The following is a 72089-nucleotide window of genomic DNA, read 5'->3' on the forward strand; positions in this document are numbered from 1 at the left end:
CAGTGACTTTGGCACGGGTACTCCCTCCTGCCCAGCCTGGTTCCAGCACGCCAGCTGTTTCCGGGTAGTGTCAACGTCACTTTGCCTCCAATGCGTTGTCCTGTCGTGTTGCGGTCGGGTTAGCCAACTCTATGGTGCCTGCAGTTTAGGTGACTCCTATGTGGGCTGCGGGATCTGGCAATGAAGGCTGGTTCCATAGTGCCAATAGGACAAGCACCCCCTGTAGGGCTGTTGGTTTTGGTAACTGCGGCCGGCTCGCGGCCTTGAACTTTTTTTTACATGGGTACCTTCTGCTACCCATCCGGGTTCCAGTACCGTCAGCTGGTTCTCGGCAGTGACTTTGGCACGGGTACTCCCTCCTGCCCAGCCTGGTTCCAGCACGCCAGCTGTTTCCGGGTAGTGTCAACGTCACTTTGCCTCCAATGCGTTGTCCTGTCGTGTTGCGGTCGGGTTAGCCGACTCTATGGTGCCTGCAGTTTAGGTGACTCCTATGTGGGCTGCGGGATCTGGCAATGAAGGCTGGTTCCATAGTGCCAATAGGACAAGCACCCCCTGTAGGGCTGTTGGTTTTGGTAACTGCGGCCGGCTCGCGGCCTTGAACTTTTTTTTACATGGGTACCTTCTGCTACCCATCCGGGTTCCAGTACCGTCAGCTGGTTCTCGGCAGTGCCTTTGGATTAGGTGCCTCCTTCTCGGTATCCAAGTTCCACCAACGTCTGCTGGTCCTTGGTAGTGCTTTCTGGCACAGGTACCTCCTGCTTAGTAACCGAGTTCCAGTACCGTCAGCTGGTCTTCGGCAGTTCCATTGGCTCTTGTTCCTTCTGCTACCCATCCGGGTTCCAGTACCGTCAGCTGGTCCTCGGTAGTTCCATTTGCTCTTGTACCTTCTACTACCCATCCGGGTTCCAGTACCGTCAGCTGGTTCTCGGCAGTGACTTTGGCACGGGTACTCCCTCCTGCCCAGCCTGGTTCCAGCACGCCAGCTGTTTCCGGGTAGTGTCAACGTCACTTTGTCTCCAATGCGTTGTCCTGTCGTGTTGCGGTCGGGTTAGCCGACTCTATGGTGCCTGCAGTTTAGGTGACTCCTATGTGGGCTGCGGGATCAGGCAATGAAGGCTGGTTCCATAGTGCCAATAGGACAAGCACCCCCTGTAGGACTGTGGGTTTTGGTAACTGCGGCCGGCTCGCGGCCTTGAACTTTTTTTTACATGGGTACCTTCTGCTACCCATCCGGGTTCCAGTACCGTCAGCTGGTTCTCGGCAGTGCCTTTGGATTAGGTGCCTCCTTCTCGGTATCCAAGTTCCACCAACGTCTGCTGGTCCTTGGTAGTGCTTTCTGGCACAGGTACCTCCTGCTTAGTAACCGAGTTCCAGTACCGTCAGCTGGTCTTCGGCAGTTCCATTGGCTCTTGTACCTTCTACTACCCATCCGGGTTCCAGTACCGTCAGCTGGTTCTCGGCAGTGTCTTTGGCACGGGTACTCCCTCCTGCCCAGCCTGGTTCCAGCACGCCAGCTGTTTCCGGGTAGTGTCAACGTCACTTTGCCTCCAATGCGTTGTCCTGTCGTGTTGCGGTCGGGATTGCCGACTCTATGGTGCCTGCAGTTTAGGTGACTCCTATGTGGGCTGCGGGATCTGGCAATGAAGGCTGGTTCCATAGTGCCTATAGGACAAGCACCCCCTGTAGGACTGTGGGTTTTGGTAACTGCGGCCGGCTCGCGGCCTTGAACTTTTTTTTACATGGGTACCTTCTGCTACTCATCCGGGTTCCAGTACCGTCAGCTGGTTCTCGGCAGTGCGTTTGGATTATGTGCCTCCTTCTCGGTATCCAAGTTCCACCAACGTCTGCTGGTCCTTGGTAGTGCTTTCTGGCACAGGTACCTCCTGCTTAGTAACCGAGTTCCAGTACCGTCAGCTGGTCTTCGGCGGTTCCATTGGCTCTTGTACCTTCTGCTACCCATCCGGGTTCCAGTACCGTCAGCTGGTCCTCGGTAGTTCCATTTGCTCTTGTACATTCTACTACCCATCCGGGTTCCAGTACCGTCAGCTGGTTCTCGGCAGTGACTTTGGCACGGGTACTCCCTCCTGCCCAGCCTGGTTCCAGCACGCCAGCTGTTTCCGGGTAGTGTCAACGTCACTTTGCCTCCAATGCGTTGTCCTGTCGTGTTGCGGTCGGGTTAGCCGACTCTATGGTGCCTGCAGTTTAGGTGACTCCTATGTGGGCTGCGGGATCAGGCAATGAAGGCTGGTTCCATAGTGCCAATAGGACAAGCACCCCCTGTAGGACTGTGGGTTTTGGTAACTGCGGCCGGCTCGCGGCCTTGAACTTTTTTTTACACGGTTACCTTCTGCTACCCATCCGGGTTCCAGTACCGTCAGCTGGTTCTCGGCAGTGCCTTTGGATTAGGTGCCTCCTTCTCGGTATCCAAGTTCCACCAACGTCTGCTGGTCCTTGGTAGTGCTTTCTGGCACAGGTACCTCCTGCTTAGTAACCGAGTACCAGTACCGTCAGCTGGTCTTCGGCAGTTCCATTGGCTCTTGTACCTTCTACTACCCATCCGGGTTCCAGTACCGTCAGCTGGTTCTCGGCAGTGACTTTGGCACGGGTACTCCCTCCTGCCCAGCCTGGTTCCAGCACGCCAGCTGTTTCCGGGTAGTGTCAACGTCACTTTGCCTCCAATGCGTTGTCCTGTCGTGTTGCGGTCGGGTTAGCCGACTCTATGGTGCCTGCAGTTTAGGTGACTCCTATGTGGGCTGCGGGATCAGGCAATGAAGGCTGGTTCCATAGTGCCAATAGGACAAGCACCCCCTGTAGGACTGTGGGTTTTGCTAACTGCGGCCGGCTCGCGGCCTTGAACTTTTTTTTACACGGGTACCTTCTGCTACCCATCCGGGTTCCAGTACCGTCAGCTGGTTCTCGGCAGTGCCTTTGGATTAGGTGCCTCCTTCTCGTTATCCAAGTTCCACCAACGTCTGCTGGTCCTTGGTAGTGCTTTCTGGCACAGGTACCTCCTGCTTAGTAACCGAGTTCCAGTACCGTCAGCTGGTCTTCGGCAGTTCCATTGGCTCTTGTACCTTCTGCTACCCATCCGGGTTCCAGTACCGTCAGCTGGTCCTCGGTAGTTCCATTTGCTCTTGTACCTTCTACTACCCATCCGGGTTCCAGTACCGTCAGCTGGTTCTCGGCAGTGACTTTGACACGGGTACTCCCTCCTGCCCAGCCTGGTTCCAGCACGCCAGCTGTTTCCGGGTAGTGTCAACGTCACTTTGCCTCCAATGCGTTGTCCTGTCGTGTTGCGGTCGGGTTAGCCGACTCTATGGTGCCTGCAGTTTGGTGACTCCTATGTGGGCTGCGGGATCAGGCAATGAAGGCTGGTTCCATAGTGCCAATAGGACAAGCACCCCCTGTAGGACTGTGGGTTTTGCTAACTGCGGCCGGCTCGCGGCCTTGAACTTTTTTTTACATGGGTACCTTCTGCTACCCATCCGGGTTCCAGTACCGTCAGCTGGTTCTCGGCAGTGCCTTTGGATTAGGTGCCTCCTTCTCGGTATCCAAGTTCCACCAACGTCTGCTGGTCCTTGGTAGTGCTTTCTGGCACAGGTACCTCCTGCTTAGTAACCGAGTTCCAGTACCGTCAGCTGGTCTTCGGCAGTTCCATTGGCTCTTGTACCTTCTGCTACCCATCCGGGTTCCAATACCGTCAGCTGGTTCTCGGTAGTTCCTCAGCTTTCTTGTACCTTCTGCTACATTTCCAAGTTCAAGCTTTTTGAAATGGTTCTTGTTAATCACTCTGGATCTCCCTGACGAGGACCCTGAAGACGAGGACCCTGAAGACCAACCCTAAGAAGACGAGGACCCCGAAGATAACGACCCTGAAGACGAGGACCCTGAAGACCACCCCGAAGAAGACGAGGACCCTGAAGACCACCCCGAAGAAGACGAGGACCCTGAAGACCACCCCGAAGAAGACGAGGACCCTGAAGACCACCCCGAAGAAGACGAGGACCCTGAAGACCACCCCGAAGAAGATGAGGACGCCGAAGACGAGGACCCAGAAGACCAACCAGAAGAAGACGAGGACCCCGAAGACGAGGACCCCCGAAGACGACGACCCTGAAGACCACCCCGAAGAAGACCAAGAAGATGACCCTGAAGAAGTTGACCAAGAGGACAAAGAAGAGAAGACAAGCACCAAGATACAGAAGAACAAGAGACAGAAAACAAAGAAGCAGAAATACAAGAAGCTGCAGAAAAAAAAGCGGAAGAACATTAAGCATAAGACTAAAAATCAGAGCAAAATATAATATCTAAATTATAAGCAGAAGATGACTAAGCAATGTATGGGGGTGAGTCCGTTCCTCCTCGTGATGCCCCTGGAAAAGACCTGCTGCTGCAGGCCAAACTGAACGCGGACAAATCCTGTTGCAAATCTTTTGTGACGGGCAGAACGAAAGGTGTAATGTCCAACCTTTTATAGATAACAACTACAGGAATGCCTGTCACAAATAAGAATATGATGAAGAAGAAGAATATGAAGAAGATGAAGAAGTAGAATATGAAGAATGTAAAAAAAAAGAATAATACGAAGAAGGTGAAGAAGAAGAAGATGAAGAAGGTGAAGAAGAAGAGGATGAAAAAGATGCTGAGGATGATGAAGGAGAAAGTGTGGGAGAAGTAAAAAAGAAGGTGAAGAGCATGGAAGTAGTGAAACATAAATATCTGACAAAATATAAAAATACTTAACATAGTCAATATTTCCGTAACTCAGAACGTCTTAAAAAAAATATTAATTCCTGCTATTCCATTTGATTGGGCTAAACCTCTATGCCTTTATTGTCTCCCCCACCTCCCCCAATACATTCTACATTATTCTTAGTTGTTTTCCTTCATGTAGAATTAACCTACAAGGAAAGATAGGGTTTATTTTCATTCCGATATTTCTGTCCCATTGACTTGCATTGGTTTCCGGTATCGGAATCGGCGATATCCGATACTTTTTCGGTATCGGTCCGATCCAATCCGATCCGATATTTCCCGATATCGGAAGGTATCGCTCAACACTAACTGCCGGTGCAGTGGAGGTGGAGGGGGACCCTTTCAGGGCGGTAATAATGAGGGCAATCTGGCCTGCTGCTCGGAGCCTGAGGCTCCAGGGGGCCCATGACCAGGTTGTCCTCATATACAATTTCTGTGAGTCTTTTCATACATTTTTTAGACCAGCTCGTGCACCAGCACAACAGAGTACGAGTCTGACACGTGGTGAACTACTGGAGAGGATGGTGCAGGAGTATCTAGAACTCAATATCAATACCATCATGTGGGGTTTGGACCCTTTTACATTTTAGTCTTCAAAAATGGAAGAGTGGCCTGAGCTCGCCTGTCACACCTTGAGGTTTTGTTATGCCTGGCAGCCAGCGTTCTCTCAGAACGTGTCTTCAGCGCTGCTGGTGGTGTCCTGACGGATAAGCGCAGCCGACTGTCCCCTGTAAGTGTAGACCACCTAACTTTCATCAAGATGAACAAGTCATGGATCTCCAAGGACTTTTGCACCCCAATCGCAGACTGTGCAGGCAAGACGATGGTGCTGCCTGATGTTTTTTATGTTAAACAGCAAGATTTTTTTTCCTTTAAAAATGCTTGTTTGTTATATTTTCATTTGAGACCAAGGTCCTCTGGGAATGAATCACAGCGCATTGGTTTTATTATGTCACTTTTGCGCAAAGAACCACAGGGGTGGGCCCTTTCTCTCCAGCCTAATTATCCATGCTTAAGGTCTATAGAAGAATTTTTTTCGGCTATGGGTCTATCATATGATGATCCTGATCGAATGTCATCTGCTGAGGCAGAACTCAGGCGTTTGAATCAGGGGTCAGGTAATGTTGAAAATTATTGCACACACTTTAGAAGATGGGCTTCAGAAGTCAAATGGAATGATCCTGCTCTGAAATGTCTATTTCTTGCTGGTCTGAGTGAAAGGGTTAAGGATTTGCTAATTGCATTCCCCCCACCTGAGACTCTGCAGGATGCCATGCAATTAGCTGTTCCTGTGGATAGGAGACTGAGATTTAGGCAGAATGAGGTAAAGACTCCTGTAATGCCAGGTCCTAGTCCCCAGAAAATCTGCTCTGACGGCGGAGAACCGATGGAGGTTGGGACGCTCTCCTCTGAGGAAAGAGACCGGAGGTTCGCCGAGGGATTGTGTCTTTTGTTGTGGTAAAGCTGACCATTTGATTAAGTATTGTGAGCTTCGTTTAAGTAAAGAAAAAAAAAAGGTCAGTTACGCCCGTATTGCTTGTTTACGCTCTGCAGGAGTATTTCTTTCTGGGAGTACTACTCTGCAGGAAAATTTGATTGAATTTCAGGTATTTGTGGATTGTGGTTCAACACTTAATGTGATTGATAAAGGGTTTTTGGAAAAACTTAAATTGAAATCCAAACCTTTGTCATCACCTATTTCTGTGATTGCAATTGATAACACTCCCTTGAAATGTATTACTCACAAGGTTGCTGCATTTCCCCTCACTGTCAATGCAGTTCACCAAGAAATTTTGGACTTGGTTGTATTAGATAATTTACCCTCTCCGGTCATTCTAGGATTGCCTTGGTTAAAACTGCACAATCCTTTACTGGACTGGTCTACTGGCTGTGGAAAAGGGGAAATTACCAGTACCTATTCAGGATTTTTGGAGGGTTTTTTCAGAGGAGGAGTTGCAAGTTTTACCTCCTCATAGGGATTATGATTGCGCCATTGAGTTTGTTCCGGGAGCTTCTCTTCCCAAGAGTCGCTTGTTTAATCTGACTATCCCTGAAAGAAAGGCCTTGGAGGAGTACATACAGACTAGCCTGGCTGCTGGTCACATTAGACCAGGGGTCTCAAACACGCGGCCCCTCCGGCTGCTTCTTCCGGCCCGCAGGCACATAGACCCCGTAACGATCGCGGCTCTCTCCAGCAGCCACCGACATCAGCGCTGTAGCACAGTGTATTGCCGCGCAGAGACCTCCTCTCTGCACAGCAATACCAGTGTCTTTCGCCGGCCTATCAGAGGCCAGCAGCTGACATCTGCGTCCCAGCACAGCGGCGTATGACGTCACTGCCATGCGCAGATGTCAGCTGCTGGCCTCTGATAGGCCGGCGGCTGACACTGGTATTGCTGTTCAGAGAGCCTGTCTCTGCGCGGCAATACACTGCACTACAGCGCTGATGTCGGCGGCTGCTGGAGAGAGCCACGATCGTTACGGGGTCTGTGCCTGCGGGCCACAGGTGCAGAAAGGACGGAACAGAGGACAGGTGAGAATCTTTTTTTTTTCTCTGTCATGTGAAATACAGCACAGGGGACCTGTGCTCAGTATGGGGGGGCACTGTGCGCTGTATGGGGGGACGGGGACCCTGAGCGCAGTATAGAGGGACGGGGACCCTGAGCGCAGTATGGGGGGATGGGGACCCTGAGCGCAGTATGGGGGGACGGGGCACTGTGCGCTTTATGGGGGGACGGGGACCCTGTGCGCAGTATTGAGGGGGACGGGGACCTTGTGCGCTGTATTGGGGGGGACGCAGACCCTGTGTGCAGTATTGGGGGGGACGGGGACCCTGTGCACAGTATTGGAGGGACAGGGACCCTGTGCGCAGTATGGGTTGGACGGGGACCCTGTGCGCAGTATGAGGGGGGACGGGGACCCTGTGCGCAGTATGAGGGGGGATGGGGACCCTGTGTGCAGTATGAGGGGGGACGGTGACCCTGTGCGCAGTATGGGGGGGACGGGGACCCTGTGCGCAGTATGGGGGGACAGGGACCCTGTGCGCAGTATGGGGGGGGACCCTGTGTGCAGTATGGGGGGGGGACCTGGATGGGGGACATGTCTGCAAGATAAGGACCAGGATGGGGGACCATGTCTGCAATATGGGGGACCATGTCTTCAATATGGGGGACCTAGATGGGAGACCATATCTGCAATATGGGGACCATGTCTGCAATATGGGGACCATGTATGCAATATGGGGGACCTGGATGGGAGACCATGTCTGAAATATGGGGGACCTGGATGGGAGACCAGGTCTGCAATATGGGGGACCTTGTCTGCAATATGGGGGACCATGTCAGCAATATGGGGAACCTGGATGGGGGACCATGTCTGCAATATGGGGGACCTGGATGGGAGACCATGTCTGCAATATGGGGGACCTGGATGGGAGACCATGTCTGCAATATGGGGGACCTGGATGGGAAGACCATGTCTGCAATATAGGGACCTGGAGGGGAGACCATGTCTGCAATATGGGGGATCTGGAGGGGAGACCATGTCTGCAATATGGGGGACCAGGAATGGACACCATATCTGCAATATGGGGGACCTGGAGGGGAGACCATGTCTGCAATATGGGGGACCTGGAGGGGAGACCATGTCTGCAAGATGGGGGACCTGGAGGGGAGACCCTGTCTGCAAGATGGGGGACCTGGAGGGGAGACCCTGTCTGCAAGATGGGGGACCTGGAGGGGAGACCATGTCTGCAAGATGGTGGACCTGGAGGGGAGACCATGTCTGCAAGATGACCAGTTCAAAAGGCATATAGAAAATAAAATGGTATCACTAAAAATGCCACTTTGTCATGCAAATAATGCGGCCCCCCAAATTATTTTTTTTCCGTGTGCGGCCCATATGCCCAGCTGAGTTTGAGACCCCTGCATTAGACCTTCTAAGTCACCTGTGGCAGTTGGATGAAACCCCCCAGACGGGGGTTTACGTCCATGTTTGGATTTTCGTGAAATTAATAAGATTACCGTACGAAATTCCTACCCATTGCCGTTAATTCCTGACTTGTTTAACCAGATGGTGGGGGCCAAGTGGTTCTCTAAAATTGATCTCCGGGGGGCATACAATTTGTTACGAGTGAATTAGGGTGATGAATGGAAAACTGCTTTTAACACTCCGGTAGGTCATTTTGAGAATCTGGTGATGCCTTTTGGTCTTACCAATGCACCCGCATTTTTTCAGAACCTTATTAATGACATCCTGAGACCTTTGATTGGTAAGAATATGGTTGTGTATTTGGATGACATTTTGATTTATTCACCAGATCTAGAGTACCATTGGATAATTCACTGTTTGCTAAGCTGGAGAAATGTGAGTTCACTGTGCAGAAAATTAGTTTTTTGGGCTACATTGTCTCCAGCGAGGGCTTTGAGATGGACCCTGTAAAGGTTCAGGCTGTGCAGGAATGGCCTAGGCCTATTGGTTTGAAATCTATACAGAGATTTTTGGGTTTTGCCAATTATTACAGGAAATTCATTAAGAATTTTTCTGTAATTGCTAAGTCTCTAACCGATCTCACCAGGAAAAGTGCGAATACGACCCAGTGGACTACTGAGGCCATTGAAGCGTTTGAGTATCTCAAAGAGAGGTTCAGTTCTGCCCCTATCCTTATACAGCCTGATGAAACCAAGCCTTTTTTGGTTGAGGTCGATGCTTCACCGGTGGGGGTCGTAGCAGTTTTGTCTCAGGAGAACAAGGGTGGAGTACATCCTTGTGCCTTCTTTTCGAAAAAAAATTCGGAAACCGAACTGAATTATGATGTTGGAAATCAGGAGTTGCTGGCTATTAAACTCACGTTTGAACATTGGCGTCATTTTTGGAAGGCGCTAGTGACGCGCCCCTGGGCCTGTGTCGCGCTGCGTTGCGCACGCGGGAGCTTACCCGGAGCCGGATCTCTTGAGGGTTGTAGTCTCGTGGCGGCGACCCGGTCCGTGCCCAGGGAGTCAAACTGAGCGGCGATGTACTAGCAGTAGATGGTTGGTGACTACGCCACCCGTTGAATGCAGCTATGGAGCTGCCGCTGCAGGGCAGACCGCTGAGGCCGGTGGAAGGATGGTGCAGCGTGGATGGTATAACCCCCAACGGGAGGGGTATGGCCTCAGGGCAGCCGACGTGGATGATGGGGGTAGCAGGAACCACTCAGAGACGGTGCGGTGTAGTTCAGGGTCTTTACTGGTGACAAAGATAGACCCTCCCGGAGTACTTGCTAGTGATAGGGGCCTGGTCAGTCCTTGAGCAGATGGGATCTCCCCTGGCCAGGCGGAGTTGTAGGCCTTCCCAACTAACTGTACTCTTCTGGCTACCTTGCTAGAGGCGGGAATAAGTAGCCCACGTCCCTGAGTGTACCGTGTGGTGCTCACCCGTATGGCCGGTGACTCGGGGCCTTCTAATGGCTTCCGCTCCACGATGGCGGTGCTGGTCCCACGCGTGTGACCGTGCCTTCGGGCTTCTGGGCCAGAGGACCTGAAATCCTCTGCCGGACGGTTTCTGCTGCTGGGTAGGAGTTAGTCCCCACAGCCTCGGACTCCGGGTCCGGTAAGAAATCTTCTCAGTCAGGGCGAGCTCTGCAGCTGCCAGCCCCTGACTCGTTGTAACACTGCTCCCCACAGAGCTCCTGATGTTTCTTGCTATGCTGCTTCTCTTCTCTACTCTTGTTCTGTCTTCTTTCTCACTAACTCTGCCTCAGCCCCGGGTTTATATAGGGGAAGTCCTTCCCCTCCCAAGACTGGGCAGGAGGTGTGGCATGCACAGGATCCCTGACCAAAGGACCTCCCACCTGCTCTCAGACGTAATATCTCTATCACTGTGGCAACCAGACCCCTGGGGTGTCACATTCCCCCCTAGTGAAATTTAGTACTCCGGGACTAAACTTATTTTTTTAGAAAAACATAACAAGGTATAACAATAACAATACAATAAGAAAAACACATAAGATGGTTACGGCGTGTCCGCAACCGGGTGCAGTTTTGAAAAGCAAGGTGTCCATTTCACCAAAACAGGGAGACGTAACCAGGTAGGGGCCTGTCCTGCCCCGAGTCCTTAACAGTCTTTAGTCCATCCTGGGTTACGCTCCAACTATGTACAAGGATTCCCGGTAAATCCACCAAGGACTCCTAAAAAGAACTAGAAACACAAAATTATACACAAGCAACTATAAACAAGTAAACATTATAAGATAGCTTAAACATTTAGATCCTCCAACGTGCGGGTAGCTGGCCTCTAGTGGCCCTAGTGGACCTACGGAGCTGACTGTCTGGCCCTGAACTACAGGGTGAAGGAGCTGCCAAGGGTAAACTGGGCAGCTGTCCATGGGCCCTCTGGCTCACTAGGGGTATGGCATGCTCACTATAAGCAGAGGGTTGATTTTCCGGGTCTGCTTGTGTAGAGTTTTCTGCCTCCTGGACCGGCTGTTCTTCCAGCTCTACCGGTTGCTCCGTAGGTTCTTGGGATGATGGTTGGAGGAAGGTGAGTACGGGTACCACAACTGCACCATTGACTTGAGTCCAAGACCGAGGGAAGTCCCCGAGCACGGTACTAACCATATCTTCCCTTTCCTCTACGGGTCGATGGTCTTCTTGTTCCTCTTCAGGGTTCCTCAGTTGTTCGGGACACTTCTTCAGGTGGTCCCGGGATACAATGGCTGTGGTTTCCCCTCCGTCTTTACTGATGGTACAGACCTTCGGGTTTTCGTGGCTGGAGGGCAGTACGGTGTACGGGTCCTTCTCCCACTGGTCGTCCAACTTGTGGAGCCGTCTCTTCCTCTTCAAGACCTGCTCTACGGGTACCAGGGGAACAGCGGGAGCATACTGGTTGTAAGTTTTCTCTTGTCTTTCCCTAGCCTGACAGAGACTTCGCTCCACGCTCTCCTGTACTCTCCGGTACTGCTGCTGCCTCTCTGTGTCCCAGTCTGTTTCTGGTGAAGTGTCCTCGGGTGTCAGGACTCCCATTTCCAGGTCAACAGGTAACTTACCAGGTCTTGCCCTCATTAGGTAAGCCGGGGTACAGTTGGTGGAACCTACCGGGATGTGGTTGTATAGGTCCACCAGATTGGGCAACTTTTCAGGCCACAGACTGCGTTCTTCCAGGGGCAACGTTTTTAGAAGATCCATTACCACCTGGTTCATTTTTTCACAAAGTCCATTAGTCTGCGGATGGTAGGGTGTCGTCCTTATCTTCCGGCAGCCATACAGATTGCAGAATTCCTGGAAGACCTCCGCTTCAAAGGCAGGTCCCTGGTCCGTCAGCACTTGGTCCGGGTACCCGTGTGGACGGCAAAAGTGCTGCTGGAAGGCTCTAGCTGCTGTTTGAGCCGTTAAGTCCTTGACGGGGACGACAACCAGAAACCGGGAGTAATGATCCACGATGGTTAACGCGTAGACGTAGCCACTTCTGCTTGGGGTCAGTTTTACATGATCCAAGGCTACCAGTTCCAACGGTTGCCGGGTGACGATGGACTGCAGGGGAGTCTTCTGGCTGGCGCGGTCCTTCCTTCTCAGGTTGCACGGGCCACAGTCTCTGCACCACTTCTCAATGGTTCCCCTCATGCCTACCCAGTGGAATCGCTCGCGCGGCAGGAACTCCAGCTTCTTCCACCCGAAGTGTCCAGCTCCGTCGTGGTATGCCTCCATCACCATGGCTGCGTCTCTTCGTGGCACCACTACTTGCCAGAGTAATTCATGCGTCCGGGAGTTAACCATTCTGCGGCACAACTTCCCTTTGTAAAGGAACAGTCGACTCTTCTCTGCCCATAGTTGTTTGGCTTCCTCCGGAGCGTCTGGTTCAAGGCGAGCCTCCGGCCGAGTCAGCATCTCCTTCACCAGTCGGACGGCAGGGTCGCTGTCTTGCGTTTCCGCCCAGTTGTAGTGAGGTAAGGGGTTCAACGTAGCAGCCTGCTTACTCCTTACCCGGTGGGAATACTGGATAGTCCCATGACGGTGGAACGCAGGGAGTTCAATCTCTTCCAGTCCCTCCGGATCTTCTCCTTCGTCCAGCAGGTTGGGCATCCTGGACAGGGCGTCCGCGTTAGTATTGGAGCGCCCTGCCCGGTATTTGATTATGAACTCGTAGTTGGACAGACGGGCCATCCACCTCTGCTCCAGGGCACCGAGTCTTGCCGTGTCCAGGTGTGTCAACGGGTTGTTATCCGTGTACACGGTGAACCGGGAAGAAGCAAGGTAATGCTTAAAGCGCTCAGTGACTGCCCATACCACGGCCAGGAACTCTAGCTTAAATGAGCTATAATTCTCGGGGTTCCTTTCGGTGGGTCGCAGTTTTCGGCTGGCGTAGGCGATTACTCGTTCTTTCCCCTGCTGGATCTGGGACAGTACGGCTCCTAGCCCGATGTTACTGGCGTCGGTGTAGAGGATGAAGGGCTGGCTATAATCCGGGTACGCCAAGATTTCATCCCCCGTGAGGGCCATCTTCAGCTGGCGGAAGGACTCTTCTTCTAGCTCTTCCCATTTGAAGGGCGGCTTCTGGTTCTTGGCCTTCCGGGACTGGCCTATCAGGAGGTCCTGCATAGGCGCTGCCTTTTTGGTGAAACCGGGAATAAACCTTCGGTAGTAGCCTACCAACCCGAGGAACTGCCGCACTTCTTTTACGCTGGAGGGGCTTGGCCATCCCTTAATTGCGGTGATCTTATCGGGGTCGGGAGCCACTCCGTCAGCGCTCACCACGTGTCCCAGGTACTGCACCTTTGGTTTCAGGAGGTGACACTTGTAGGGTTTCACCTTTAGGCCGTAACTCGCCAGAGCTTCGAACACCTCCGCCAGGTGTTTCAGGTGGTCCTCATAAGTTTTGGAGTATACGATGACATCGTCCAGGTACAACAGGACCGTCTCGAAGTTTCTGTGGCCCAGACAGCACTCCATTAATCGTTGGAAGGTTCCTGGGGCGTTGCAGAGTCCGAACGGCATGCAGGTGAACTCACTAAGTCCCATCGGGGTGGTGAATGCGGTCTTCTCCCGGTCCGCCTCTGCTACAGGAACCTGCCAGTACCCGCTAGTGAGATCCAAGGTAGAGAAGAAGTTAGCAGATCTTAAAGCAGCCAATGACTCCTCTATCCTTGGTAAGGGGTACGCATCCTTGTGTGTGATACGGTTGATTTTCCGGTAATCTACACACATCCTCATGGTATTGTCTTTCTTTTTGACTAAAACCAGCGGGGCTGCCCAGGGGCTACAGCTATCCCGGATTACCCCAGCCTCCTTCATGTCTCTAAGCATCCCCTTGGCGTGTTGGTAATGTGCAGGGGGTACGGGTCGATACCTCTCTTTTATGGGAGGATGATCTCCCGTGGGGATGCGGTGTTCTACCCCCTTGACTCGCCCGAAGTCTAACGGGTGTTTACTAAACACTCTCTCATACTCTTGAACCACCCGGTAGACTCCCTGTTTCTGGTGGGAGGGAGTGGAGTCAGTTCCCAAGTGTAGTTGCTGACACCAATCCTCCATTACTTTCTTAGAGCCGTTACCTTCCTTCGGGTGAGATGGAGGCAAGGGTTCCACAGACTGTATAGAGTTTTGGTTGATGGTATATAATTTTGCTAGCGTGGCATACCGGGGCAGGTACACTTCCCTCTCCCCGATATTGATTATGCGAACGGGCACCCTCCCATGGCGTACATTGACCACCCCCCGTGCTGTCAAAATGGTGGGCCTACTGTCTGAGTAAACTGGTTCTACCATTGCCTGGTAATCTCTACCTCTCAGACCAATAGCTGCCCGGCACCAAATCATCATTTCGCTTTTTGGGGGCATGGCAATAGGGAAAGGGTCACACATTCTTACGCTACCAATCTCACCGCCGGAGAGTTCCACCTGTTGCCGTCGCATCAGTGCCCGGATCTCTTTCTGGAGCACTCGCTGCTCGCCGGAGCTGGCGTTCTTGGCAACCTGCTGTAGAAGGAAAATCACCTCTGCAAGACAATTCTCAATTACATTAGTTCCTAGAGTTATTTTTGGGTGGCTCTCATGTTTGTCAATGTCTACAATGATCAGTCCCTGTGCTGCCAGTTCGACTCTACCGATTTTGATGGTCACCTCTTTAAATCCGATCTGTGGCACGGGCTGGCCATTGCTGGCGATGATACTCAAGTCGTCGTCAGGGTAGCGGGTAATATCCGAGTCATTCCAGTACTGCTTAAAGAGCACGTACGGGATGGTGGTGACCTGTGACCCGGTGTCCAGTAGGGCACTCATGGGAATGCCATCCAGTACCACAGGCAAGACTGGACGTCCTCCCACATATCTGTCGCGCCAGTTCGATGGGCCTGGTGATCTTTTTCCTGGGGGTTGGCCCTCTACCCCAGGTTGTGCCCGTTTAAAGAACAGTACCTTTCCATATGTCCGGGTTGATTGCAGCGGCGGCAGATGGGTCGTCCGTCCTCGCTGTATCGGTCACTGGGTCTTCCTCTGGCCGGTGGGGTCCTCCTTGGTCGACGCCACGGGATGTCCTCCGGTCCGGATGCCAGCTGGATCTTCCCTGGGGTGGAAACCTGTAAAGACTGCACAGTTCGGGTTAGCGCAGCAACGCTCTTAGCTAGCTCTTGGACCTGATGGCGTAGGTCTGGAGCCGGGTCATTGTCCAAAGCCTGCGCATCAGCTCCCACAGGCCCTGCGGACAAGGGCGCCGCCTCCTGGTGGTAAGTGATAGCTGGGCGCCTGTGGGTCACAACGCCACCCGGTGCCGGTTCTCGGAGCACCCGGATGGCTCTGTCCTTGAACTGTGCAAAGTCCAGATGGGGATCCTGTAAGGCCATTGCCCGCAACTGGGTTCGGTGGGCATTGCAATATAAACCCTCTATAAATTGTTCAGTCAACAGCCTGTCCTCGTTTCCCACCCCATCAGGGTCGGTCTGCTTTATGGCCCTCAGGGCCTCTTGTAGGTTTAGTGCATAGTCCCTTATACTCTCATGCGCTCGCTGCTTGCACCCGTAGAATCTAAGCTTAATCTCGGCTGAGGTGCGGGTATCAAAGGTGTCCTTCAGCCGGGTTAGTATCCCTGCGACAGTCTTCCTCCCAGGTGGCCAGGATTTTACTTCCCTTTTGGCTGCCCCAGTTAGTTGGGCCACCAGGATGCTCACTTTTTGCTCTTCTGTGAGGGGGTACACCTGGAAGAGGCTATCCAGCTTTTCTCTAAAGTCATGCAGGGTATGTGACTCCCCTGAGTACTGGGGTAGCCAAGCTGCTCCCGGGATATAGGGCATGGTGAAGGGCATATCTGCAGCAGCGGTGGCGCTGGCGGGGGTTGAGGCAGTGAAGCTCTCCTCCGTATCCGACATCTTCCTCCCCCCTAGTGGACCGTGGCCTACCTTGCGATGATCCTGTTCCGTAGGCCGCGGCTCCGCAGTGGATCGTCAGGGTTGAGGACCTTCCGTCGCGCTCCGGTGACGTCGGCGTCTGCTGGGCTCCTTCCAGGACCTTACGCAACGTCCGGACGTGAGGCGGGGCTTCAGTTCTCGCGCGCTTTCGGAGTCCACGCCCCTCTTCTTCCCGCGCGGCATCCTCAAGATGGCGTCCAATGGCGGGAAAACTCCACGGATGGCGGGAAGAAGGTCGAAGATGGCGCCGGATGGCGGGAAAACTTCGCGGATGGCGGGAAGAAGGTAGAAGATGGCGCCGGATGGCGGGAAACCTCCACGGATAGCGGGAATCTTCACCACTGGTAAGTTTGAACAGTCTTTGCTTTTCAGGCACGCAGTACCCGGTGGTTGCGAGCACGAAATCCTGCCGACTACGCCAAAGTTGACGCGCCCCTGGGCCTGTGTCGCGCTGCGTTGCGCACGCGGGAGCTTACCCGGAGCCGGATCTCTTGAGGGTTGTAGTCTCGTGGCGGCGACCCGGTCCGTGCCCAGGGAGTCAAACTGAGCGGCGATGTACTAGCAGTAGATGGTTGGTGACTACGCCACCCGTTGAATGCAGCTATGGAGCTGCCGCTGCAGGGCAGACCGCTGAGGCCGGTGGAAGGATGGTGCAGCGTGGATGGTATAACCCCCAACGGGAGGGGTATGGCCTCAGGGCAGCCGACGTGGATGATGGGGGTAGCAGGAACCACTCAGAGACGGTGCGGTGTAGTTCAGGGTCTTTACTGGTGACAAAGATAGACCCTCCCGGAGTACTTGCTAGTGATAGGGGCCTGGTCAGTCCTTGAGCAGATGGGATCTCCCCTGGCCAGGCGGAGTTGTAGGCCTTCCCAACTAACTGTACTCTTCTGGCTACCTTGCTAGAGGCGGGAATAAGTAGCCCACGTCCCTGAGTGTACCGTGTGGTGCTCACCCGTATGGCCGGTGACTCGGGGCCTTCTAATGGCTTCCGCTCCACGATGGCGGTGCTGGTCCCACGCGTGTGACCGTGCCTTCGGGCTTCTGGGCCAGAGGACCTGAAATCCTCTGCCGGACGGTTTCTGCTGCTGGGTAGGAGTTAGTCCCCACAGCCTCGGACTCCGGGTCCGGTAAGAAATCTTCTCAGTCAGGGCGAGCTCTGCAGCTGCCAGCCCCTGACTCGTTGTAACACTGCTCCCCACAGAGCTCCTGATGTTTCTTGCTATGCTGCTTCTCTTCTCTACTCTTGTTCTGTCTTCTTTCTCACTAACTCTGCCTCAGCCCCGGGTTTATATAGGGGAAGTCCTTCCCCTCCCAAGACTGGGCAGGAGGTGTGGCATGCACAGGATCCCTGACCAAAGGACCTCCCACCTGCTCTCAGATGTAATATCTCTATCACTGTGGCAACCAGACCCCTGGGGTGTCACACTAGATTTCCTATTCAGGTTTTCACAGATCATAAGAATTTGATCTATTTGGATGCTGCCAAGCGCTTGAATGCCCGTCAAATTAGGTGGGCACTTTTTTTTTCTCAGTTTCATTCTTCTGTTACCTATATCCCTGGTACTAAGAATCTTAAAGCAGATGCTTTATCTCGCAGCTTCTTTCCTACGGTCGGTGCTGAGGAGGAGAAAGCATTTTACAGAAAGGAGTTGTGGTGGCGGTGGCATTGGACTCCGTTTTGGAGAATGGGATCCTGAAAGCTCAAGATGATGCTCCATCTAACACTCCCCATATGAGGTTGTTCGTGCCTTGAACCTTTAGGAGAGATTTGTTTGTGGAGTGTCATGAGTCTCAGTTGGCAGGTCATCCAGGAATTTCAGAGACTAAGAGACTTATCAGTCGCTGTTTTTGGTGGCCTGGATGGCAGAAGGAAGTCATCAAGTGGGTGCATCAATGTACATTGTGTGCTAGGTCAAAGGCTTCACATACTCCTGCTGCGGGGTTGCTTTTCCCTCTAGAGGTTCCTAGTGCGCCTTGGACGCATCTCACAATGGATTTGATTACTGATCTTCCTGTGTCTGAGGGTTTTACTGTCATCTGGGTGGTCGTGGACCATTTCAGTAAGATGTGTCATTTGGTTCCATTCATTAAGTTGCCCTGCGCCAAGACACTTGCTAAGGCGTTTGTTAAGGAGATTGTCAAGCTTCATGGCGTTCTGCCACTCGCAGAATTTGCTGGGTGTTCTCCTTTTTTTTGTTGTACTGGGAGACACCCGTCTATTGGTTCGATCTCCAAATTGGGGTCGGCGGTGCGGGAGGAGGAGAACTTTTACGGTGATTTGAAGAGAGTTTGGACTAATGTACGTAGCAACCTTCAAGAGGCTAACAAGAAGTCCAAGAAGTATTTTGACAGGAAACGTAAGGAGGTTTGTTTAGAGTGGGTGACATGGTTTGGTTGTCCTCAAAGAACCTGCGGTTGATGATTCCCTCCAAAAAACTGGGTCCTAAGTTTGTGGGTCCATTTAAAGTGCTTCAGGTTGTTAACCCGTCTGCGGTTGTTATGCACACGCCCGGGCTGACTGGCGTGTGCGTGATTTAGTGATTCCACTGTGCCATGAACCGGAGAGTGCCTGGAGGGGCGTAACTAAGTATCAACCCGATCCGACCAAGGAACCGAGTAGAGGGACCAGGTGCTACTCCAGGCCAGACCCCGGACACGGCTGTTGACCCACACCGGGGAATACAGGAACAGGCAGGTTAGGCTGGCACACAGACAGGTGGGTATTGGCAGGCACGGCTGGAGTGCAGACAGGAGGATACTGGCAGGCACGGCTGGTATGCAGACAGGAGGGTACTGACAAGTACGGCTGGCGTGCAGACGGAGAGGTACTAGCAGGTTGGAGCACAGGCTGGATAGGGTCCAGTACAGACTGGGATTCAGGAACAGAACCGCAGATGCGGTAGACAAGCAGAGCAGAGAGGAACCGCCGGAGCGGTGGGCAAGGCGGAGCAGAGAGGTACCGCCGGAGCGGTGAGTAAGCAGAACAGGGAGAAACTGTTGGAGCGGTGAGCAAGGCAGAGCAGGCAGGAACCGCCGGAGCGGTGAGCAAGGCAGAGCAGGCAGGAACCGCCGGAGCGGTGAGCAAGGCAGAGCAGGCAGGAACCGCTGGCGCGGTGAGCAAGGCAGAGCAGGCAGGAACCGCCGGAGCGGTGAGCAAGACAGAGCAGGCAGGAACTGCCGGAGCGGTGAGCAAGGCAGAGCAGGCAGGAACCTCTGGAGCGGTGAGCAAGACAGAGCAGGCAGGAACCGCCGGAGCGGTGAGCAAGGCAGAGCAGGTAGGAACCGCTGGAGCTGTGAGCAAGGCAGAGCAGGCAGGAACCGCCGGAGCGGTGAGCAAGGCAGAGCAGGCAGTAACCGCCGGAGCGGTGAGCAAGGCAGAGCAGGCAGGAACCGCCGGAGCGGTGAGCAAGGCAGAGCAGGCAGGAACCGCCGGAGCAGTGAGCAAAGGCAGAGCAGAGGGGACAAGGCTCTGTTCACACAGAACAGATTGGAAAGGAAAGTCAGAACCAGATACACACAAGATACTTGCAATGAAGTAGCGAGTGGACTCTAAACTCACAAACGGAAGTACAACGACAACGAGTAGGAGTTAGGTGCAGGTTCAGACTCTGCAGAAAAAGGGAAGGTACGGACATAGAGAAAAACAGGTAACAGACTAGGAGAGTGTTCAGACAGGAACTGAGTGTTCAGACAGGAACTGACACTGCAGCGAGATACAGGAGCGAGTCTGAGTATGCGGCCCCCAGAAGGCGGGACGAACAGCCTAGGAGCGTGTTCAGACTGGCTTGGAAATACAGCCTGCAGGAAGGCGGAAAGACAACAGGCTAGGAGATAGTTCAGACAGGCCTGGGAATACAGCCCCCAGGTTGGCGGACAGGCAAGAACAGAACAGGACCTGGCACATTATGAGTCAAGGAGCACACTGAATGATAGAGTTGCTCAGGCACCAGCTTCCAGGTGGAGCTGGTTTAAATATCCAGTGACAGACAGCAATAGGCTGAGGACGCATTAGGGGTGTGCTCACAGCAGCTACAAGAAACAGGAAGTAACCGGGCTGCCGCCCTAAGCAGTCAGAACAGAGACAAACAGAATGAATAGAAGCCAGGCTAGCAGACTGGACTGAAGATCAAGTTTGCGATCTTGCATAGTGAGAGAGGGTGCACCATGCAAGCCCGCCACCAGGTATGTTACAGTCCCCCCCCCCTTACGCCCCCTCTTCTTCAAGCCTGCAAGAGTGTTCCGCAGAGAATTGGGAGGCCAATCCTTCTCTTCAAGAGGATTACCTCTTCTGTCCACTAGAGGGAACGAAACTGGTCTCATCATCTTGGTAACTAGGATACTTCCTCCCATCAAGCCATCCTCAGCAACAGATGAAGTGGGTGAAGTACCAGGTACAGGGTGTAAGAAAGTCTCTGTCCATTTGTAATCAGGTAGCACCCCGGAGGGTTCAGGAGACAACTGGAGGTCTTCCGCCTGGTTTGAGGGGTGCAGAGACTCGGGAGTAACCACTGCTTCGGGGTCCACTTGGTCAAGCTCACTGGATGAAGCGGGCGAGGTATCAGGTACAGGGTGTTGGAAAGTCTCTCTCCATTTGTTATCAGGTTACACCCCGGAGGATTCAGGAGGCAACTGGAGGTCTTCTGCCTGGTTGGAGGGGTGCAGAGACTTGGGGGTATCCACTGCCTCGATGGACGCAAGGCCAGATTTATTAAAGATGGAGGGTCCATGCTTTGGGACCATCCTCAAACTGGTTTCAGAGATGACATGTCTGTGTGGCAGGACGGTACGTGAAGCCAGATCATTGGTACAATCGTCAAGACTGTGTGGGGACATGGCCTCCGCTTCTCTTCCTTCGGAGACTTCAGCACATAGCGAGTCAGCGACTAGCAGATCTGGTGAAGAAGAAGAAGACATTGCTGACTGTCCTGAAGATATGGGGACTGGACACCCCTTGTACCTTAACAGTCCCCCAAGATACGCCATGCAATGTCTCCAGACCTGAGCGGGCGCTAGATCTCTCGGCTCTGGATGACTTGTGGGTAAACCAGTCAGCACCTGAAAGGAAAGCTTCTTCAAGTGTAATGCTCCAATCTGGAGCTTAATTTGTACAGACATCTTTTGACTGTTTCTGAGTAGGGCTCGTCCTTCTGCAGACAATGCCCAAACCGGCTTCTGGAGTTTTCGGACGGGAATCAGACACTGACTCTTCAAGGCTTTAAGCCTGAAACTTCCGATTAATCCGAGGCTTTTACTTGCCACGGAGACAGTCATGGTCATCTGTGGAGAGGAAACACTAACGCCCAGGGCAGCCTCTCCTACAGGCCTAATGTCTTGGGATTCTCCAACCTTCACTGGACAAAGACCATCAGGGGGTCCCAAGCAACCGCAGCGGGACTGCAATCCGATTTCGTGACTGAGTTCCGGCCTCTGCTTTGCCTGCCGAACATGGTCAACTTTCATGGATTCCGTGCGGGTAGCTGCTTCTACAGGCTGGGGAACAGGAGGTCTTTGGGAGGACAGAACCTGGCGTGATGGCTTGCCTCTTCGCCTAGCACGTCTGGACTGCCTCTTGAGGTTGGGAAGAGAAGTATTCTGTGGAGCGTAGTCATCCTGTGTGGATTCTGGGTGGGCAGCAGTCTCTTCAGGCTGGAGAACTGGTGAGTTACCCACACACATTACCCATCGGGGCTGCTCCGGGATATTGGGAAGGGAAGCTTTAGCAGAGGCTTCAGGATTGGGGTCATCGAAGACCATTAGAAAGGCCACCAGGAAGGCCTGCAGGTCAAGGACGATAGGATCCCATGCTTCCCATAGGGGGGTGATCCATTTCTAGGCATCACCCGCTAGGTCGGATAACATAAATGCCACTTTAGCCCAATCGGTAGGAAAATAGAGAGGGTAGAACTTGAAATGCAGCATGCATTGCTCCACAAACGCACGGCTTTGTTTATGATCCCCATAGTACCGTGGCGGATCAGTAGGAACGGGTGCAGAAAGCTCCATTAGGACTGGTGCGTACATCGCCTGGGCCATAGCTAGAGAAAATTTTTTTTTATTTATTTTACTTTTTTTTTTTTTAAATGCACGTATTCGCTGGACACGGATTCAAAATGTCTCTGAGAGCGAAGGGCTGTGGAGCTCAACGGGAACCATGGCCTGAGCAAACTGTTATGCACACGCCCGGGCTGACTGGCGTGTGCGTGATTTAGTGATCCCACTGTGCCATGAACCGGAGAGTGCCTGGAGGGGCGTAACTAAGTATCAACCCGATCCGACCAAGGTCGCATGACGGCTAACGACGCCGTGCACCAGGGAGGAACCGAGCAGAGGGACCAGGTGCTACTCCAGGCCAGACCCCTGACACGGCTGTTGACCCACACCGGGGAATACAGGAACAGGCAGGTTAGGCTGGCACACAGACAGGTGGGTATTGGCAGGCACGGCTGGCATGCAGACAGGTGGGCACTGGCAGGCACGGCTGGAGTGCAGACAGGAGGATACTGGCAGTCACGGCTGGTATGCAGACAGGAGGGTACTGACAAGTACGGCTGGCGTGCAGACTGAGAGGTACTAGCAGGTTGGAGCACAGGCTGGATAGGGTCCAGTACAGACTGGGATTCAGGAACAGAACCGCAGATGCGGTAGAGAAGTAGAGCAGAGAGGAACCGCCGGAGCGGTGGGCAAGGAGGAGCAGAGAGGTACCGCCGGAGCGGTGAGCAAGCAGAGCAGGGAGAAACCGCCGGAGCGGTGAGCAAGGCAGATCAGGCAGGAACCGTCGGAGCGGTGAGCAAGGCAGAGCAGGCAGGAACCGCCGGAGCGGTGAGCAAGGCAGAGCAGGCAGGAACCGCCGGAGCGGTGAGCAAGGCAGAGCAGGCAGGAACCGCCGGAGCGGTGAGCAAGGCAGAGCAGGCAGGAACCGCCGTAGCGGTGAGCAAGGCAGAGCAGGGAGGAACTGCCGAAACGGTGAGCAAAGGCAGAGCAGAGGGGACAGGGCTCTGTTCACACGGAACAGACTGGAAAGGAAAGTCAGAACCATATACACACAAGATACTTGCAATGAAGTAGCGAGTGGACTCTAAACTCACAAACGGAAGTACAGTGACAACGAGTAGGAGTTAGATGCAGGTTCAGACTCTGCAGAAAAAGGGAAGGTACGGACATAGAGAAAAACAGGTAACAGATTAGGAGAGTGTTCAGACAGGAACTGAGTGTTCAGACAGGAACTGACACTGCTGCGAGATACAGGAGCGAGTCTGGGTATGCTGTCCCCAGAAGGCAGGACGAACAGGCTAGGAGCGTGTTCAGACTGTCCTGGAAATACAGCCTCTAGGAAGGCGGACAGACAACAGGCTAGGAGATAGTTCAGACAGGCCTGGGAATACAGCCCCCAGGTTGGCGGACAGGCAAGAACAGAACAGGACCTGGCACATTCAGAGTCAAGGAGCACACTGAATGATAGAGTTGCTCAGGCACCAGCTTCCAGGTGGAGCTGGTTTAAATATCCAGTCACAGACAGCAATAGGCTGAGGACGCATTAGGGGTGTGCCCACAGCAGCTACAAAAAACAGGAAGTAACCAGGCCGCCGCCCTAAGCAGTCAGAACAGAGACAAACAGACAGCATGAATAGAAGCCAGGCTAGCAGACTGGACTGAAGATCAAGTTTGCGATCTTGCATAGTGAGAGATGGTGCACCATGCAGGTCCGCCACCAGGTATGTTTCAGCGGTTAGGTTGGATGTCCCTATTTCCTGGAAGATTAATCCGGTGTTTCATTTTTCCTTGTTGAAAAAGGCTGATGTATCAGATAGGGATTCCACTGTCACAGTTCCTCCTATGGTGGAAGACGACGAATATGAAATTTCTTGTATCTTGAATTCTAGATTGCATAGAGGGAGATTACAGTATCTTATCTCCTGGAAGGGTTTCGGTCACGAAGATAACTCCTGGGTAAGGGCGGATGATGCCTCTGCTCCTCGGCTTGTTAGAGTTTTCCACAGGAGGTTTCCTGATAGGCCTGGGCCTGGAGGATCCTGATAAAAGAGGGGGTACTGTTAGAACCCTCCTGTTTGTTTTTTCCATCTTGTGTTTTGCGGTCACGTCATCACATGCCTTTAAATTCCAGCTCCGCCCTTTTGGCTATTCTGGACTTCAGTGTTGTTTGACTGTTTTGCTAGCCAGGTGCTTTGGTGCCTTTCTCTGTCAGTTTGCTTGGTCCTTCTGGGACCTCTAGTACCATTTTGTCAGTTTGTCTTTTTGTGTTCTAAAACAACTTCTCTGTTTAGGAGGTGTCCCATTTTTGTTCCAGTCCTTAGTTCTTTTAGGGACCCCTCCCCTTATGCTATAGGTCTTCGTTCAGACTAGCCGAGGACTAAGGCGGGTGTGTTCGCTAGGAACAGGCAGCCCGCTACATCGTAGGGATTCTGCTTAGTCTTACTGTAGGGACAGTTTTCCCCTATCTGTCCTTAGTACATGTTGCAGATCATAGCAAGTGGATGGTGTGTTAGTGGCCCATTATACTATTTCTACTCTGGTAAAATTGATGCCACTTTGGTGGTGCCTTGCCCTATTTTTTTGAAATGTGGCGACTCCTGATTGGGTGTCCTTCATGTGTTTTGCCTGTAGCAGTAGGGCTCCCATACCAGCAGGCCTGCACTTACTTTCAGTCAACTACCTGTGTTACTATCCTTCAATTTTTCTAGCAGTAGTAGTCTACAAAGCCGATATTTGTGCAACCTGAGTGTGGCTGAGCAGAAAATCAGCTTGAGCTGTTGCATGTGGTATCAGGGCTCCCAGCACAGCAGGCGTACACCAATCCCTCACCTACTTCATCTTAATTTGAAGTTAGATTCAAAGCTGTAAATGCCCAGTCCATAATACCTCATGCATGGCCCATGTCTGACTTCTGCTGTGCCATTATAACATTTGTACTGTGCGTAAATTGAGGCCACTTTTACTGGTGTCTGCCCCTAATTTGAGCTGTTTTGGCAGCTTTTGGGTCCATTTGAAGGTATTGTGTATGCATTTGGTTTTGCCTCTCATTGAATGCAATGGAATTCAGATATGTTCAATGAACTGTTTGTCGAACAACGGGAAGTTTGCCGATCTGAAGAAAATCGAACCTTGAGAGGTTCGCTCATCTCTAGTGTCCGACTGCTGGATCCAGATTTCAGAAAGAGCCAGAAGGTTAAGGAAATTTGAAAGGAAAAATTCATGGATGTAGGAGAGTTTGTTACACACCGAGCGTGAATTTCAGAGTGCACAATTAAAAGAGACAGAAGTCATGCAAGGAATACTAATGAAATTTGCAGGATTCTGTGTGTAGCAGGTGAGGGGTTTGACTTACTATTACAAGAAGGGCCAGAGTAGGGGAATATCTCCTGCGACTAAGAGAAGGAGGATAGAGAGAGTGAGCAGATGGTTTAGTGATTTGTGAAAGCGTTTCTCGTGTTGTATGGTGGGAGGGAATAAATCTGTGAAATTTAAGATTGTGAAAAGAGCGTGAGTGCTGTACATAAGAGATGAGAGTAGAGAGGAGCTGATATGGATGGAGTATAAAGAGTGTGTGCAAGGACAGTGGACATGAGTGAATGCAGCAGCTAGAATATAAATGATACAAATACATATGGTGAAAATTTCCTGCAATGCAAATGTTGTGGAGGTAGGTTTCTTTGAATGTCTTACCTGTGTAACTGCCATGATTAATTGCAAGGTACTTTGAAAAATGGTACATGGAAAAAATAGACATAAATGCCCGCTACATAAAATTTACACTGGGATGAGGAACATATATACCAGGATGGAGGATCTATATATATCGTCTTATCCCATCTGTCTGTCTGTCTTTCTGTCTGTCTGTCTGCCCTGGAAATCCCGCGTCGCTCATTGGTCCGGCAGCGGCCAATCAGCGCCGCGGGATTCCTGAAAAAAGATGGCGGCCATTAGCGGCTCATCTGCGGGATGGAGATGCAGCCGGGAGATGACCGGCGCGAGGCGCTCATCTCCCGGCCGCTAGCAGCAGAAGGACCTCGACCGCCGGCGCCGCTGACCTCCATGCGGAGGGGAGGACCGGGGAGCGGGGTCGGGATACTTCTGCTGCGAGCGCCCGCTCATGTCCCGGGTTCTCGCAGTGGAAGTAGCCGTACAGGCAGCGGCGCTGACATCCATGCGGCTAGGGTGTCAAGGGAGGAACGGGGAGTGGCGCTGCGGGGCGGGATACTTCTGCTGCGAGCGCCCGCTCGTGTCCCGGGTTCTCGCAGCGGAAGTAGCCGCACAGGCAGCGGCGCTCCCCGGTCCTCACCAATACGATTCCGCTCCCCGGTCCTCAGCAATACGATTCGCTGATTGGTCGCGATCTCTCGCCGCGACCAATCACTGATCTTGGACCAAAAGTTAAACACCGCTGTGCTGCCCGCGACCAATCACCGATTTCGGCGCCACATTTAAACACTGCTGTGATGATTGGTCGCGGACGCTGCCCGCGACCAATCACCGATTTGGGCGCCACATTTAAATAGCGCCCGCGACCAATGACCGATCTTGCAGACACATTTAAACACCGCTTGGTCGCGGACGCTATTTAAATATGGCGCCCAAATCGGTGACAGGTCGCGGGCAGCGTCGGCGACCAATCAGCACAGCGGTGATTAAATGTTTCTGCAAGATCGGTGATTGGTCTCAGCCGCTATTTAAATGTGGCGCACAAATCGGGATATTTAAATAGCGTCCGCGACCAATCAGCACAGCGGTGTTTAAATGTGGTGCCAAGATCGGTGATTGGTCGCAGACGATATTTAAATGTGGCGCCCAAATCGGTGATTGGTCGCGGGCAGCGTCCGCGACCAATCAGCACAGCAGTGTTTAAATGTGGCGCCCAAATTGGTGATTGGTCGCGGGCAGCGTCCGCGACCAATCAGCACAGCGGTGTTTAACTTTTGCGGCAAGATCAGTGATTGGTCGCGGCCAAAGATCTTGACCAATCACCGATTTGTGCGCCACATTTAAATAGCGGCCGCGACCAATGACCGATCTTGTGGAAACATTTAGGCTGTGTGCCCACGTAGCATTTTTCAAGCGTATATGCTGCGGAATTTCCGCAGCGTAAACGCTTGAAAAACGCATGTATATCCGCACCCCATGGTCCCCAATGGGATTCCGCAAGTTCTATGCACATGCTGCGGATTTTTCCGCAGCGTTTATGCCGCGTTCAAAAATCCGCAGCATGTCATTTAATTTTGCGTTTCCGCAAGCCAAATTGCCTTTGTCCAATGCATAAAAAACGCAAGGCAATTCCGCATGTGGAAAACGCGTGATAAACGCGCGAAAAATGCGCGATAAACGCGTGCGGAATTCCGCATGCGTTTTTCCGGGAGAGGACTTGCATTTATGCAGCAGAAATTTTCTGCTTCATAAATGCAACGTGGGCACATAGCCTTAAACACCGCTGTGCTGATGGGTCGCGGACGCTGCCCGCGACCAATCACCGATTTGGGCGCCACATTTAAATAGCGCCCGCGACCAATCAGCGATTTTGAACAAAAATGTCAGGACCTTAGTAACACCATGCGGCTACTGTCGGGAGACCAGCGGCTAGGGTGTCAAGGGAGGACCGGGGAGCTGCGCTGCGGGTCGGGAATCGGATACTTCTGTTGCGAGCAGTCGCTCACGTCCCGGCTTCTCGCTGCAGAAGTAGCAGTACAGGCCGCGGCGCTCCCCGGTCTTCACCAATAAGATTCGCTGATTGGTCGCGGTCTCCGCACCCGACCAATCAGTGATCTTGGCGCTAAAGTTAAACACCGCTGTGCTGATTGGTCGCGGCCGCTGCCCGCGACCAATCAGCGATTTTGGCGCCATATTTAAACAACGCTCTGCTGATTGGTCGCGGTCGCCAGACGCGACCAATCAGCGAGATTGGCGCCAAATTTAAACAACGCTCTGTTGATTGGTCGCGGACTCCAGCCGCGACCAATCAGTGAGATTGGCGCCAAATTTAAACAACGCTTTGCTGATTGGTTGCGGTCGCCAGCCGACCGCGACCAATCAGCGAGATTGGCGCCTAATTTTAACAGCGCTATGATCTCCCGACGGCAAGTGTGAACGGAGGAGCGGCGCCGCCGGTTGGGATGCTTCTGCTGCGAGCAGCCGCTCATCTCCCAGCTGCTCGCAGCGGAAGTACCCGCACAGGCAGCGCCGCTCCCCGGTCCTCACTAATACGACGCGACCAATCATCGATATGGGCGGCAAATTTAAACCCCGCTCTGCTGATTGGTCGCGGTGGCCGGCCCCGACCAATCAGCGATTTTGGTGCCAATTTGAAACACCGCTCTGCTGATTGGTCGCGGTCGCCGGCCGCGACCAATCAGCAGTATTGGCGCCAAATTTAAACCTCGCTCTGCTGATTAGTCGCAACCACCGGCCGTGACCAATCAGCGATATTGCCGCAAAATTTAAACACCGCTACGCTGATTGGTCGCAGTGGCTGGCCACGACCAATCAGCGATATTGGCGCCATACTTAAACACCGCTCTGCTCATTGGTCACGAATAACCAGCATTATTGCCGCCAAATTTAAACCCCGCTCTGCTGATTAGTCGCGGTTGCCGGTCAGCCGCATACCTATTCTAGAATACCCGATGCTGTTTCTGACCTGGGCCGGTTCACCCCTCATTAGAGCAACCTGGTAGCTCCGAGCTCCCCCAGAGTCACCATATTGATGCCGAACTTAGTGTGGACACCCGATTGACATAGCACAGGGCAGCGCAGAACTCCTGGACTCAAGTGATCTGACAGTCTCATCCTCCCAAGTAGCTGGTATTACAGGCGCGCACCACCGAACCTGGCAATGCTGAGTGCTGCTATTAATGACTAAAGGCTGCAGGAGCGGTGACGTCACCGGGAACCACAGCGCCATCTAGTGTCTGCTGGATGAAACTGCTATACACTCAGTTATATATGTGTTAGTGGACACCTGCATGTATGTGTTGGAGGCTTCTGACAAATCACAGACACAAATGTGATCAGAGCCTTATTTTTGCAGTTTGGTTCCGGTACCAGATCCATGTTTAGGCTTGGTTATGTTACTGCTGTTTATAAATCTCAGGTTCACCGCAGCAAATCGGACACATATTTACAATAGGATCTATGGATCTCTGCCACTACTGTGCCGTGCGCCCTGTATACCCCAACTGAGCGCAGGACTCCTGGGGGGCACAGTCCACATCATGACGGGGAGGTTTTTACATTTTTGCAGTTTAGAAGAATTTCCTTCTTCTAAGAGCCAAAGATGTTCAATTTTTCTATCACCATCTCCGTGTGAGGACTTGTTTTTTTTTCCACGAATTGTAGTTTTGAGCGACACCATAAATTTTACCATATAATAAATGTACTGAGAAGGGATAAAAAATCCAAAGGGGCGACCTACATTGTTATTTGGGTTTTATTTTTTAAGGGGAATGTCTCTGACATTTATGACATGGATATGCACGGCCATCAGTTGTCACTGAAGTAAATGGAGGACATGGTGGATCATTCTTGGTCTTGCATTCACTCTTCAAAATCCAACAGAAGAATAATCATGCTGTGCTCCACCGCATGCCGTAATCTAGCAAAGCTTCTATGGGAGAATATCGATTCCGTCTTGAATGTTGAATGTTTGATTCCTACTTTGTACTCAGATCATTACACTTAGTGGTAGTTTACATTTATTAGGATTATTAACCCATAACTGTGTGGTCTGGTTAGTAATAATTTAATCTAGTTCACTGCCTACTCATCTAATTAATGGTTCATATAGCTATTTTATATTTCAGGGACATTGGCTATTATATATACAGATTGACAACAATTTACTGTCATCTATAATACCATGTTGAGAACTTTGTGCAATAAATATTTAAATTTAAGTACGCCATTGATTTTATATAATAGATAACTTCAGCAACCTATTTTGTTAATTTTATTAGGTAATTAACAAATGTTATATTTTAATTTACATCCTGTTTTCCCCTTTTCCTTCCCTCACTATATATGGGACATATACTGTATATACCAAAGTAGGGCCAGGATGAGGGACATATATGGTTGTGCTCAAAAGTTTACATACCCCGGCAGATTTTTTCCTTTCTTGGCCTTGTTTCAGAGAATATACAGTTATATGAAAAAGTTTGGGCACCCCTATTAATCTTAAGCTTAATGTTTTCTTGAAATTGGTGTTTTTGCAACAGCTATTTCAGTTTAATATATGTAATAACTGTTGGACACAGTAATGTTTCTGCCTTGAAATGAGGTTTATTGTACTAACAGAAAATGTGCAATCTACATTCAAACAAAATTTGACAGGTGCATAAGTATGGGCACCCTTATCATTTTCTTGTTTTAAATACTCCTACCTACGTTTTACTGACTTACTAAAGCACTTTTTTTGGTTTTGTAACCTCATTGAGCTTTGAACTTCATAGCCAGGTGTATGCAATCATGAGAAAAGCTACTTAAAGTGGCCACTTGCAAGTTGTTCTCCTGTTTGAATCTCCTCTGAAGAGTAGCATCATGGGCTCCTCAAAACAACTGTCAAATGATCTGAAAACAAAGATTATTCAACATAGTTGTTCAGGGGAAGGATACAAAAAGCTGTCTCAGAGATTTAACCTGTCAGTTTCCACTGTGAGGAACATAGTAAGGAAATGGAAGAACACAGGGACAGTTCTTGTTAAGGCCAGAAGTGGCAGGCCAAGAAAAACATCAGAAAGGCAGAGAAGAAGAATGGTGAGATCAGTCAAGGACAATCCTCAGACCACCTCCAGAGAGCTGCAGCATCAACTTGCTGCAGATGGTGTCACTGTGCATCGGTCAACTATACAACGCACTTTGCACAAGGAGAAGCTGTATGGGAGAGTGATGCGAAAGAAGCCGTTTCTGCAAGCACACCACAAACAGAGTCGGCTGAGGTATGCAAAAGCACATTTGGAGAAGCCAATTTCTTTTTGGAAGAAGGTCCTGTGGACTGATGAAACCAAGATTGAGTTGTTTGGTCATACAAAAAGGCGTTATGCATAGCGGCAAAAAAACACAGCATTCCAAGAAAAACACTTGCTACCCACGGTAAAATTTGGTGGAGGTTCCATCATGCTTTGGGGCTGTGTGGCCAATGCCGGCACTGGGAATCTTGTTAAAGTTGAGGGACGCATGGATTCCACTCAGTATCAGCAGATTCTTGACAATAATGTTCAAGAATCAGTGATAAAGTTGAAGTTACGCAGGGGATGGATCTTTCAGCAAGACAATGATCCAAAACACCGCTCCAAATCTACTCAGGCATTCATGCAGAGGAACAATTACAATGTTCTGGAATGGCCATCCCAGTCCCCAGACCTGAATATCATTGAACATCTGTGGGATCATTTGAAGAGGGCTGTCCATGCTCGGCGACCATCAAACTTAACTGAACTGGAATTGTTTTGTAAAGAGGAATGGTCAAAAATACCTTCATCCAGGATCCAGGAACTCATTAAAAGCTACAGGAAGTGACTAGAGGCTGTTATTTTTGCAAAAGGAGGATCTACTAAATATTAATGTCACTTTTCTGGTGAGGTGCCCATACTTATGCACCTGTCAAATTTTGTTTGAATGCAGATTGCACATTTTCTGTTAGTACAATAAACCTCATTTCAAGGCAGAAACATTACTGTGTCCAACAGTTATTACATATATCAAACTGAAATAGCTGTTGCAAAAACACCAATTTTTATAAAACATTAAGCTTAAGATTTATAGGGGTGCCCAAACTTTTTCATATAACTGTATGAATAATAACCAAAAACCTTTTCCTCCACTCCTGGTTATTGGTTGGGTGAAGCCATTTATTGTGAAACTACTGTGTTTTCTCTTTTTAAATCTTAATGACAACCAAAAACATCCAAATGATCCTGATCAAAAGTTCACATACCCCAGTTCTTAATACCGTGTATTGCCCCCTCTAACATCAATGACAGCTTGAAGTCTTTTGTGGTAGTTCTGGATGAGGTTCTTTAATTTCTCAGATGGTAAAGCTGCCCATTCTTCTTGGCAAAAAGCCTCCAGTTCCTGTAAATTCCTGGTCTTTCTAGCATTGTCACAGGTGTGTCGGAGGTAACAGACGGTCACCCTGCAGTAGTTTGCAGGAGGTCTCCACGTTTGGCAATGCAGACAGCTGCCTAGATAGGAGGCTGTGTTTAGGACCCAGCGACTACCTCCCTTTAGTCTGGGTGTATATATACCTGGTGTGTCTAGGTGGGCGTCGCCGGTTATACTCATTTCTTCTTGGAACTTGGCTGAAGCAGCATCACGTCCTCTTTGGAGTCTTGAGGTCTTGAGGCAGTATGCCCTGTTGGAGTTCTTCTAAAGCTAAGTTATTATTTCCCTGTTTTGTCTTCCCCTTTTGTCTTCAGAGTGCTAGCGGAGGTTAACTAGTGCTCATCTACTTCCACCCCCAGCTATAGCCTTATGCCAGGGATAGTAGGGCGAGGCACTTGATCAGCAACAGCGGCGGAGGCTGTATAGGGACGTTAGGGGGAGACAGGGTGACGCTAGTCCAGATTAGGAGGTCACCTCTTCCCCCTTTCCCTAGTGTCTGGGCTCCCTTTCCCTTTTCCCTCTGTGTTGCACTCACACCTGGCGTGACTCTCTATGTTGCACTCACATTTGGCGTGACAAGCATGAACTGCACGCTTGAGATCTCCCCAGAGTGGCTCAATGATATTTAGGTCTTGAGACTGAGATGGCCACTCCAGAACCTTCACTTTGTTCTGCTGTAGCCAATGACAGGTTGACTTGGCCTTGTGTTTTGGATCGTTGTCATGTTGGCACGTCCAAGTACGTCCCATGTGCAGCTTCCGGGCTGATGAGTGCAAATTTGCCCCCAGTATTTGCTGATAACGTGCTGCATTCATCTTTCCTGCAACTTTTACCAAGTTTCCTGTGCCTTTGTAGCTCACACATCCCCAAAACATCAGCGATCCATATCCGTGCTTTTCTGTAGGAATGGTGTTCCTTTCATCATAGGCCTTGTTGACCTCTCTCCAAATGTAACGTTTATGGTTGTGGTCAAAATGTTCAATTTTGGTCTCATCACTCCAAATTACTTTGTTCCAGAAGTTTTGAGGCTTGTCTCTGTGCTGTTTGGCGTTTTGTAGGCGAGATACTTTGTGGCATTTGTGCAGTAATGGCTTTTTTCTGGCGACTCGACCATGCAGCCCATTTTTCTTCAAGTGCCTCCTTATTGTGCATCTTGAAACAGCCACACCGCTAGTTTTCAGAGAGTTTTCAGGTGATGTTATTTGTGGGTTTCTCTTTGCATCCCGAACAATTTTCCTGGCAGTTCTGGCTGAAATTTTTGTTGGTCTACCTGACCGTGGTTTGATTTTTACAGAGCCCCTGATTTTCCATTTGTTATTCACAGTTTGAATGCTACTGACTGGCATTATCAATTCCTTGGATATTTTTTTGTGTCCCTTTCCTGTGTTATACAGTTCAACTGCCTTTTCCCTTAGGTCCATTGACAATTATTTTGCTTTCCCCATGATTCTCAATCCAGAAAAGTCAATGGCTGGATGAAAGATGCAAGAGTCTGTCTGGATCCCAGAAACTCAATCAGCTTTTATGCACACACACTGATTACAAGTAAACAGGTCACAGGTGAAGATGTTGCCTTTAGTAGCCATTCAAAACCATTTGTGTCAAATTCTTTGCATGTTATCAGGCCAAAATCACCAGGGTATGTGAACTTTTGATCAGGGTTATTTGGATGTTTTTGGTTGTTATTAAGATTTAAAACGAGAAACCACAGTAGTTGGACAATAAATGGCTTCACTCAACCGATAACCATGAGTGGAGAAAAAGTTTTTTTGTTATCATTCATATTCTCTAAAACAAGGCCAAGAAAGGTAAAATTCTGCCGGGGTATGTAAACTTTTGAGCACAACTGTATATTAGGATGAGGGACATAAATATCAGGATGGCGGACACATATATAATCAGAGTGGGGGGGTCCAAATCTTGCAACGGGGCCCATCAGACTCTAGTTAATCCACTGCTCCCAAGACCTCCTCCTCTCCTCCACACTCATACGTTCCTCACCCAATCGCCTCCAAGACTTCTCCCGAGTGTCCCCCCATCCTCTGGAATTCTGTGCCCCAACACATCACTATCTGCCACACTCAGACCCTTCAGACGGAACTTGAAAACCCATCTCTTCAGGAAGGTTACAGCCTGCAATAACCCTGCTGCCACCTCACCACCACCGGAGCTGCCGCAACCCCCTACCCTACTGTCTCCTTCCTGTACCAGTCTGTTATTGTGAGTTATTACTTTTTTATTTTTAATACAGATTTTTATATGGAAAAAAAACATGGAACAAAAATACATGATTTATACATAGATCATTCTCTGGTGACGGCTTCACCGTAACCTTATTATAACGGAAATTGCGGAGTATCAGTGATTCATGTTCTGTCCTGAAGGTTTAGAGCTGGAGCGGCCTCTGCTGGTAACACCCAGTACTGCACAACAGATGGAAGCATTTTCTTAGTTCTGCCAGTAGGTGTCAGTAGAGCTCAGTGTCACAGAGAGATCAGGAGACAGAAAAGCAGAATCTGGGGAAATAGTGAGAAAGTACAAATACACGGATGTATACATAAATATTTTTATATTTTACATAGTTCATTATTTTCACCTCACCTAATGATCTCCCGATATAAAATTATCATTTTCTATATAAAGTCTGTGTCACGCTGTGTTGTCCAGGCTGCTCTACACTGGATATTCACAGGTGTGGTCCCACTACTGATTGGCATGGGGGTTTTGACCTGCTCTGTTTCTGACCTGGGCCAGTTCACCCCTCATTAGAGCAACCTGGTAGCTCTGAGCTCTCCCAGAGTCACCATATTGATGCGGACACCCGATTGGCATAGCACAGGGAAGTGCAGAACTCCTGGACTCAAGTGATCCAACAGACTCAGTCTCCCAGGTAGCTGGGATTACAGGCACACGCCACCGCACCTGGCAATGCTGACTGCTGCTATTAATGACTAGAGGCTGCAGGAGCGGTGACGTCACCGGGAACCACAGCGCCATCTAGTGTCTGCTGGATGAAACTGCTATACAGTCAAGAGAAAAGGAAGGTACATCCAGCACTGGGTCCTCGTAAAAAAATCTTCTTTATTGGAAATCCATAAAAACTTCAGACATAGCATAATCACATATGCGTTTCAGATGGTTACGTCCTTAGTCATTGCATACATGTATGATGAAATTTTTTTACGAGGACCCAGTGCTATATGTACAGTCAGTTACATATGTGTCAGTGGACACCTGCATGTATGCGTTTAAGATGTTGGAGGCTTTTGACAAATCACAGACACAAATGTGATGAGAGCCTAATTTTTGCAGTTTGGTTCCGGTACCAGATCCATGTTCTTGGCTTTGGTTATGTTACTGACGTTTACAAATCACAGGTTCACTGCGGCAAATCAACCAGTACCGGAGATATCCGAATCCGTGTGTACCTGTGTGGCATACATGTGCCACATCAGTATCACACATACCGGCACCTGGGAATCATCTATACAGTTAACGCTATTCCCAAGCATCGGGTGCTGCAGGGATCTCTCATCATTGTCGCTGCGATCAGGAGCAAGGGACAATGTTGTTGGAGACAGCGGGGGCAGAATACTTCTCTCAAGTGTAAAAATAAGAATAAAATAATTCACCTAATTCTCTGAAGCCATTGTCCCCTGTAAACAAGCCAAAAATAAAAAGAACAATGTCCGTCACCTGTCCGAAGATGAAAGAATCCAGTGTCCCACGCTGTAATCCATCTGACCGACATTTCTTTATCTCCATGTGCGGTGGCATGAGGCGACTACTCACGCTGAGGGGCAGGGTAGAATGACTTGATGCAGCGAGAGGGTCCCTGACCTGCGCTGAGCTCAGTGAGTGGTGTCCTGACACTCAGTGAGCTCAGCGGTCAAGGAACAGCTCGCTGCAGCGAGTCATCGTCCTCTGCGTGTGCAGTTGCCTCAAGCCACCGCTCACGCTGATGAAGAAATGTCGCACTGATGGATTATAGCATGGGACACTTGATTAAAGTTCTGACAGGTAAAGGATATTGTTCTTTTTTAATTTTGGTTTGGCTTTGGGGACAATGGCTTTAGGGAATTAGGTATGAAGCGGAGTATAATGTGTTTTTTTATTTTATTTTTACACTCTATGTAGACAGTGTGGGCAGAATACTGCTCTCAACATTGTCCCTTGCTCACGCTGATTGGAGCACAAGCATGGGACAATGATGAGAGATGCCTCCAGCACCCGGGAACAGCGCTAACTGTACCCCCGATACGTGTCACACTGATCACACAAGGATGTCATCTGTGTGTCATCGTTGTGCAAGTGTGTGGGATGTGCGCAAAAAACGGACATGTTAGCGTGTTTTGCCTACATACACTCGGTCCGTGGAAACACACTGACACGTGCCCAGACCTATTCATTTGAATGGTCTACGTGTCTCCAGTCCGTGTGAAAACTGTCACCACGGGTACTGGAGACACTGACGTGTGAATGAGGCCTTAGGGTGAGTGCAGTGTGGTTGAATACAGGGATGTCCTAGGCTGGGTGTGATGAGATGAGCGCAGTGATGGGGAATGTAGACGATGTAGTCCAGGCTGAGCGCTCACTGATCGCTCCTCCTACTATGGCTCCTCCCACAGGCAGCACAGGATCTGCTCCTCCCCGCAGGCACTTGGTGTTAACCCTTTAGTGGCCGATGTTTCCAGTCCCCGCAGAGCAGACTGCAGCCATCCGGGCACAGGGCGGTCAGCAGCCCCTCCCCCAGCAGCAGGAGCTGCGGCTTCTCCTCAGATGTGGGCGGAGCACAGAACTGTTGGGGAGGTTGAACTTCCCGCCCTTTTTCCTGTCATTTTCCCGCTTTTATCGCGAGGATGTTACATCCGGTCACAGAGCTGACTCCTCCCCGGTGACTGCTGCTCGGATCACTGACAGGTCTATAGTGCTGTATACCTCCATATACAGCTGTATACCCCCATATAGTGCTGTATACCCCCATATAGTGCTGTATACCTCCATATACTGCTGTATACCCTCCATATAATGCTGTATACTCCCATATAGTGCTATATACCCTCTATATCCTGCTGTATACCCCTATATAGTGCTATATGCCCTCTATATCCTGCTGTATACCTCCACATAGTGTTAGATACCCTCCATATCCTGCTGCGTACCTCCACATAGTGTTATATACCCTCCATATCCTGCTGTATACCTCCACATAGTGCTATATACCCTCTATATCCTGCTGTATACCCCTATATAGTGCTATATACCCTCTATATCCTGCTGTATATCCCTATAAAGTGATACACTGCTCAAAATAAAGGGAACACTTAAACAACAGAATATAACTCCAAGTAAATCAAAGTTCTGTGAAATCAAACTGTCCACTTAGGAAGCAACACTGATTGACAATCAATTTCACATGCTGTTGTGCAAATGGAATAGACAATAGATGGAAATTATTGGCAATTATCAAGACACCCTCAATAAAGGAGTGGTTCTGCAGGTGGGGACCACAGACCACATCTCACTACCAATGCTTTCTGGCTGATGTTTTGGTCACTTTTGAACGTTGGTTGTGCTTTCACACTCGTGGTAGCATGAGACGGACTCTACAACCCACAGAAGTTGCTCAGGTAGTACAGCTCATCCAGGATGGCACAGGGGCGGACACAGACTGTAGTGGGCCCCTGTGCAAGAAATTTTTTGGGCCCCCTGCACTTCATAGGGCAACAAAGTTATGTAAACATAACCCCCCATGTGCATCTCTCATCCCCCCCCGTGCATCTCTCAACCCCCCCGTGCATCTCTCAACCCCCCCGTGCATCTCACCCCCCACCCCGTGCATTTCTCACCCCCCCGTGCATCTCTGATTCCCCCCACTCCTAGTTAATTTATTGTATTTAAAAAAAATAAAACTTGCTATACTTACCCCCGTGCGATCCCTGCAGAATCCTGGCGCTCGTCCACGTCGCTGCCACCAGGTTCTCCTGACTTCCGGCCATGTGACGGCGCCGTCACATGACCGGAAGTCAGGGGAATCATGAAGGCGCTGCCACAGCAGCGCTGCACTGCTACACAGAGGAAAGCAGCTCTGAGATGTCCCGGCGCTAGCACTCAGCATGGGGCCGGGGGCCCAGGGCCGGCTCCAGGTTTTTGTGGGCCCCGGGCGAAAGAGTCTCAGTGGGTCCCTTTAACACATACCACGATTCATGATGCACAGATACCGAAGAGAAATATATATATAGTACAATGCAAAGATTTCACTTCTTACATTACATGAGTGATACCTATTGTAAATTCCACAATAGTTCACAGACCGGCGAATCGCACCACACAGTATACTAGCTCCCATAAAATGCCCCATACAGAATACTGGCCTCATAAAATGCTCCATACAGGATACTGGTCCCCATATAACGCTCCATACAGGATACTGGTCCCCATATAACGCTCCATACAGGATACTGGTCCCCATAAAATGCTCCATACAGGAGACTGGCCCCCATAAAATGCTCCATACAGGAGACTGGCCCCCATAAAATGCTTAATAAAGAATACTGGCCCCATATAATACTCCATACAGGATACTGGTCCCCATATAACGCTCCATACAGGATACTGGCCCCCATATAACGCTCCATATAGGATACTGGCCCCCATATAACACTCCATACAGAATACTGGCTCCCATATAATGCTCCATACAGGATTCTTGCCCCCATATAATGTTCCATACAGAATACTGGCCCCCATATAACGCTCCATACAGAATACTGGCCCCCTTATAACTCTACATTCAGGATACTGGCCCCCATATAACGCTCCATACAGAATACTGGCCCCCATAAAATGCTCCATTCAGAATACTGGCCCCCATATAATGCTCCATACGAATTCTGGCCCCCATATAACACTCCATACAGGATACTGGCCCCCATATAACGCTCCATACAGAATACTGGCCCCCATATAACGCTCCATGCAGGATACTGGCCCCCATATAACGCTCCATGCAGGATACTGGCCCCCATATAACTCTCCATACAGAATACTTGCCCCCATATAACGCTCCATGCAGGCTGTTCCCCACACATAATGACACATGTAGGCTGTTCCCCCCCATATAGGATGTCACCCCCCTTATAATGCCCCATGCAGGATGACACCCCCCCCTTCCTTATAATGCCCCATGCAGGATGTCACACACACACTCTCCCTTATAATGCCCCATGCAGGATGTCACACACCCCTCCTCCCTTATAATGCCCCATGCAGGATGTCACACACCCCCCTCCCTTATAATGCCCCATGCAGGATGTCACACACCCCCACCTCACCCACCTCCCTTATACTGCCACAGGCCTCCATACAATAAAAAAAAAATCAAATACTCACCTCACGTCTCACCTGCTGCCGCTGCTCCGGACTACAGCGTCGCCGGCCTCATCCCGCTCTGCGCTGTGACTGCTCAGGAGAGAGCGCGGTGTAAAGACGTCACCGCGCCCTCTGACCTGAGACGTCACAGTCCAGCAGCCGCGGAGGATGCAGGAGCTGCTGCGGAGGCACGGGGAGGAGTAAGTATTGTGCCGGGGCCCTGAGCAAGCGGGGGAGGAGCGGGCTCTCACAGGTTCCATAGTGCGCGGGGTGCCCGACGGTGAGGCCCCCCCCCGCCTGCTTAGGGCCCCGGCATTTGCCCGAGTGCGCCGGGTGCTGACGCCGGCCCTGCGTGGGCCCCATGAGCAGACGCACAAGAGGGGGGCCCCAACGGGGCTCTGAGGGGGCCCCGACCGGCCGGGCCCCATATTGGAGTCAGGACTGTCATGCCCTGATGGCGGCCCTGCTGGAGGCTGGAGGGGCCCCCTCTCCCTCGGGGCCCCCGTTCAATGAACGGGCTGCACGGGCGGTAGGTCCGCCCCTGCGGGGAGGGGTAAGTATTGTGCCGGGGCCCTGAACAAGCAGGGGGGAGCGGGCGCTGACACCGCTCTCCTCCGCTCACGGGTCCCATAGCGCGCGGGGTGCCCGACGGTGAGGCCCCCGCCTGCTCAGGGCCCCGGCATTTGCCCAGGTGCGCCAGGTGCTGACGCCGGCCCTGCGGGGGCCCCATGAGGAGACGCACAAGAGGAGGGCCCGAACGGGGCCCCGACCGGCCGGGCCCAATACTGGAGTCAGGACAGTCATGCCCTGATGGCGGCCCTGCTGGAGGCTGGAGGGGCCACCTCTCCCTCGGGGCCTCCGTTCAATGAACGGGCTGCACAGGCGGTAGGTCCGCCCCTGGGATGGCACATCAATGCGAGCTGTGGCAAGAAGGTTTGCTGTGTCTGTCAGCATAGTGTCCAGAGGCAGGAGGCGCTACCAGGAGACAGGCCAGTACACCAGGAGACGTGGAGGGGGCCGTAGGAGGGCTACAACCCAGCAGCAGGACCGCTACCTCCGCCTTTGTGCAAGGAGGAACAGGAGGAGCACTGCCAGAGCCCTGCAAAATGACCTCCAGCAGGCCACAAATGTGCATGTGTCTGCACAAACGGTTAGAAACCGAGTCCATGAGGGTGGTATGAGGGCCCGATGTCCACAGATGGGGGTTGTGCTCACAGCTCAACACCGTGCAGGGCGCTTGGCATTTGCCACAGAACGCCAGGATTGGCAAAGTCGCCACTGGTTCCCTGTGCTCTTCACAGATGAAAGCAGATTCACACTGAGCACATGTGACAGACGTGACAGAGTCTGGAGACGCCGTGGAGAGCGATCTGCTGCCTGCAACATCCTTCAGCATGACCGGTTTGGCAGTGGGTCAGTAATGGTGTGGGGTGGCATTTCTTTGGAGGGCCGCACAGTCCTCCATGTGCTTGCCAGAGGTAGCCTGACTGCCATTAGGTACCGAGATAAGATCCTCAGACCCCTTGTAAGACCATATTCTGGTGCGGTTGACCCTGATTTCCTCCTAATGCAGGACAATGCCAGACCTCATGTGGCTGGAGTGTGTCAGCAGTTCCTGCAAGATGAAGGCATTGAAGCTATGGACTGGCCCGCTCGTTCCCCAGACCTGAATCCGATTGAGCACATCTGGGACATCATGTCTCGCTCCATCCACCAACGTCACGTTGCACCACAGACTGTCCAGGAGTTGGCGGATGCTTTAGTCCAGGTCTGGGAGGAGATCCCACAGGAGACCCTCCGCAACCTCATCAGGAGCATGCCCAGGCGTTGTAGGGAGGTCATACAGGCACGTGGAGGCCACACACAATACTCAGCCTCATCAGGAACATGCCCAGGCGTTGTAGGGAGGTCATACAGGCACGTGGAGGCCACGCACAATACTCAGCCTCATCAGGAGCATGCCCAGGCGTTGTAGGGAGGTCATACAGGCACGTGGAGGCCACACACAATACTCAGCCTCATCAGGAGCATGCCCAGGGGGTGTAGGGAGGTCATACAGGCACGTGGAGGCCACACACAATACTCAGCCTCAGCAGGAGCATGCCCAGGCGTTGTAGGGAGGTCATACAGGCACGTGGAGGCCACACACAATACTGAGCCTCATTTTGACTTGTTTTAAGGACATTACATCAAAGTTGGATCAGCCTGTAGTGTGTTTTTCCACTTTAGTTTTGGGGGTGACTCCATATCCAGGCCTCCATTGGTTAATAAATTTGATTTCCATTGATGATTTTTGTGTGATTTTGTTGTCAGCACATTCAGCTTTGTACAGAACAAAGTATTCAATGAGAATATTTCATTCATTCAGATCTGGGATGTGTTATTTGAGTGTTCCCTTTATTTTTTTTGAGCAGTGTATATATCCTCCATCTCCTGCAGTATACCCCCATATATAGTGCTGTATACCCTCCATGTCCTGCTATATACCCCCATATACATAGTACTGTGTACCCTGAATATATGCTGTATAAATCCCTATAGTGCTTTATACCCGCCATATTGTGCTTTCCTCATTTATCTTGGCAGCTGTTCCCACTTCGATAAACAAGTGATTGTCTTCTCCATTAATGACAGATTCAGACCTAGGAATAGATCAGTCTTTGTGAGCTCATCATTGATCAGCTGCCTCCACTGGTCTGGGGAGCGACGGGTGTGTAACATCAGAGGAATATAGGCAAGAAATAATAAAAAAAACACACTACTAATCTATATATATAATTGTCTTATCCCGTCTGTCTATCTGTCTGTCTATCTGTCTGTCTATCTGTCTGTCTGTCTATCTGTCTGTCTGTCTGTCCAGGAAATCCCGCGTCGCTCATTGGTCCGGCAGCAGCCAATCAGCGCCGCGGGATTTCTGAAAAAAGATGGCGGCCGTTAGCGGCTCATCTGCGGGACGGAGCTGAGCGGCGATGCAGCCGGGAGATGAGCGCCGCGAGGCATTCATCTCCCGGCCGGCAACAGCAGAAGGAACCCGACCGCCGGACCCATCTGCGGGACGGAGATGCAGCCGGGAGATGAGCGGCGCGAGGCGCTCATCTCCCGGCCGGTATCAGCGGAAGGACCGCCGGCGCCGCTGACCTCCATGCGGGAGGGAGGACCGGGGAGCGGCGCTGAGGGTCGGGATACTTCTGCTGCGAGCGCCCGCTATGTCCCGGGTTCTCGCAGCGTAAGTACTCGCACAGGCAGCGCCGCTCCCCGGTCCTCACCAAGACGATTCGATGATTGGTCGCGGTCTTCGGACCCGACCAATCACTGATCTTAGCGCAAAACTTAAACACCTCTGTGCTGATTGGTTGCCGACGCTGCCCACGACCAATCACGGCTTTGGGCGCCACATTTAAATATCGGCCGCGAACAATCAGCACAGCGGTGTTTAAATGTGGAGCCAAGATCGGTGATTGGTCGCGGCTGATACTTAAATTTGGCGCCCAAATTGGTGATTGGTCGTGGGCAGCGTCCGCGACCAATCAGCACAGTAGTGTTTAACTTTGGCCAAGTCCGCGACCAATCAACGATTTGTGCGGCACATTTAAATAGCGGCCGCGACCAATTGGATCTGCAGCGCCGCTCCCCGGTCCTCCCTTCACGCCCTAGCCGCATGGATGTCAGCGGCGCTGCCTGTGCGGATACTTCCGCTGCGAGAACCAGGGACATGAGCGGGCGCTCGCAGCAGAAGTATCCCGACCCGCAGCGCCGCTCCCCGGTCCTCCCTTCACACCCTAGCCGCTGATGTCCCCACAGTATCTGCGTGGTGTTACAAAGGTCCGGACATTTGTGTTAAAAAACGCTGATTGGTCGCTGGCACTGCCCACGACCAATCACCGATTTGGGCGCCAAATTTAAATATCGGCCGCGACCAATCAGCACAGCGGTGTTTAAATCTGGAGCCAAGATAAGTGATTGGTCGCGGCCGATATTTAAATTTGGCGCCCAAATCGTTTATTGGTCGCGCACAGCGTCGGCGACCAATCAGCACAGCGGTGTTTAACTTTGGCGCCAAGATCACTGATTGGTCGCGTGCGGAGAGCGCGACCAATCAGCGAATCGTATTGGTGAGGAGCGGGGAGCGGAATCATATTAGTGAGGACCGGGGAACACCGCTGCCTGTGCGGATACTTCCACTCAGAGAAGCCGGGAGATGAGCGACTGCTCGCAGCAGAAGTATCCCGACCCGCAGCAGCGCTCCCCGATCCTCCCTTCACATCCTGGCCGCTGATGTCCCCACAGTATCCGCATGGTGTTACAAAGATCCGGACATTTGTGTTAAAAATCGCTGATTGGTCGCTGGCGCTGCCCGCGACCAATCACCGATTTGGGCGCCAAATTTAAATATCGGCCGCGACCAATCAGAACAGCGGTGTTTAAATCTGGAGCCAAGATCGGTGATTGGTCGCGGCCGATATTTAAATTTGGCGCCCAAATCGGTGATTGGTCGCGGGCAGCGCCAGCGACCAATCAGCGATTTTTAACACAAATGTCCGGATCTTTGTAACACCATGCGGATACTGTGGGGACATCAGCGGCTAGGGTGTGAAGGGAGGACCGGGGAGCGGCGCTGCATGTGCGGATACTTCTGCTGCAAGAACCAGGGACATGAGCGGCCGCTAGCAGCAGAAGTATCCCGACCCGCAGCGCCGCTCCCCGGTCCTCCCTTCACACCCTAGCCGCTGATGTCCCCATAGTATCCGCATGGTGTTACAAGGTCCGGACATTTGTGTTAAAAATCGCTAATTGGTCGCAGGCGCTGCCCGCGACCAATCACCCATTTGGGCGCCAAATTTAAATATCGGCCGCGACCAATCACCGATCTTGGCTCCACATTTCAACACCGCTGTACTGATTGGTCGCGGACGCTATTTAAATGTGGCGCCAAAATCGGTGATTGGTCGCGGGCAGCGCCTGCGACCAATTAGCGATTTTTAACACAAATGTCCAGACCTTGTATCACCATGCGGATACTGTGGGGACATCAGCGGCTAGGGTGTGAAGGGAGGACCGGGGAGCGGCGTTGCAGGTCCGGATACTTCTGTTGCGAGCGCCTGCTCTTGTCCCGGGTTCTCGGAGCGGAAGTAGCCGCACAGGCAGTCGCTCCCCGGTCCTCACCAATACGATACGCTGATTGGTCGCGCCCTCCCGACGCGACCAATCAGAGATTTGAACGCTGAATTCAAACACACTGTCCGCTGCTTAGTAACACGGCACGCGACATTTAAAACCTGCTTCTATGATTGGTCGCGGACGCCGCCCGCGACCAATCACAGATTTCCGCGCCAAATTTAAACACGCTCTCCGGCCAATTACCGCAACATTTCAAATAGCTACGCCACGTATGGGAGATAGCACGGCTAACTCCGCCCATGTGGTCATGTGACTCACAAAATGCTCATAACGTACTGAGCAGGTTTTCTCTGTCACACTGTGCGAGGGACTTCAGTCAGACTGTGCGAGGGACTTCAGTCACACTGTGCGAGGGACTTCAGTCACACTGTGCGAGGGGCTTCAGTCACACTGTGCGAGGGGCTTCAGTCACACTGTCCGAGGGACTTCAGTCACACTGTCCGAGGGACTTCAGTCACACTGTGCGAGGGACTTCTGTCACACTGTGCGAGGGACTTCTGTCAGGTTTACTGAACACGTTCTGCCAGTGACAGCGCGCTGAAGAGATACTTTACGCTTCCTGTTTTATAATGGGTCGTAAGCGAAAATACACCACGGAGGAAGACAGAAAAGCAGCAGAAGCAGCAAGAAAACGACAACATCGAGAGCAACAGACACCACAACATACTGCCGCCAGACAAGCCCAGGATGCGGGAGCTCACAAAAAACGTCGGGAACAGGAGATACCACAACACACTGCCGCCAGACAAGCCCAGGATGCGGAATCTCACAAAAAACGCCGGGAACAGGATACACCGCAACACACTGCCGCCAGACAAGCCCAGGATGCCGAATATCACCAAAAACGCCGTGAACAGGAGACACCGCAACACACTGCAGCCAGACAAGCCCAGGATGCGGAAACTCACCAAAAACGCCGGGCACAGGAGACACCGCAACACACTGCCGCCAGACAAGCCCAGGATGCGGAAGCTCAACAAAAACGCCGGGAACAGGAGACACCGCAACAAACTGCCGCAAGACAAGCCCAGGATGCGGAAGCTCAACAAAAACGCTGGGAACAGGAGACACCGCAACATACTGCCGCCAGACAAGCTCAGGATGCCGAATCTCACAAAAAATGCCGGGAACAGGAGACACCGCAACACACTGCCGCCAGACAAGCCCAGGATGCCGAATCTCAACAAAAACGCCGGGAACAGGAGACACCGCAACACACTGCCGCAAGACAAGCACAGGATGCGGAAGCTCAAAAAAAACGCCAGGAACAGGAGACACCGAAACACACTGCCGCCAGACAAGCCCAGGATGCCGAAGCACCCCAAAAACGCTGGGAACAGGAGACACCGCAACACACTGCCGCCAGACAAGCCCAGGATGCGGAATCTCACCAAAAACGCCGGAAACTGGAGACACCGCAACACACTGCCGCCAGACAAGCCCACGATGCAGAATCTCAACAAAAACACCGGGAACAGGAGACACCGCAACACACTGCCGTCAGACAAGCCAAGGATGCAGAATATCGCAAGAAACAACGGGCGCAGGACACACCGCAACACACTGCCGTCAGACAAGCCCAGGATGCGGAATCTCACCAAAAACGCCGGGAACAGGAGACACCACAACACACTGCCAGCAGACAAGCCCAGGATGCGGAAGCTCACAGAAAATTTCGGAAGCAGGAGACAACACCACACACTGCCGCCAGACAAGCACAGGATGCGGAATCTCAACAAAAACACCGGGAACAAGAGACACCACAACACACTGTCGCCAGACAAGCCCAGGATGTGGAATCTCACAGACAATGTCGGAAACAGGAGACAACACAACACACTGTCGCCAGACAAGCCCAGGATGCGAAATCTCACAGACAATGTCGGAAACAGGAGACACCACAAGACACTGCCGCCAGACAAGCACAGGATGCGGAATCTCACAGACAACGTCGGGAACGGGAAACACCGCAACACACTGCGGCTAGACACGAACACGATGCAGAATCCCATAGACAATGTCGTCTGAATGAATCTCCAGAATCCAGGACAAACCGAGAACAACACGATCGACAAATTTATCAAAAAAGAATGCTCTACCAACTAAGGCAAACCCAGCAGAACATTCAACAACTTGCACGTTACGTAACAGACAATGAAACTATCATTATTCAACACTAGAGATGAGCGGTGTTCGACTAGAACTGTTCGCCAATCTCAAATTCGAGCTGTTTTGGGCGGTGTTCGAGTTGTTCGACGAACCCGAACGATTTGCAAAAAATTCGGCTGTTCGAGGTTATGTTCGATAACTGTTCGTGCACCAAAAGCGTGTCCTGCATGTCTGGTGCTATTTAGAGCACCAATCATGCAGGGATTGTCTGCCACTCACTGTAATGCCACAGCCATGGTGGTTGTGGCATTACAGTGATTGCCCAAATCGATGGGAACAGTGCCAACAGTGAAACATGAAAAGCCGGCAATTCAGCAGCGGCATACACCGGTACCCGACAATTTAGAACCGAAAGAATAGAGCTTCACACATAGATTAGATAGATATAAACATGTCAGCCACATATATACGAAGTACAGTGAAAGTGCTGCTTACTGTACTTGTCATTTAGCGTAAAGGATTTATCAAAAAAAATAATAGTGTTTTCATGCACCGTCTCTTTAAAAAAGCCGGCCGGCAATTCAGCAGCGGTACCCGACAATTTAGAATAGAAGGAATAGAGAATCACACATAGATTAGATAGATAGAAACATGTCAGTCACATATATATGAAGTACAGTGACAGTGTTGCTTACTGTACTTGTCATTTAGCGTAAAGGATTTATCAAAAAAAATAATAGTGTTTTCATGCACCGTCTCTTTAAAAAAGCCGGCCGGCAATTCAGCAGCGGTACCCGACAATTTAGAATAGAAGGAATAGAGAATCACACATAGATTAGATAGATAGAAACATGTCAGTCACATATATATGAAGTACAGTGACAGTGTTGCTTACTGTACTTGTCATTTAGTGTAAAGGATTTATTAAAAAAAATAATAGTGTTTTCATGCACCGTCTCTTTAAGAAAGCCGGCCGGCAATTCAGCATCTGTACCCGACAATTTATAACAGACAGAATAGAGCATCACACATAGATTAGATAGATAGAAACATGTCAGTCACATATATATGAAGTACAGTGATAGTGTTGGTTACTGTACTTGTCATTTAGTATTAAAATAAAGGATTTATTATTAAAAAAATTGGCGTGGGGTTCCCCTTAATTTTAGGCTCTAGCGGAGGTTAAGCAGACAGCTGGGGCAGATGTTTGAAGCCTGGGAAGGGGGTAATACCCACGGAGCTTCCCAGGCTACTAATATCAGCCCCCAGCTGAATACATAGCCTTTACTAGCTATTAAAATGGGGGACCCCCCAAAAAAAATGACGTGGGGTCCCCCCTAATTTAATAGCTAGCAAAGGCTAGGCAGACAGCTGGGGGCTGATATTAATAGCCCAGGAAGGGAGCCATGAATATTGGCCCCCTCCCAGGCTAGAAACACCAGCCGTCAGCCGCCCCAGAAATGGCGCATTCATAGGATGCGCCAATTCTGGCACTTAGCCTCGCTCTTCCACGCTGACCTGGTGCGGTGGCAGGGGGTAATAGGGCTGGGGTTGATGTCAGCTTATAATGCCAGCTGACATCAAGCCCAGGTTAGTAATGGAGAGGCGTCTATAAGACACCCCCATTACTAACCCCATAGTCAAAGTTAAAAAAAACACAAACACCCAGAATAAAGTCCTTTAATTGAAATAAAGACACAATTCTTTATTGTTCTAAATTAAACCATACTTACCGTCACGCCCATTCCAGCTGAAGCCAACGATCTCCTGTAATAAAAATAAAATAATAAAGCAACCTCATCCTTACCTTTCCATGGTTCCCACGACAGCTTCAGCTCTGCTACATCGAGATGACAGGCTGGACCGCAGCAGAACGCCGCCATCCAGCCTGTCATCCCGCAGACACTGAGAAGAGCAGGCTTGCTTGCGCTCCACATTGTCTCTCTGTGACGGCATAAAGATGAGCCGAGGTCATGTCCAATGAACTCGGCTCACCTCATGCACGTCACTTACAGCGTGGGAGAATTCTCACGCTGAAGCGCTGAGTGCAGGAGAATTTTCCCACGCTGTCAGTGAGGTGCATGAGGTGAGCTGAGTTCATTGGACATGACCTCGGCTCATCTGGATGCCGTCACAGCGAGACACTGAGGAGCGCAAGCATGCCTGCTCTTCTCAGTGTCTGCGGCATGACAGGCTGGATGGCAGCGTTCTGCTGCGGTCCAGCCTGTCATCTCGATGTAGCAGAGCTGAAGCTGTCGTGGGAACCATGGAAAGGTAAGGATGATGTTGCTTTATTATTTTTCTTTTATTGCAGGAGATCGTTGGCTTCAGCTGGAATGGGCGTGATGGTAAGTATGGTTTAATTTAGAACAATAAAGGATTGTGTCTTTATTTCAATTAAAGGACTTTATTCTGGGTGTTTGTGTTTTCTTTTAACTTTGACTATGGGGTTAGTAATGGGGGTGTCTTATAGACGCCTCTCCATTACTAACCTGGGCTTGATGTCAGCTGGCATTATAAGCTTACATCAACCCCAGCCCTATTACCCCACTGCCACCGCTACAGGGCAGTGTGGAAGAGCGAGGCTAAGTGCCAGAATTGGCGCATCCTATGAATGCGCCATTTCTGGGGCGGCTGACGGCTGGTGTTTCTAGCCTGGGAGGGGGCCAATATTTATGGCTCCCTTCCTGGGCTATTAATATCAGCCCCCAGCTGTCTGCCTAGCCTTTGCTAGCTATTAAATTAGGGGGGACCCCACGTCATTTTTTTGGGGGGGTCCCCCATTTTAATAGCTAGTAAAGGCTATGTATTCAGCTGGGGGCTGATATTAGTAGCCTGGGAAGCTCCGTGGGTATTACCCCCTTCCCAGGCTTCAAACATCTGCCCCAGCTGTCTGCTTAACCTCCGCTAGAGACTAAAATTAAGGGGAACCCCACGCCAATTTTTTTTAATAATAAATCCTTTATTTTAATACTAAATGACAAGTACAGTAACCAACACTATCACTGTACTTCATATATATGTGACTGACATGTTTCTATCTATCTAATCTATGTGTGAAGCTCTATTCTGTCTGTTATAAATTGTCGGGTACAGATGCTGAATTGCCGGCCGGCTTTTTTAAAGAGACGGTGCATGAAAACCCTATTATTTTTTTTAATGAATCCTTTACACTAAATGACAAGTACAGTAAGCAACATTGTCACTGTACTTCATATATATGTGACTGACATGTTTCTATCTATCTAATCTATGTGTGAAGCTCTATTCTGTCTGTTATAAATTGTCGGGTACAGATGCTGAATTGCCGGCCGGCTTTTTTAAAGAGACGGTGCATGAAAACACTATTATTTTTTTTGATAAATCCTTTACACTAAATGACAAGTACAGTAATCAACACTGTCACTGTACTTCATATATATGTGACTGACATGTTTCTATCTATCTAATCTATGTGTGAGGCTCTATTCCTTCTTGTCTAAATTGTCGGGTACCGGTGTATGCCGCTGCTGAATTGCCGGCCGGCTTTTTTAAAGAAAGCGTCTTCTGAGCAGTTTGTCAGCTTTTGGACACCTTTGAAGGTGTTTTCTATGTGTTTCTATGTGTTTTTGTTTGCCTGCCATTGGTTTTAACGGTGTTCGACGGTGTTCTAAGGTGTTCGACGAACAGTTCGACGAACAGTTCCTCGAACATCCCGGTGTTCGACGAACCGAACCGAACCCGAACACTACGGGGGTGGCTCAACACTATTCAACACTACTGTGGGAAGATGAATGTAGTTTGTTCAAAATGTGAATCTATGAATTTTATCGAGGAAAAACCATCTGACAATCAGTTTACTCAATGCTGTCAAAAAGGAAAAGTGATGCTACCAAGATGTCACTACTCAGATCTGTTTGAGCAGTTGATGAAAGGAACGCATGAACACAGTAGAAATTTTATGGAAAATATCAGAAGTATCAACAGTTCTCATGCGTTTGCTTCATTTGGTGCCAACATTGCACCGCCCCCTGGATTCGGACCGCATTGTTTTAAAATTCATGGCCAGAACTACCACCGTACTGGAACACTTCACCCAGAACTAGGACAACCACCAACATTTGCACAATTATACATCTTTGATCCAAATGAGGCTACAGAACAAAGGATGAACCGAAAAGAAAATGAAAAGTGTAATGCAGAACTGATGAACCTAATTGCCGTACATTTACAAACAATCAGCCCATTTGCTGCCGCATATCGCATGCTAAAAGACGTTGAAGCTGAGGAGGAACAGAGAGCTATACAAAATGGGACGGAAATGCCTTCTATTATCATGGCCATTAAACAAGAACGTCAACAAGATCCCCGATGTTACAACAAACCATGTGTAAGTGAGGTCGCAGTTGTTTTTCAAAACGATGATGGAGAGCCTCCTTTTCAAAGAGATATATTAGTCCATCTTAAGCCAGACAAAAACAACCCTTTCGTTCCTAAAACACAACGGATTAGCATTTTGCACAGCAACGGTGATGCTCTTCTGTATCCGCTATTCTTTCCAAGCGGTGATCAAGGGTGGCATGAAAACCTACACCAGCAAGGAACTTCAAGAAGAATTACACAACTACAGTACTACAGTTTTCTTCTGTCTGTGTGAAAATACTTCAATCCTATTTTAAACGGTGGGAAACTGACACAACAGTACTTAGTAGACGCATACGTTAAAATTGAAGCAAATCGGCTCAATTTCATACGAAGAAATCAAAAACAACTTAAAGTTGAAGACTACTGCGTTCTTCAAGAACATTTGCAAAAACAATCCATTCAAAAAGGAATTCCAATTGGAAAAACAGTAATTCTCCCGTCGTCCTTTGAAGGTAGCCCCCGCAACATGCAACAGCGTTATCAAGATGCAATGGCAATAGTAACAAAGTATGGAAGACCTGACATTTTTTTAACAATGACCTGTAATCCTAAATGGCTGGAAATTACATAAAATCTACAACCCTGGCAGCAAGTTGAACACAGGCCGGACTTAGTTGCACGCGTATTTCGACTAAAACTCAGAAGCCTTTTTGAAGACATCAAAAAAGGCCTTTTTGGAACAGTCGTAGCAATGGTACATGTCATAGAGTTTCAGAAACGAGGTCTCCCACATGCGCATGTACTAATTATTTTAGACGCGGATTCCAAGTTTCGCACGGAGGATGAAATTGACAACATAGTGTGGGCTGAAATTCCTAACCAAGAAAAGTATCCTGAACTGTATAATATTGTAATCTGTAATATGGTTCATGGCCCATGCGGTGTAGCAAATCCAAAAAGTCCATGCATGGAAAACGGAAAGTGTACAAAAGGGTTTCCAAAGCAGTTGAAACGGCACACTGTTAAAGATTTGGACGGCTACCCATCCTACCGGAGACAACTGATTGATAACATTGTACACAACAAAAAGATTATAAATAACTCATGGATAGTTCCATACAACCCGTACTTATTAAAACGCTACAACTGTCACATCAACGTTGAAATCTGCGCTTCAATAAAAAGTGTTAAATATCTTTTCAAGTACATCTACAAGGGGCATGACAAAGCTAACGTCGAAATCCAACAAAAAACAGTCAATCACGATGAATCATCACGGTTTGTTGACTCAAGATATGTCAGTGCTCCAGAAGCTGCTTGGAGAATATTTGCATTTCCAATGCATTCACAGTCCCATGCCATTATACGTTTAGCTATTCATTTACCAAATCAACAGCAGCTTTATTTCTTTGAAAATGCTCAAGTCGAAGATGTCTCCAAAAATTTAAGCACAACGTCAACATTAATGGAATGGTTTTTGCTGAACCAACTTGACGAAAACGCAAGGCAGTATTTGTATCGAGAGATTCCAGAGCATTACGTTTGAAATAAAACTTGGAAGCCAAGACAACGAGGACTTAGCAGAATAATTGGACGCATGTATACTGTTAGTGTCAATGATCAAGAAAGATTTTGCCTTCGGCTGTTACTACTGCATGTCAAAGGAGCTAGAAGTTACGAAGATTTGAAAACAGTTAATGGAGTATTGCACGATACATTTAAAGCTGCAGCTTTGGCTTTAGGACTTCTATTGGATGATACTATGTGGACACTTACTTTAGAAGACGCAGTTACTCTACATATGCCTAAGAAACTTCGTGAATTGTTTGCCTACATTTGTGTCTTTGGACCGCCTACAAATCCGGCTCAACTTTGGACAAATTTCAAAGAACATATAATTGAAGATTACTGCTTATGTCTTCACAACAAAAGTGGAAATTGTCACAATTGCGAATCTTATGCCATGCAAGATGTCCAAAATATCCTACTACTGCATGGAAAAACGTTTTCAGACTTTAATTTGCCACAGCCTGCAAGTCAAGTTGCACAAATTCAAGAGTATGACGAAGCTTATGAATTATTGTTGGCAACAGAGAAGAAAAACTTCTTAAATCAAGAACAACGGATTGCATATGACACTATTGTGAGCGCTGTAGAAAACCAAGCCGATCCAACGCCAAAATGTTTCTTTATTGACGGTCCTGGAGGCAGCGGTAAAACATACCTATATGAAGTTTTAATGCATCACGTTAGAGGGTTAGGAAAAGTCGTATTGCCATCAGCTACAACAGGTATTGCAGCAAACCTTTTAGGAGGAGGTCGCACTATGCATTCACTCTTTGGGATACCAGTTCCGGTCAATGAAATCTCCATTTCCAGAATCAAACAAGACACATTTGCAGGAAAACAGTTGAACAGTGCAAATCTTTTGATACTTGATGAGTGCACCATGGCGCCCACATATGCTTTGAGCTTAATTGACAGACTTCTGCGTGAGGTTATGACTACAAATATTGCTGAAAAAAATGAAATTCCTTTTGGAGGTAAAGTTTTTGTCCTTGGCGGAGATTTTAGGCAATGCCTTACAGTTGTACCGAATGGAACAAGAACAAATATTATTGAGTCAACCTTAAAAATGTCAGACCTTTGGAAAGAGTTTAATAAACTACAACTAATTAACAACATGCGATCTTCTGACCCAGAGTACAGCAACTGGCTTCTTAAACTTGGTAATGGTGAACTGAGCAATGAATATAACCTTGGAGAAGACATTATTGAAATACCAGAAGACATGTTGTGCACTGACTGCATCGTAAGTGATGTTTTTGGACAACGCGTTGAAATAGATGTAAACGACCAAAGCAGTGTTGAGAGGGCCTCTTCCTATGCAATTCTCTGTCCCAAGAACAATGACGTAGCTCTGCTAAATTCCCGTGTGATGGATAGAATGCCTGGAGAGTATAAATTATACAAAAGTGATGATTCGGTGGATGTCGACAATGAAGATGAACGAGAGCATTATCCAGTTGAATTTTTAAATAGTGTTACGCCATCAGGAATGCCATCCCAAAGACTACAACTTAAAGTTGGAGCAATCGTAATGTTGCTTCGGAATCTAAATACAAGAAATGGTCTATGTAATGGAACTCGCCTTATTGTTACTGGACTCCATTCCCACATAATTCAAGCAACAGTGATCACTGGATCTGCAAAAGGAGAGGAAGTGTTCATTCCATGCATTGATTTATGTCCTTCAGACACCGGTCTTCCATTTAGGCTTCGACGTCGACAGTTTCCAGTAAAACCAGCATTTGCCATGACAATAAACAAGTCACAAGGTCAAACTCTACACCGTGTTGGCATATATTTACCGGAGCCCGTTTTTGAACATGGACACTCTATGTTGCATTTTCAAGAGTTAAAATGAGATCCAATGTCAAGGTGCAAGTTTTGGATACGCATTTACAAGGAAAGTTGCTTAGAGATAGTCCAAAAGTATTCACCAAAAATGTTGTGTACAAAAATATTTTAGGTTGATATTGTTAATAAATAAATTCTAGGGTCGTACTTCTTTTGTCCAATGATTTATTGTAAAATATTGTTACATATTCATGGAATAGTTTATATATTTTGATCATCTGTTTAATAATTTTGTTCAGTTGTATTAAGTTCTATAACCAATAATAGTTAATAAAGTATTATTCTGTGTATTCATTGTATTATTGTTAAATCTTCATAGCGACATCTGCAGCATGTGCTACTAAAGTGAATGCAGATTTGTGCCTCTCCACGCACTTAGTCCCGGCGTGGAAAGCAGCGAATCTACAGACAGCAGCAAATCACAGCAGTATCTGAGAGCGCGTGCTGTGCCTCACATCCTGCGAGGAGCTGCTGAAAACAGGACAGACAGCGCTGGAGCAGAGAAAGGAAACAAGGGGAGGATTAGGGTTTAGTTTTTGAACTGTGCTGTAGAGATGGGGGAATGAGTAGGTCATACAAAACGAGGATAAGGGGGCCATACAAGCTAAGATGAGGAAGGCGTACAATCCAAGATAAGTCAGCCATACAAACCAGGATTAGAGGAATGACGCAGCCATACAAACCACATTGACAAACTGCGCTGTGGATGCTGGATGTGACACGATGAGGGATAACCCCGGCCACAGCCCGTCATTCACTGTGGTGCGCGGAACAGCAGACCCCCGGCTGCAGACGCAAATAATCGTGATGTAAACAGAAGCAAGATCCGGATGCAGGCGGGAGAATTACGTGCTGGCTGTGCGTCATCAGCGATGTTGTCACAAGCAGGATTGACAACATGACGTAATGAAAAAAATTCATTAGGGGCACCGAGGGGATAAATTGTGAAGTTAATTAAAAGTAGTGCACAACCCATTTAAACACTGCTTCACTGCTTAGTGGCGCCCGGTCAGCCGCATGCATATTCTAGATTACCCGATGCATTAGAATCGGGCCACCATCTAGTATTACCATAAGTGTCATTAGATAGTATACAGTGTCAGTGTAAAGATAATACAGGGATCACCAGTGACATTATACACAGGAGCTCTGTATATAATGTCAGTGTACAGGTAATACAGGGATCACCAGTGACATTATACACAGGAGCTCTGTATATAATGTCAGTGTACAGGTAATACAGGGATCACCAGTGACATTATACACAGGAGCTCTGTATATAATGTCAGTGTACAGGTAATACAGGGATCACCAGTGACATTATACACAGGAGCTCTGTATATAATGTCAGTGTAGAGGTAATACAGGGATCACCAGTGACATTATACACAGGAGCTCTGTATATAGTGGTCTGGGCAAAGTGCGGCACAACCGAGACAGCCATTGCCTGCTCGTCGCACTGCTCGTCGCACTGCACGCTCCGCTGCCTTTCTGTCACCGCTATGTGCATCCTCAGGATGCAGACAGCAGTGACTGCATTGGTGGAAGATGGCGCCGCTGGCCCCTTCTTCCACCAATCACCAAGTGAGACAGCTGATGCGATGACATCATGTCATCGCGACAGCTCAGCTGAGCAGTGCACTGCGGACGGGAGCAGAGAGAGGCACAGCACCAGGGGAACGGGAGCGTGGTGAGTTGCTGGTGTTTTTTTTCATGGCTATGGGGGTCAGTTGCAGGACATGGGGAGGCCATGGGGGTCAGTTGCAGGCCATGGGGGGTCAGTTGCTGCACATGGGGGTCAGTTGCAGGACATGGGGAGGCCATGAGGGTCAGTTGCTGTACATGGGGGTCTCCTGCTGGACATGGGGAGGTGGCCATGGGGTTCTCCTGCTGGACATGGAGAGGTGGCCATGGGGGTCTCCTGCTGGACAAGGGGAGGTGGCCATGGGGGTCTCCTACTGGACACGTGGTGGTGGCCATGGGGGTCTCCTGCTGGACACCTGGAGGTGGCCATGGGGATCAGTTTCTGGACACGGGGAGGTGGCCATGGGGGGTCTCCTGCTGGACATGGGGAGATGGCCATGGGGATCTCCTGCTGGACGTGGGGAGGTGGCCATGATGGTCTCCTATTCGACATGGGGAGATGGCTATGGGGGTCCTCTGCTGGACATGGGAAGGTGGCCATGGGGTCTCCTGCTGGACATGGGAAAGTGGCCATGGGGTCTTCTGCTGGACAAGGAAAGGTGGCCATGGGGGGTCTCTTGCTGGACATGGGGAGGCTGTGTGGAGCCTCTTACGGTATATAGGGGGCTGTGTGTGTACTCAAACGGTATATAGGGGATGTCAGCATACTTAATTCTGCTCAATATTAAGTGATACAATTAATAAAGTAATTATAATTAATATCTTACTATTAATATTGAGCAGTTAATATCAGCCTGCTGGTTCGGCCTTCCAAAACAGTCACGGTCTCTCATATGGCCTCTCTGGAAAATTAATTGCCTACCCCTGGTGTACAGGGATCACCTGTGACATTATACACAGGAGCTCTGTATATAGTGTATAATGTACAGGTAATATAGTGATCACTGGTGACATTATACACAGGAGCACTATATATACTGTACAGGGATCACAAGTGACATTATACATAGGAACTCTGCATATAGTGTCAGTTTACCGGTAATTCAAGGATCAACAGCGACATTATACACAGGAGCCCTGTATATAGTGTACAGGTAATACAGTGATCACTAGTGACATTATTCACAGGCGCTCTGTAAATAGTGTACAGGTAATACAGGGATCACCAGTTGCATTATACATAGACGCTCTGTATATAGTGTACAGGTAATACAGTGATCACTAGTGACATTATACACATGAGCTCTGTGGTCCGAGCCCGTCCTCTTTGCTTCTGCTCACTGGGCCTCATACACCAGTAAGGGCAGTAATGTGCTGATGGCAGCCCTGCACTTGAACACTGCCTCAGCGTTTCATTTTATTACATTTTTTATTGGATTAATATAGAAAAAATATCAATCACGCCAGTTTTTTAAACCATTTACCAATCCCCGTAAATAATCTGATCGCTGTGTTGTGTTGTTGGTCGTTAGGATTACAGAGACACCAAATATGTCTGTTATTTGCTGATTTGTGATGTTTATTACTTTTTAATAAATTAAAACTGACATTATTGTAATTGTTTTTCATTATGTTTCAGTAATTAACCAGATCACACCATTATGGCTTAATAATCCTAATAAATTTAAACTACGTCTATCTGTAATGATCTGAGCACAAAGTAGGAATCCGTTTACGCATAAGGATCATATGGCAGGATCAGATAAGTTATGTTAACTTAAAGATCTAATTCCCCTTCCAACCACTAGAGGTCGCTATAGGGATTCCCAATATTATTCTATTGAGCTGCCTGCTCAGTTAGAAATGACTGCGCTGAAGTAATCACTGAATGAAGAACTAAATGCAAGCGGCGTCTCACGTGTTAGTGGAGGCGCTGTCCTTGTGGATAGGAGCGGGTGCAGCGGTGTATTAGCACAGCTCCTACCGTGGATAACGCTGCACACAGTCAGATATCACCAGAGGGGATTATACAGGCTGTCATTGAAGCGCAATGTCAGTATGCGGCAGACCACATGAATGTTTCACAGGAGACGCTGCACTCATTGATTTACAGTGTGCACGGCGGTATTTATTCATTGCGTCTGACATAACTTGCATTTGCCTGTATGATCTGAATAACGACAGTGTGTGTCTGCCAAAGGGCTGTCGAGGAAGAAGTTCCTTCCATATCTATATACTTGACCTAACTCAGTTTAGGCTGGCTATCCCTAAAACCTGAGACATGTTTCGCCAGTATATGTCGGCTTTATCTAAGGGCCCAGCCTCCACACTCATACGTTCCTCACCCAATCGCCTCCAAGACTTCTCCCGAGTGTCCCCCATCCTCTGGAATTCTGTGCCCCCCCCCACACATCACTATCTGCCACACTCAGACCCTTCAGACGGAACTTGAAATCCCACCTCTTCAGGACGGCTACAGCCTGCAATGACCCCGCTGCCACCTCACCACCACCGGAGCTGCCGCAACCCCCTACCCGACTGTCTCCTTCCCCACTATCCTGTATACTGTAAGCCCCCAAGGGCAGGGTCCTCTCCTTTCTCTACCAGTCTGTCATTGTTAGTTTGTTCACCGTGCTTAATATTTGCATCCTGTATGTAACCCCTTCTCATGTACAGACCATGGAATTACTGCTGCTCTAAACATTAATAATAATAATAATAGTAATATTACTTTTTATATTTAATACAGATTGTTATATGGAAAAAAACATTGAACAAAGAAAAACCTGATTTATACATAGATCATTGTCTGGTGACGGCTTCACCGTAACCTTATTATAACGGGAATTGCTGAGTATCAGTGATTCATGTTCTCTCCTGAAGATTTAGAGCTGGAGCGGCCTCTGCTGGTAACACCCAGTACTGCACAGTAGATGGAAGCATTTTCTTAGTTCTGCCAGTAGGTGTCAGTAGCGCTCAGTGTCACAGAGAGATCAGGAGACAGAAAAGCAGAATCTGGGGAAATAGTGACCTTGGGATTTTCCGTTTTTGCATTTTCGTTTTTTGCTCCCCTTGTTCCCAGAGCCATAGCGTTTTTATTTTTTTTGTCAATATGGCCATGTGAGGGCTTATTTTTTGCGGGACGAGCTGTTCTTTTAAACGCTATTCCTGGTTTTACCATATCGTGTACAGTAAAAAAATTCCAAGTGCTGTAAAATTTAAAAAAAAATGCAATTCCAGTTGTTTTTTTTTTCTTTCTACTTTCACTGGATGCTAAAACTGACCTGCCCTTATTATTCTCCAGGTCATTACGAGTTTGTAGATACCAAACATGTATAGGTTCTTTTTTATTTAAGGGGTGAAAAAAAAATCCAAAGTTTGCTAAAAAAAAAAATTAAAAAAAATGGCGCCATTTTCAGATACCCGTAGCATCTCCATTTTTCGGGATCTGGGGCCGGGTGACGGCTTATTTTTTGCGCGTTGAGCTGACGTTTTTATTAATACAATTTTGGGGTAGATGCGATGTTTTGATCGTCCGTTATTGCATTTTATTGCAATGTTGCGGCAACCAAAAAAACGTAATTCTGGCTTTTGGAATTTTTTTCTCGTTACGCTGTTTACCGATCGGATTAATTATTTTTTTATATTGATAGATCGGGTGATTCTGAACACGTCGATACCAAATATGCGTATGTGGGGTTTTGTTTTTTATTATTTTATTTTGAATGGGGCAAAAGGGGGGTGATTTAAACTTTTATATTTTTTTAATATTTTTAAAAACATTTTTTTTCCAACTTTCTGCATGCTTAAATAGTCTCCATAGGAGACTAGAAGCAGCAACTACCTCATCGCCTCTGCTACATAGAGGCGATGAGCAGATCACCTCTATGTAGTAAAAATGCTCCTGTATTATGAGCGCCGACCGCTAGGTGGTGCTCATAGTAATCTTTACATGACAACCACTGGAGTCTGCTGCAGACCCAGGGTTGTCATGACCACGCACCGGTGACCCGCGATCATGTGACGGGGTCACCGATGGGCGGGCTAATGCTGCGCTACCGGCGCGGCGATGTTAAATGCCGCTGTCAGAGATTGACAGCGGCATTTAACATGTTAATAGCCGCGGGTGGATCGCGATTCCACCCGGATGTTGCGGGCACATGTCAGCTGTAATAATCAGCTAACATGTGTCTGGTTCAGTGCGGGCTGAGCGCCGGAGCCGTCACTGACCCGGGGGTGATGGCCTGGGGCGTACTAATACGCCCTGGGCCTGTAAGGGGTTAAATATATACATTTTTGTGTTTTCCATAGTTTTGCATTATTTTCATCTTCAAACCAACAATCTAATAATATTTGTTCCAGATGTGACTGAGGGTTAATAATGATCTCCCGATATAAAATTATCATTTGCTATTTGTATATAAAGTCTGTGTCACGCTGTGTTGTCCAGGCTGCTCTACACTGGCTATTCACAGGCGCGGTCCCACTACTGATCGGCACGGGGGTTTTGACCTGCTCCGTTTCTGACCTGGGCCGGTTCACCCCTGATTAGAGCAACCTGGTAGCTCCGAGCTCCCCCAGAGTCACCATATTGATGTTGAACTTAGTGCGGACACCCGATCGACATAGCACAGGGCAGCGCAGAACTCCTGGACTCAAGCGATCCACCAGCCTCAGCCTCCCAAGTAGCTGGGATTACAGGCACGCGCCACCGCACCCGGCAATGCTGAATGCTGCTATTAATGACTAGAGGCTGCAGGAGCGGTGACGTCACCGGGAATCACAGTGCCATCTAGTGTCTGCTGGATGAAACTGCTATGCACTCAGTTATATATGTGTCAGTGAACACCTGCAAGTATGTGTTAGAGGTGTTGGAGGCTTCTGACAAATCACACACACAAATGTGATCAGAGCCTTATTTTTGCAGTTTGGTTCCGGTACCAGATCCATGTTCTAGGCTTGGTTATGTTTCTGCTGTTTATAAATCTCAGGTTCACCGCAGCAAATCGGATACGTATTTACAATAGGATCTATGGATCTCTGCCACTACTGTGCCGTGCGCCCTGTATACCCCAACTGAGCGCAGGACTCCTGGGGGGCACAGTCCACATCATGACGGGGAGGTTTTTACATTTTTGTAGATTCATTTTAATTCCCTTCTTCTAAGAGAAATTAGCATATAAAGTGGATATAAAACGTAACTTTTTTTAGTATTTGCTGATGCCATTTTTTCTGACCATTGTCAGTTTATGATCCCATACAGGGACACGGGCAATTTTCTCAGTTTTATGGGTTCTATGTATTTATTATGTGTACTCTCAATATTTTGTATTGAGGATTGTCAGTTTTTATCTTATGATAGTAAAAGTTTTATATCCACCTTATATGCTAATTTGTCTTGACTTGTGGATTTGGCAAGGTAGGGATTTTGTACATATCCCCTCCCTTACTTCATTCTTGCTCTATTCCTTCTTCTAGGAGCCAAAACTGTGTAATTTTCCTATCACCTTATCCATGTGAGGACTTGTTTTTTGAGACACGAATTGTAGTTTTGAGCGAAACCATTAATTTTACCATATAATAAATGTACTGAAAAAGGAAATAAAAAAAATCCAAAGGGACGACCTACATTGTTATTTGTGTTTTATTTTTTAAGGTGTTCGTTGTGCGGTAAAGATGATCTGACAACATAATTCTACCGTTCCATAAGACTGTGATAGTGATTGACCGAACTACCAATATATTCTTATATTTTAGTAATTAAAAAAATTCTGAATTTTGTGAAAATTAAAATTCATTTTGTGTCGCTACTTTCTGAGACAGGTCACATTTTTATATTAATGAACCTGTGTGAGAGGTTTTTTTTGCACTGAGCTGTAGTTTTTTATTGATATTTTGGTGAAATCCATGAGAAGTTATGATTGCCTTTAATTGTATGTTTTTAGGAAGTCCAGGAAGCAAAAAACAGAAATTCTGCCATTTTAATTTTTTTCTTTTTCAGCTTTTTTAACATTACAGTTACAGATGTGGCGATACAAAACATATGTAGAAAACATGCTGATAGGTTCACTGTGAAGGGGAATTTCTCAGACATTTATGACATGGATATGCACGGCCAGGAGCAGACATACCGCCAGTGCAGCGGAGATGGAGGGGGACCCTTTCAGGGCTGTAATAATGAGGGCAATATGGCCTGTTACTCGGAGCCCGAGGCTCTGGGGGCCCATGACCAGATTGTCCTCATTATATGCAGTGTGCTGGGCAGAGAGAAATCCTACAGCGGACCAGCAAGAATCCGTCCCAGCTTCCAGCCCGGCGCAACTGACACAGGCACGTGAGGCTTGATAACATTAGCACACCGCGCGTTCCTAGGTCATTTAGAAAGTTGCCAGCAAGAAAGAAAAAGCGCTGCGGGGGGACGGACGGATAGTTAAGTGTTTATTTTTTTCCCAGTACACGTGGAGAGGACGATGTGGGGCAGAGGACACTATGATGAGTGTAGGGCAGGGGACACTATGATGGGTGTGGGGCAGAGGACACTTTGATGGGTGAGGATCAGGGGACACTATGATGGGTGTTGGGGAGAGGACACTATGATGGGTGTTGGGGAGAGGACACTATGAGGGATGTGGGGCAGAGGACACTATGAGAGATGTGGGGGAGATGACACTATGAGGGATGTGGGGCAGAGGACACTATGAGAGATGTGGGGGAGATGACACTATGATGGGTGTTGGGCAGAGGACACTATGATGGGTGTTGGGGAGAGGACACTATGAGGGATGTGGGGGAGAGGACAACGAGGGGGCAGGGGATTGGGATGGGAGTAAGTGGGACTTATAATTGATTTATGAATAGGGGTAGGGAGAGGAGGATGTTAGATATACATTTAAAATGAATAGGGTAGTGGAGGAGGGTGCTAAGGACTTAAAATGTATTGGGGAGTGGTAGAGGAGGGGGTGAGGTGCATAGGACACTTTATAATGAATTGAAAGGTGGGAGAAGAGGCTATCAGTGACTTGGACTGAAATGGAAGGTGGCGGAGGATGTTAAAAGGTTATTCCCCTGAGATAACAGACATAGCGAATCAGAAAAAACTATACTACATTTCTAATTGGAGGTATTTGCTAATATTATTATTATTATTATTACACCTACTACATATTAGCATAGGATCTTGGAGATGGGAATACCCCTTTAAGTACCTGATAATGTCTTCTCCCACCCCCAAATTCATTATGATGCTATCAAGAACTTAAAACGAATTGGGAGGGGCACAGGACAAGGAACAAGTCTATGTGCACATGTTCTGGATTTGCAGGATAAAATTCTGCTGCATATCCTAATGTGTTGGCAGGAAGAATGCTGCATAAAATATATTTTTTGACATGCTTTTGTTGCGTATTTTCCCCATTAGTTAACATGAGTGAAAAACGCTGCAAGAATTGACATTATGCAGATTTTATTCTGCTGCAAATCTGCAAGAAAAAAATAAGCAACATGTGCATGAGACTTCTGGGATCCCATTCACTTTGATTGTACTGTGAAACCTTGTATATTTTACAAGTGCACATAGCCTTACAGTTAATTGGGGAGAGTCACAGAGACTGAATAATTTATATTTATTGGGCGGAGGAGATTATAGTTAACTAGATGGTGGCCCGATTCTAACGCATCGGGTATTTTAGAATATGTATGCGGCCGACCGGGCGCAATTAGCAGAGCAGTGTTTAAATTTGGCGCCAAAAATGCTAATTGGTCGCGGCCGGCAATCGCGACCAATCAGCAGAACGGTTTTTAAATTTGGCGCCAATAATGGTGATTGGTCACGGCCGCGACCAATCAGCAGAGCGGTGTTTAAATGTGGCGCCAATAATGCTGATTATTCGTGACCGGTAACCGTGGCCAATCAGCGTAGAGGTGTTTAAATTTGGCGCCAATATCGCTGATTGGTCATGGCCGGTGGTTGCGACTAATCAGCAGAGCGAGGTTTCAATTTGGCGCCAATAATGCTGATTGGTCGCGGCCGGTGACCGCGACCAATCAGTAGAGCAGAGCGGTGTTTAAATTTGGCGCCAATATTGCTGATTGGTCGCGGCCAGCGTCCCCGACTAATCAGCAGAGCAGTGTTTAAATTTGGTGCCAATACTGCTGATTGGTCGAGTCTGGCGTCCGCGACCAATCAGCAGAGCGTTAATAAATTTGGCGCCAATTTCGCTGATTGGTCACGGCTGGCGGTTGCAACCAATCAGCAGAGCGTTGATTAAATTTGGCGCCAATCTCGCTGATTGGTAGCGGACACCAGATGCGACCAATCAGCAGAGCGTTGTTTAAATTTGGCGCCAATGTAGCTGATTGGTCGCGGCTGGAGTCCGCGACCAATCAGCAGAGCATTGTTTAAATTTGGCGCCAATCTCGCTGATTGGGCGCGGCTGGCGTCCGCGACCAGTCAGCACAGCAGTGTTTAAATGTGGCGTCAAGATTGGTGATTGGTCGCGGCCGCTATTTAAATGTGGCGACCAAATCGGTGATTGGTCGCGGGCAGCAGCCGCGACCAATCAGCACAGCGGTGTTTAAATTTTGCGCCAAGATCACTGATTGGTCGGGTGCGGAGTACGCGACCAATCAGCGAATCGTATTGGTGAGGACCGGGGAGCGGAATCGTATTGGTGAGGATCGGGGAGCGGCGCTGCCTGTGCGGCTACTTCCGCTACGAGAACCCGGGACATGAGCGGGCGCTCGCAACAGAAGTATCCCGACCGGCAGCGCCGCGCCCCGGTCCTCCCTTGACACCCTAGCCGCTGATCTCCCGACAGTAGCCGCATGGTGTTACTAAGGTCCGGACATTTGTGTTCAAAATCGCTGATTGGTCGCGGGCGCAGCAGTGTTTAAATGTGGCGCCCAAATCGGTGATTGGTCGCGGGCAGCAATCACTGATCTTGCCGCAAAAGTTAAACATCGCTGTGCTGATTGGTCGCGGACGCTGCCCGCGACCAATCACCGATTTGGGCGCCACATTTAAACACTGCTGTGCTGATTGGTCGCGGACGCTGCCGCGACCAATCACCGATTTGGGTGGCACATTTAAATAGCGGCCGCGACCAATCACCGATCTTGCAGACACATTTAAACACCGCTGTGCTGATTGGACGCGGACGCTATTTAAATGTGGCGCCCAAATCGGTGCTTGGTCGCGGGCAGCGGCCGCGACCAATCAGCACAGCGGTGTTTAACTTTTGGGCCAAGATCAGTGATTGATCGCGGCGAGAGATCGCGACCAATCAGCGAATCGTATTGGTGAGGACCGGGGAGCAGTGCTGCCTGTGCGGCTACTTCCGCAGCGAGAACCCGGGACATGAGCGGGCGCTCGCAGCAGAAGTTTTCCGACCCGCAGCGCCGCTCCCTGGTCCTCCTTTGACACCCTAGCCGCATGGATGTCAGAGCCGCTGCCTGTGCGGCTACTTCCGCTGCGATAACCCGGGACATGAGCGGGCACTTGCAGCAGAAGTATCCCGACCAGCAGAGCCGCTCCCCGATCCTCCCTTGACACCCTAGCCGCATGGAGGTCAGCGGCGCCGGCGGTCGGGAGATGAGCGCCTCGTGCCGGGCATCTCCCGGCTGCATCGCCGCTGAGCTCCGTCTCGCAGATGAGCCGCTAACGGCCGCCATCTTTTTTCAGAAATCCCGCTGCGCTGATTGGCTGCTGCCGGACCAATGAGCGACGCGGGATTTCCTGGACAGACAGACAGACAGACAGACGGGATAAGACGATTATATATATATACTAGACTAGATGGTGGCCCTATTCTAATGCATCGGGTATTCTAGAATAGGTATGCATCCGACAGGGCGCAAGCAGCAGAGCGGTGTTTACATTTGGCGCCAAAATCGCTGATTGCTCGAGGTCGGCAACCGCGACCAATCAGCAAAGCGGTGTTAAAATTTGGCGCCAATGATGCTGATTGGTCACGGCCGGCGGTCGCGACTAATCAGCAGAGCGGGGTTTAAATTTGGCGGCAATAATGCTAATTGGTCGCGGCCAGCGAACGCGACCAATCAGCAGAGCGTTATTTAAATTTGGCGCCAATAATGGTAATTGGTCACGGGCGCGACTAATCAGCAGAGCGGTGTTTAAATTTGTCGCCAATAATGCTGGTTATTCGTGACCGGTAACCGCGACCAATGAGCAGAGCGATGCTTAAATTTGGCGCCAATATCGCTGATTTGTCACGGCCGGTGGTTGCGACTAATCAGCAGAGCGAGGTTTAAATTTGGCGCCAATACTGCTGATTGGTCGCGGCCGGCGACCGCGACCAATCAGCAGAGTGGTGTTCAAATTTGGCGCCAATATTAATGATTGGTCGCGGCCGTAGACCGCGACTAATCAGCAGAGCGGGGTTTAAATTTGGCGGCAATTCTGCTTATTGGTCGCGGCCGGCGACCGCGACCAATCAGCAGAGCGGTGTTTCAAATTGGCACCAAAATCGCTGATTGGTCGCGGCTGGCCACCGCAACCAATCAGCAGAGCGGGGTTTAAATTTGCCGCCCATATCGCTGATTGGTCGCGGCTGGCAGCTGCGACCAATCAGCAGAGCGTTGTTTAAATTTGGCGCCAGTCTCGCTGATTGGTCGCGTCTGGCGTCAGCAACCAATCAGCAGAGCGTTGTTTAAATTTGGCGCCAATCTCGCTGATTGGTAGCGGTCGGCAGCGGCCCGGGAGCGGCGCTGCTTGTGCGGCTCCGTATTAGCGAGGACCGGGGAGCGGCGCTGCCTGTGCGGCTCCTTCTGCTGCGAGAAGCGGGGAGATGAGCTGCAGCTCGCAGCAGAAGCATCCCGACCGGCGGCGCCGCTCCCCGGTCCTCCGTTCACACTTGCTGTCGGGAGATCAGCGGACCAAGCCGCTGATCTTCCGACGTTAGCCGCATGGAGGTCAGCGGCGCCGGTCGGGGTAGTTGTGCTGCTAGCGCCGCTGATCTCCCCGCTGCATCGCCGCTGAGCTCCGTCCGCCAGATGAGCCTCTAACGGCCGCCATCTTTTTTCAGAAATCCCGCGGCGCTGATTGGCCGCTGCCGGACCAATGAGCGACGCGGAATTTCCAGACAGACAGATAGACAGACAGACAGACAGACGGGATAAGACAATTGTATAGTAGACTAGATGGTGGCCCGATTCTAATGCATCGGGTAATCTAGAATATGTATGCGGCCGACCGGGCGCAATCAGCAAAACGGTGTTTAAATTTGGCGGCAATATCGGTGATTGGTCACGGGTGGCGGCCGCGACCAATCAGCGAACTGTGTTAGTGAGGACCGGAGAGCTTGTTTAAATTTGGCGATAAAATCGAACAATCAGCAGAGCGTTGTTTAAATTTGGCGGCAATCTCGCGGATTGGTCTCGGCCCGCCGACGTCCGGGACCAATGAGCAGAGCGGTGTTTAAATTTGGCGCCAAAATCGCTGATTAGTAGCGGTCGCTGGCGGCCACGACCAATAAGCACAGAGGTGTTTACATTTGGCGCCAATCTCGCTGATTGGTCGCGGTCGGCCGGCGGCCGCGACCAATCAGCAGAGCGGCGTTTAAATTTGCAGTCTATATCGCTGATTGGTCGCGGCCGGTCACCGCGACCAATCAGCAGAGCTGCGTTTAAATGTGCCGCCCATCTCGCTGATTGGTCGCGGCCGGCCACCGCGATCAGTCAGCAGAGCGGCGTTTAAATTTGCCACCCATCTCGCTGATTGGTCGCGGTCGGCCACCGCGACCAATCAGCAGAGCTGCGTTTAAATTTGCCGGCGATATTGCTGATTGGTCGTGGTGGCCGGCCGCGATTAATCAGCAGAGCGGCGTCTAAATTTGCCGCCCATCTCGCTGATTGGTCGCGGTGGCCGGCCGCGATTAATCAGCAGAGCGGCATTTAAATTTGCCGGACATCTCGCTGATTGGTCGCGGCCGGCCACCGCGACCAATCAGCAGACCGGCGTTTAAATTTACCGCCCTTCTCTCTGATTGGTCGCGGGCCGGCCAACTCAACCAATCAGCAGAGCGGCGTTTAAATTTGCCGCCCATCTCGCTGATTGGTCGCGGCCGGCTACGGCGACCAATCAGCACAGCGGCGTTTAAATTTGCCGCCCATCTCGCTGATTGGTCGCGGTGGCCGGCTGCGACCAATCAGCAGAGCGGCGTTTAAATTTGCTGCCCATCTCGCTGATTGGTCGCGGTAGCCGGCCGCGACGAATCAGCAGAGCGGCGTTTATATTTGCCGCCCATCTCGTTCATTGGTCGCGGCCGGCAGAGCGTTGTTTAAATTTGGCGCCAATCTCGCAGATTGGACCCGTCTGGCGTCCGCGACCAATCAGCAGAGCGCTCATCTCCCGGCTGCATCGCTGCTGAGCTCCGTCCCGCAGATGAGCCGCTAACGGCCGCCATCTTTTTTCAGAAATCCCGCGGCGCTGATTGGCCGCTGCCGGACCAATGAGCGACGTGGGATTTCCTGGACAGACAGAAAGACAGAGAGACAGACAGACGGGATAAGACGATTATATATATAGACTAGATGGTGGCCCGATTCTAATGCATCGGGTAATCTAGAATATGCATGCGGCTGACCGGGCGCCACTAAGCAGTGAAGCAGTGTTTAAATGGGTTGTGCACTACTTTTAATTAACTTCACAATTTATCCCCTCGGTGCCCCTAATGAATTTTTTTCATTACGTCATGTTGTCAATCCTGCTTGTGACAACATCGCTGACGACGCACAGCCAGCACGTAATTCTCCCGCCTGCAGCCGGATCTTGCTTCTGTTTACATCACGATTATTTGCGTCTGCAGCCGGGGGTCTGCTGTTCCGCGCACCACAGTGAATGACGGGCTGTGGCCGGGGTTATCCCTCATCGTGTCACATCCAGCATCCACAGCGCGGTTTGTCAATGTGGTTTGTATGGCTGCGTCATTCCTCTAATCCTGGTTTGTATGGTTGACTTATTTTGGATTGTACGCATTCCTCATCTTAGCTTGTATGGCCCCCTTATCCTCGTTTTGTATGACCTACTCATTCCCCCATCTCTACAGCACAGTTCAAAAACTAAACCCTAATCCTCCCCTTGTTTCCTTTTCTCTGCTCCAGCGCTGTCTGTCCTGTTTTCAGCAGCTCCTCGCAGGATGTGAGGCACAGCACGCGCTCTCAGATACTGCTGTGATTAGCTGCTGTCTGTAGATTCGCTGCTTTCCACGCCGGGACTAAGTGCGTGGAGAGGCACAAATCTGCATTCACTTTAGTAGCAGATGCTGCAGATGTCGCTATGAAGATTTAACAATAATACAATGAATACACAGAATAATACTTTATTAACTATTATTGGTTATAGAACTTAATACAACTGAACAAAATTATTAAACAGATGATCAAAATATATAAACTATTCCATGAATATGTAACAATATTTTACAATAAATCATCGGACAAAAGAAGTACGACCCTAGAATTTATTTATTAACAATATCAACCTAAAATATTTTTGTACACAACATTTTTGGTGAATACTTTTGGACTATCTGGAAGCAACTTTCCTTGTAAATGGGTATCCAAAACTTGCACCTTGACATTGGATCTCATTTTAACTCTTGAAAATGCAACATAGAGTTGTCCATGTCCAAAAACGGACTCCGGTAAATATATGCCAACACGGTGTAGAGTTTGACCTTGTGACTTGTTTATTGTCATGGCAAATGCTGGTTTTACTGGAAACTGTCGACGTCGAAGCCTAAATGGAAGACCGGTGTCTGAAGGACATAAATCAATGCATGGAATGAACACTTCCTCTCCTTTTGCAGATCCAGTGATCACTGTTGCTTGAATTATGTGGGAATGGAGTCCAGTAACAATAAGGCGAGTTCCATTACATAGACCATTTCTTGTATTTAGATTCCGAAGCAACATTACGATTGCTCCAACTTTAAGTTGTAGTCTTTGGGATGGCATTCCTGATGGCGTAACACTATTTAAAAATTCAACTGGATAATGCTCTCGTTCATCTTCATTGTCGACATCCACCGAATCATCACTTCTGTACAATTTATACTCTCCAGGCATTCTATCCATCACACGGGAATTTAGCAGAGCTACGTCATCGTTCTTGGAACAGAGAATTGCATAGGAAGAGGCCCTCTCAACACTGCTTTGGTCGTTCACATCTATTTCAACGCGTTGTCCAAAAACATCACTTACGATGCAGTCAGTGCACAACATGTCTTCTGGTATTTCAATAATGTCTTCTCCAAGGTTATATTCATTGCTAAGTTCACCATTACCAAGTTTAAGAAGCCAGTTGCTGTACTCTGGGTCAGAAGATCGCATGTTGTTAATTAGTTGTAGTTTATTAAACTCTTTCCAAAGGTCTGACATTTTTAAGGTGGACTCGATAATATTTGTTCTTGTTCCATTTGGTACAACTGGAAGGCATTGCCTAAAATCTCCGCCAAGGACAAAAACTTTACCTCCAAAAGGAATTTCATTTTTTTCAACAATATTTGTAGTCATAACTTCACGCAGAAGTTTGTCAATTAAGCTCAAAGCATATTTGGGCGCCATGGTGCACTCATCAAGTATCAAAAGATTTGCACTGTTCAACTGTTTTCCTGCAAATGTGTCTTGTTTGATTCTGGAAACGGAGATTTCATTGACCGGAATTGGTATCCCAAAGAGTGAATGCATAGTGCGACCTCCTCTTAAAAGGTTTGCTGCAATACCTGTTGTAGCCGATGGCAATACGACTTTTCCTAACCCTCTAACGTGATGCATTAAAACTTCATAGAGGTATGTTTTACCGCTGCCTCCAGGACCGTCAATAAAGAAACATTTTGGCGTTGGATCGGCTTGGTTTTCTACAGCGCTCACAATAGTGTCATATGCAATCCGTTGTTCTTTATTTAAGGAGTTTTTCTTCTCTGTTGCCATCAATAATTCATAAGCTTCGTCATACTCTTGAATTTGTGCAACTTGACTTGCAGGCTGTGGCAAACTAAAGTCTGAAAACGTTTTTCCATGCAGTAGTAGGATATTTTGGACATCTTGCATGGCATAAGATTCGCAATTGTGACAATTTCCACTTTTGTTGTGAAGACGTAAGCAGTATTCTTCAATTATATGTTCTTTGAAATTTGTCCAAAGTTGAGCCGGATTTGTAGGCGGTCCAAAGACACAAATGTAGGCAAACAATTCACAAAGTTTCTTAGGCATATGTAGGGTAACTGCGTCTTCTAAAGTAAGTGTCCACATAGTATCATCCAATAGAAGTCCTAAAGTCAAAACTGCAGCTTTAAATGTATCGTGCAATACTCCATTAACTGTTTTCAAATCTTCGTAACTTCTAGCTCCTTTGACATGCAGTAGTAACAGCCGAAGGCAATATCTTTCTTGATCCTTGACACTAACAGTATACATGCGTCCAATTATTCTGCTAAGTCCTCGTTGTCTTGGCTTCCAAGTTTTATTCCAAACGTAATGTTCTGGAATCTCTCGATACAAATACTGCCTTGCGTTTTCGTCACGTTGGTTCAGCAAAAACCATTCCATTAATGTAGACGTTGTGCTTAAATTTTTGGAGACATCTTCGACTTGAGCATTTTCAAAGAAATAAAGCTGCTGTTGATTTGGTAAATGAATAGCTAAACGTATAATGGCATGGGACTGTGAATGCATTGGAAATGCAAATATTCTCCAAGCAGCTTCTGGAGCACTGACATATCTTGAGTCAACAAACCGTGATGATTCATACTGATTGACTGTTTTTTGTTGGATTTGGACGTTAGCTTTGTCATGCCCCTTGTAGATGTACTTGAAAAGATATTTAACA

The sequence above is a fragment of the Phyllobates terribilis genome, unplaced genomic scaffold (genome assembly GCF_046119375.1).
Source record: "Phyllobates terribilis strain yellow unplaced genomic scaffold, ASM4611937v1 Scaffold_10__3_contigs__length_209671492, whole genome shotgun sequence".
Classification (NCBI taxonomy): domain Eukaryota; kingdom Metazoa; phylum Chordata; class Amphibia; order Anura; family Dendrobatidae; genus Phyllobates; species Phyllobates terribilis.